Here is a 60,948-nt window from a genome sequence, read left to right as displayed (position 1 = left end):
TACAAAACACGAGACTATTGACAGCATCTCTCATGGACACCAAACCCATACAAGCCCGGGGTTGCCAAGACAACAGGCCGCGCCACTCCCAGCAGGCTCACTGTTGGGCAGTGACAGTCAGCTGTGGATTCCTATTGGCCAGCGCCGCAATTGGTGTCCTCGCTGTGTGCAGCATTGACTGTGAGGGCTACGATTGGCTGTTTGTAGCCGCAACAGCTCAGCAAATCGCGCAGCTATTGGCTCAGCTTGCTGTCACTCAGCGGCCTAGTCCTCTGTCCGGCTACTGCGCAGGCGCAGTCTGTGGGACTGGCAGTTGGTCCAAGGTTTGGGGGCAGAGGGAGAGTGACAGGGAGGCTCCGTCATCATTCGCTGCGGCCTCTGATGGGCGACTCGGGTTATCGGTTAATACCGGGAGCCTTGGGTACATCTGTGGTGTCTGGAGCGAATCATAAAGCACCCGGGAAGATGCCGGTAAGGGTCTGTGGGGTGAGTCCTCGCCTTGTTGCTAGGGGCGGAGAGCTGGCTCTGTCATTGATTCCCCCATTCATCCTCATATCAATAGCTGGGCTGTCATAGCTCTGAGCTCAGCAGCTCTGCCGCCTCGGGCTGGCTTTACAGCAGAACTGTCCATGGTGAGCTTTATGGACCAGCCAAAGTAGAGTATTCTGTAGATTGGGCTATTTGTTTATTAAAGGAATACTCACAGGCACCATAACCACTACGTGGTGATGTGGTTATGGTGCCAGGAGTCCCCTGGCTCCCTCAAAGTGTCACAGATGTATTCCTAACACTAACGTGTTCCTCGGCCCCTGGGCCATCCTGCAGCATTGTAAAGGGTTAAATACATTCACTTACCCAATTCCAGCGCTGAGGTCCCTCGGCACTGTGTCGCAATTCGCCTCATCTGAAAAAGGGACCTAATGTGCATGCGCAGTGAGCTCCGCACACCCATTAAACCTTCCTCATAGGAATGCATTTCTTCAGTGGGTTTCTATGGGATTTCCTCCAACGCTGGACGTCCTCCTGTAGAGTGTGAAGACGTCCAGTGTCGTTTCATGGCGTCAAACTCCGTGATATTCCAGGAAGCACCTGTAGTGGCTGCCTGGTAGACGGCTTCTGGAGGCAGTCTTAGTACTGCAATGTAAACATTGCATTTTCTCTAAAACTGCAATGTTTTACATTGCAGCACTAAAGGGGACGGGGACAGTGCACCCAAACCACTTCAGTGAGATGAAGTGGGCAGGGTTCCTATAGTGTCCCTTTAAACTTCCTTTATTGCATGATCTGTTTAATTTAGAATTTATCTCCTGCTCTGTTAATAGTCTGCTAGAGCCTGCATGGCCTCCTATGTGTGTGATGTAGAGTTCAATTTACAGAGGAGGAGATAAAGATGTCTAAAGTAAGTAAATAGCTGATTGAAAATGAAAAAGCCATTTGTTTTTATCATAGAGGCTGTGTGAGTCACAGCTGGGAGAGGCTTCATACACAGAAATAAACATTATTTTAATTGAGCAGTTAGACATCAGAAGCATGATTTATACACAAAAACTGCTTTATTAAGCTAGAGTTGTTTTGGTGACTATAATGTTATTTGAAAACCTTGTCCTCACGCTTGCTCCATCTAAGAAAGGATAGGCCAAATGATATTCATGTGCAAAAGTAGGCACATTATGTGACCATTTGATTAAAATAGCTAAGTTTCACTCTTCTGTCTACTGAAGCATCTCCAGTGGATGTCAGTGTGACAGTGCACTGTAAACAGAACAGCAATGTTGCAGGGTTAAAACTTCAGGGACATGACACCCAGACCATTTGATTTAAGATTACCGTATATACTCGAGTATAAGCCGAGTTTTTTAGCACATTTTTTTGTGCTAAAAAACCCCAACTCGGCTTATACTCGAGTCAGAGTCTGTATTATGGCAATTTGCATTGCCATAATACAGACTGGGGCTGTGGGGGCTGTCAGAGAGTTTACTTACCTCTCCTGCAGCTCCTGTCAGCTCTCTCCTCCTCCGCGCCGTCCGTTCAGCACCTCGGTCAGCTCCCAGTGTAAGTCTCGCGAGAGCCGCGGCTCTCGCGAGACTTACACTGTGAGCTGACAGAGGGAGCTGCACGGACGGCGCGGAGGAGGAGAGAGCTGACAGGAGCTGCAGGAGAGGTAAGTAACAGCTCTGCCAGCCCCCTCCCCCCCACTGAACTGCCAATGCTGGACCACCAGGGAAGGAGCCCCCCTCCCTGCCATATATCAAGCAGGGAGGGGGGAAGAAAAAAAAATAATGAATAATAAAAAAAAAAAATAATTAAATAATAAAAAAATAATACAATAATAATAATAATTAAATAAATAAAAATAATAATTAATAATAATAACAAAATTTTTTAAATAATACAAATTTAAATAATAAAAAAAAAAAACACCCACCCCCACCAAGGTTCTGCAACTCTCACACTCTCACACACTCACACTCTCACACTCTCACACTCACACTCACACACTCACACTCACGCTGCGCTCATACACTCACGCTGCGCTCATACACTCACGCTGCGCTCATACACTCACGCTGCGCTCATACACTCACGCTGCGCTCATACACTCACGCTGCGCTCATACACTCACGCTGCGCTCATACACTCACGCTGCGCTCATACACTCACGCTGCACTCATACACTCACGCTGCACTTATACACTCACACTGCACTTATACACTCACACTGCACTCATACACTCACACTGCACTCATACACTCACACTGCATTCATACACACACACACACACACTGCATTCATTATACACACACTGTAAATAAATATTCAATTAATATATTTTTTTTAGGATCTAATTTTATTTAGAAATTTACCAGTAGCTGCTGCATTTCTCACCCTAGTCTTATACTCGAGTCAATACGTTTTCCCAGTTTTTTGGGGTAAAATTAGGGGCCTCGGCTTATATTCGGGTCGGCTTATACTCGAGTATATACGGTAAGTGGTCTGGACGCCTATAGTGTACCTTTTAATAGGTGCCTGTGGGCATTATTTCACATTGATGGCCTAGCATTATTGGAAGCATAATGTTGAAAATCTGCTGTGTCAGAGCATACTTTTTTTTTTTTTTTTTAATAAATAAAACAGACAACGAAGCAAAACTATACATTTTTAACATGAGTGGATGAGCACTGATAAATATACCCATAAGGGAATTTTTTTCCATAGGGGATTTGTTTTGAAAAGCACAAACTATGCTTTGTCAGCACTGTGTAGCTGTTTTATTAGACTAGGATGGTACTGAGAATGGGCTGGACTCATCGATGTCGTCTTATGTTACCTGTAAGTTATGTTGTCTTTGTTGTAAAAATATCCTTAAATAAAAATGTAATAAGGCTTTGCTTTCTGACGTGTATGTTGATTGTTTAGAACAGAGCTGTCTTTGATGGCTGAAAGGGAACTATGTCTGTTAGTAATGAGTCACATTTTATGGTTATCGCTGATTGTAGATGTTGCAGGGGCACTGTCTTTATTAATTAGACTTAATGCATGTTAAGATTACCTTAAGAGATTCTTTATGATTTTATAATGTAGCAGGTGCCGTGTTCTGTAAATTGTGTTGTGTTCCTGGCCCATAGACGCTGAATGGATTAGTATACAGAAATAAGGTCTACAAATTATACCAAACAAGTGGAGCGCTCTAAACAGTAGAGGGGTTTACTCACTTCTTTGGTACAGTGACAGTCTTGAAAAACTTGAATGTACATATAAAAGGAAACAAAAAACAAGAACCAAAAAAATATAGTGCAGATGTTCCAAAAATGGATAATTGGTAGTAAGTAATGACTGAAACCACTCACATGGACAGGAGCCTATATGGTATTGGCTCCGTAAAAGGATCCTTTTATGCTCTTAGGGCAGCAACACACTCCTTTATTCCAGGTAGTATTCCTCCAGGAGTATACAACGAGAAGAAAAGCAGAAAAACAACTGTGTAGAATTGCACATACTATAATAGTATTATGAGATATAAATAGTTGTGCTCACCTTCTGCAGAGCCCTGAAATCCCAGCTCTGAGGTTGATAAACAATTTGCTACTTTAGAGGGGGAATAGCACTCTCCCCAATGGAGTTCCTGATGGCTAGAAAGGACTTTGGACTAAAGTATAAAATACTAAATATACATTTATTAACAATGCATTAAAAACAAAATAAATGGGTACTTAGAAAGTAAAAAGATCCAATAAAAAGTCCAGAATAATCAGCTGACACTTAAGTGAATAACCATTTAAATTTACAAAGAACACCATAAACGGACTATAATGTAAGTGGAGTTAATCGCTAAAAACACATTGAAGTAACGGACCTGTTGATTTAAGTGTTTTATTTTGTTTCACAGATCAACAAAACAGACAAGCCGGAGTCCAGCGATAATGTCAAAGTTGTGGTTCGATGTCGTCCCTTAAATGAGCGTGAAAAAGCCATGAACAGCAAGATGGCTGTAAATGTGGATGAAATTAGAGGAACTATTGCTGTTCATAAAGTAGACTCCATGAATGAACCTCCAAAGACTTTCACATTTGACACAGTTTTTGGACCGGATAGTAAACAGCTGGATGTGTACAACTTAACAGCCAGGCCTATAATCGATTCAGTACTGGAAGGCTATAATGGTATGCATGCTAATTTAAACAGAACTAATTGCTACTGAATTAATTTGATAGATTTAAGTGAATATGTTGCTGTTTCTTTACTAAACTGTGAATTGTAGTTAATTAAAAACCAGACTGCAAAAGTTAAGTCAAAATAGTCACATTGTAAAAAATTCCTTTTTGCGTCATTTATATACAGAGCAGACATTAGGCTGTTCGATTAGGACCTGCCAAAATGGGGTACATTGACATTGTGGCAGGCTCATTCGATATATGATCATATAATGTAACTAAACCCCCATATTTTTTTGCCTAGGTGAGATGATTTAAATAAAACTATTACATTATGTGAGACTTGAAATTTCTGTTTAAATGAACAGTGAACCTGAAAAATATATTGCCATACCTTAATTTCTCACACTTTATTTTGTTTTAGAATTTCTTCATGTTAAATTATGTTTTATATATAAATATTTGAGATAAAATAAGAGCCCAATTTCTCCTGAACAAAATGATATATAATAGGTGTGGGTGCACTTAATATGAAGAGGTAAATTATGGTTGAACAGACATAGCTCAAATTCAAGGTTTTGTTTGGTTCAAAACTTGGACAATTGTCTCCATCTTTAAGGGATTAAGAGAAATCTGAACACGGTACAGTACCTAAAAGATGGCATCTATATGGATGCAGCGTACAATTCTTTTGTTTTATTCAAGCTGGCAAACCCTGTCAACAATTTAGTCATTTCTGAACGGTTATACAGGGAAGCAAAATTTGGGCCCTCTTATTTAATGAAGCAGTTTTTGTGTATAGACTATGCTTCTGAAGTCTCACTGCGCAATTCAAAGAATATAACATCAAAATTGGGAATGGATCCCTCTGCACTGTTAAACCTATACAAGGAACATAGGGGGCTATGGTTTATAAGAGTTGAAGATACTACTTTTATTTTTGTTGTTGTTGCTAATGTGACGGATCGCCTAGCACCCTGACTGGGTACCTCCGTCAAGCTCGCTTTCTAGGTCTCCCCTGGGACAGAGAAGTGCTTCAGCCCCTAGCCACCGCAGCTTTGCTGGAGTCGGAGTCTCTGTCACTTCCCGCCCTGAAACAGGGTCCTGTGTACAGCTTCTAGTGATTTTAGCTCTCCTGTAGAGAGTATAGCTGATCCGCCCAGACTGAGTGAAGGGTGTAAAGGAACTGCTTTATTATGGCCAAGTGGCCTGCTTTTATACACAGCCCCCATCATGCGGTCTCTATTCAATACAAGGCAAACCCCTCCCAGGAATCTCTGGGCCTGGAAAATAATTGCATCAAAGACCGGTAAGCTAATTATTTCCCAGGAACAGAGAAGCAAAACAAAAATATAAAACATAAAAATATCCCAAAACATCATAAAAATATATAATAACCCCACAAATAATACATAGACCTGAGCTGAGCGCCCTATTCTCCAAATAACGCTAAGATCCATGCAGTGTAGGGGAAACGCCACCGGGTTAAAGTTCTGACCAGCCGCACACGTGGCCCTATGCCCAAAATAGTTCCATGGCATTTGGTGCTTTGGCCGGTCAACTTTCTGGAGCTCCTGCATTTGAAATATGGAGTGCTCTGCCTGGCTCTTAGGTAGCGTTTGTGTCCCTTAGTCTCAGACACCTTCCCTCCAAAAAGCGCTCTCCTGGCGGGTTTCAAAGTGGTTCAAGACCCCAGGAAAAAGTTGTCCAGGAACCGCACAGTCACCTCCTGCCGAAAACAGTTCCATAACATTCGTGGCTAAGTACCGCTGAGGTGAGGTGACTGGGGACCTATGAGGTCCTCATTCCAAATTTAGTTCCATAACAATCGTGGCGAAGTACCGCTGAGGACCATTTGAATGAACGTCTGCCAGGGAGCTAGAGTTTGGTTCCATTCGATTGAAGGGAAAGTGCCGAACCAGGGGCACAGAGGGAAAGCTGCTAATGACGGCTGTGTAGGGTAACTCTCAAACGGGGTCTCCAACCTGGACTATAGTCGGTGGGCAGGAGGCCTGCCAATCTAAGTACCCAAACAACTGTTACTGACTGGTGAATCCTGTCGCTGCAGTCTCACTGTTTAATTCTCTCCCATTTGGAGTAAAATCGCTTTGTTTATGTAAACCTAATCACACCTCCCCTGACTGGGACGCACACAGCCACCCTACACACTTCCTAAAAAGTTTTTTTTTTTAAAACATTTTTAGCTTCCCTTATTGCACAGTTTGTTTAGTTAAGACTTTATTAACTTTTGTTCTTTTAGCCTGCTAAAGATTGCAACAACTTCCTGTGTGTGATTTTTAGGTCATCAGAACTACAGCTGTAAGACTGGAAAAAAAATAAAATTCATGGAGGCTGTGTAAAATAAGATCATGTTTTAAAACTAATATACAACACTAATACAGGTGAATACAGGTGAACTAGATTTGCAGCTTCTGCAATCTACAAATGAAAAATTGCATAATAAAATACATGCACGTTTTTAATTGTAGTATAATCTACTAAATTGTTTTAAAAAAGAAAAAAAATCTATACAATTTTACAAGGGATTTAAAAATTACATTGGTAATCAAATATGATAATTAATTTCCACCATATAGCCATATCATGTTAAGCCCACCACTATGTCACAGTACTCCAATATCTAAATCTGTAAACCACAGAAATCACAACATAACAAAACACTTTACTATACTAGGTCTTGTGTAGCTGTACATTTGGTTAAAACAAAGCACTCATGTAGTGTACGGCTGGTTTGGGGTACAAGAGCCTCGGTGGTCTGTGAGTGTTTAGCTGCGCTTGGGATAAATAAGCACTGCATATAACCGGCAGAACGCCATGTTGGTAGCAATATGTTTAGTTTGCAATATGCTATGAGAGTGCTGCAGATTGAAAAGCCCTTTATTTTAATACTATATATTATTAATGCCCTGATGACACGAAAACACAACTTCAACTGTATTGCCTTGTATGCAAGTGAAAACAAAAAATGCCACAATACCTTATTTATTTTCAAATAAAATCATTCAGGCCAACTATTAAATTTTTCAACCAATTCTACATAATTCTACACTGGCGCTAAGCTGACTGGCCTAGCCATTTCATGAATGAGGATATACACTGTTTGGAGCTGTAGCTTGGTTTTCCGCAATGGGAAGTAATCAAAGGGACCTTTTTGTGAAGGCAATTTGGATGAGCTAGGAAAGTAGCAGGCTTTGTATTTGTCCCAGCAAGGGGTCTGCAAACCCACTAAGGTAACAACCTCATGCACTCCTCGTTTATACCTTGAGCCATAAAGGACTTATATTGAGGATTGTAAAAGAGTGACTGGAGATGGAGGAGTGTGTTGAACCATTAAGGGTGTTTCTATATCCTTTGGATGAATGCGACTTCATTCCATATGCTAGTGCACATGGGCAACATTTTCAATTGCAGGGTTAAAAAGATGTGCACTGCGCCCAGACCACTTCATTGGTCTGGGTTCCTTTTGGTGTCCTAATTATCTTTATAGTTTTTTCCTGTCCTTTCTTCTTCATTAATATTCCAAATATCATCTGTAAAACGTCTGGAATATTATTGTTGGGATAAATTGAAAGGACAAAGACAATTGGCACGATTATCTTCTTTGTAGCCAGTTCGGGTTTATTGCTGAATGGGATATTATTTGTCTGTTATCTATAGTCCTTTATGCTCTGTGTCTAGCATTTGTGTCGAGTTGTAAAGCTTCATTGTTTCGTTTTTTATTTTATGTTTTTTAATAGTCCCTTGAAATTATATGTGCAACCTGTCAAAACAGTGTTGTATTGTTTTTTATTTTTTTTTATTTATTAGCGATTCCAGTTGCGACTTTACAGCCTGGCAGTGTATATTTAAGGCAAAACAGACCTTAAAGATTTTGCTTTTTCTCCTTTATTTTATTTATAACAAAGACAATTGTTCCATATATTAACATCAAAGACAGACCTACACATATAATAAACGTATTGAAAAGGTAAATTACATCACCACATAAATACATAACTTAAAGGGACACTATAGTCACCTGAACAACTTTAGCTTAATGAAGCAGTTTTGGTGTATAGAACATGCCCCTGAAGCCTCACTGTTCAATCATCTGCCATTTAGGAGTTAAATTAATTTAGAGATTGAGATACAATTATTTAAGGTAAATTACATCTGTTTGAAAGTGAAACCAGTTTTTTGTATTCATGCAGGCTCTGTCAATCATAGCCAGGGGAGGTGTGGCTAGGGCTGTATAAACAGAAACAAAGTGATTTAACTCCTAAATGACAGTGAATTGAGCAGTGCAATTGCAGGGGAATTATCTATACACTAAAACTGCTTTATTTAGCTAAAGTAATTTAGGTGACTAGAGTGTTCCTTTAAAAAAAGAAAAAAACTGAACACACATTTGGGATCCGGCACATAACTAATCCCACAGGGGAAAACAAAAGAAAAATAATTTACTACCGGTAACTTGGTTACATATGTAACCAGAGTTGCAATGCTTCGTGCCTTGAAAGAGTTTCAATGAGGATATACTCTTCATAGAGTAGTCCCGTTTCTTGATTTCTTACAGTATTCCTGAACAGACAGATCTGACTGAATACTATGTTTCAACCTCTAAAAAAAAAAAAAAAAAAAAAGCTCTTTCAAAGTTCTCTTTGCAGGAGGGTACCAAGACCTCCACACTTTCTTTTAAGTTTCTTTGTGTTCCCTCTCCTGTGTGGGTGAAACAATCCACTGTAGTCCAAAGGTGAAATGGTTCTTTACATTCTAGCTACAAGAGGATGGTTTCCAGCTGTAAGTCTAGTGCAGAGCTTAACAAATTTCCATTGTGTGTAAGAGTCAGATTTTGTGACATGTTTTTGATATCTGATTTGTTTAGATAACTGATCCTGACTCAATTCCTTGATCAAAAGGGTTTAGTTCCCTGCCAGAGACACAGGCCAAGTAATAACCAGATTAACCACTGCAATGCTGGCACAGAATTATGCCCACTGTGCATGACTGTCTACCGTATGTACTCTAATCTAATGCGCCATCAAATCTATTACGCGCTTACATTTTTGAAACCTGGAAGCCGAAAAATGTTTACGCTGGCAAATGTAGGGCTCATTTGTAAATGAAGAAACTGTACACAGACCACAAGTCTTGCATTCCAGTGAAGTAGAATGAAAAAGGTCCAGGCACTTTTTGGAACCACAGCAACGTTTCGACCACAAGGTCTTTGTCAAGCTTGACAAAGACCTTGTGGTCGAAACGTCGCTGTGGTTCCAATAAAGTGCCTGTCTTGAACCAAGGAGTGCCTGGACATTTTTCATTCTACTCTACTAAATTGGGAATCTGGAGTTTGGTTCCGGTACAGAAGCACCCTGGCTCAGATTGATGGGAGTGAGTGCAGTTCCACACACATTACAATTGCATTCCAGTGATGCATTTTTCGCCCACACAAATTTCTCTCCAGCAAATTTTGTGTCGTATGCCCATCGTATCTCCAAGATGTCGTTGTTAAGTGAGGAGCAACTAGTAAATCAAGAGAGAATAGTACGCATGTACTGTGCTTTCCTTTTTGTGAGTTCTGATATCATACTCTAATCTAAGGCACTGTGTGTACTTCAGTCTAAGAGTCCTCAAATCTAATGCACATTCAAATTTTGTGTTGAATTGTTTTTATTACGTTTACATAAGTTAGGTGTACATACATCATATTGAAACTTTCACTGCATCATCGCCTACGCGGAGGTTCTGCTTGTGTAACAAAGGTCACATTCAAATTTTGTAGACTTTGCCAATAAAGGTACGCGTTGGATTAAGATTCAGTATTTACTCGAATCTATCTGTTTGATAATAGTTTTGCCAGTACAATTTTATGTTTTTAAATCCCTTGGTCAACAGTGCCCCTACAGGTAGTAGTAGGAATTTCTTAGAGATATGTGCGAGGGGAATCACATAACAGTGTAGGTGTGGAGTAGCGCTTTCCTCCCAAGATTATGGGTTGTATATAAGCAATAGACGCAATAGACAGATCAAGGGGACTATCTGATCAGCCCAGTGACTGATGCGCAAGGGGAAAGCGACTGACCTAGGCTAGTGAGGGACTTAGACATTGCTACGACTAAAGAAAAGAGGTGACTTTACAAAGCAAGCTGTGACTTAAGAAACTTATCTTCAAATTTAGTGTGTAAAGTATTGATCTCCTCAATGTCCATAATTAATTAACCCAAAGCATTAATGAGACCAATATCTTCCCAATAGTCCAACATTGGTGTACCTGTTGTGGCATTGTAACTAATATCTGTGAATTTAAAGATAATTTAATATTAATCTGCCTGTGTTCCAGGAACAATCTTTGCATATGGACAGACTGGAACAGGTAAAACCTTCACTATGGAGGGCGTTCGTGCTGTCCCAGAACTCCGAGGCATCATCCCAAATTCCTTTGCTCACGTATTTGGACATATTGCTAAAGCTGAAGGAGATACACGGTAAGTAAAGGGTCTGTCTGAAAAGTCAAACATTTCCAAATGTTAAAACATTCAGGGAGGAAGTTACAGACATACATATATATTGTATTTCTACCTTGTTTGTAAATTTTGATTTTCTGCATGTTAATCTACTTTGGTATTTTCAGTGCTGTATTTTTGTTATATAACAAAAATATAGCACTGAAAATACCAAGTATATATACATATATCTAAGATCCTCTATATGACAACCCTAATAACATCTCAAAGAAGTTGCCTGGGTGCAGTTATCCTGTGTTTTTAACCTTGCAAATTAAAACATTGCAGTGTAGTAGAAACTGCAATGTTTACATTAAGTGGTTAAAGGGATTCTCCATTGCCAGGAAAACATATTCATTTTCCTGGCACTGCAGGACCCTCTAGTGCCCCTCTACCTCGCACCCCCATCCCAAGTTGCTGAAGGGGTTAAAACCCCTTCAGTGACTTACCTGAATCCAGCGGCGATGTCCCTCGGCACTGGGTCAGGCTCCGCCTATGCTGATGTCGGCGGGGGAGACCTAATGTGCACACGCATTAGACATCCCCATAGGAAAGCATTATTCAATGATTTCCAATGGAGATTTCTGCGACGCTGGAGGTTGTCACATAGCGTGAGGGTGTCCAGCGTCGTTTTAAAACACTTTTTGTGTTTTATGAACACGGAAGTCTCCTCTAGTGACTGTCTAGTAGTCAGCCACTAGAGGAGGACTTAACCCTGCAATGTAAATATTGCAGTTTATGAAAACTGCAATAATTACACTTGCAGGGTTAAGGGTAGTGGGAGTTGGCACCCAGACCACTCAAATGGGTAGAAGTGGTCTGGGTGCCTGGAGTGTCCCTTTAAACCCACTTCTTCTTTTTTTTTTTTTTTTTTCTGTGAAGGGACTGAAGTCTCTTCCGGGAATAAAGGGGAGAGCTTATAAAGGTTGCAGTCATAAGAACTGCAGCTTTTGTAAGCTCTTTTAGACTATACTCCCAATGAATACATACAAGGAAGCATGCATGCATGCAGGTATATCTTCTAAACAGTTTTTTTTTGGGGGGGGGGGGGAGGTTTGTGCGGCGGGGGAAATTGTGGAAGTGTGGAGTGGTGCTTTAAGTTTGAAATTCACGTTGAATTCCCTTAGTAAAAAAAAAAAAAAGGGTTAATACCAAATTCAGAAGTTGTCTACTAATATCTTCCTCTTACATTCTGAGATGTTATTATTTTGCACGGAAAAGACATCATGTAAATTTTCTTGTAGATTTTTGGTCAGAGTGTCGTATCTGGAAATTTATAATGAAGAAGTACGTGACTTACTGGGAAAAGACCAAACCCAAAGGCTTGAGGTACATTTAATAATTCTATATATTTTGCCATTTTAACGTTTATTACGTTTTATATAAGGTGGGGATTTCTATGAACACTCTCCTGCATGTATATGTAGGAATTTTTTTCCTAGCTTGTTGCAAAATTGGAAGTGCTTCAAACTGGGTTTTTTGCCTTCTTTTGGATCAACAGCAAAAAACATGTGAGGAAGGCTGAACTTGATGGACGCAAGTCTCTTTTCAGCTATGTAACTATGTAACTATGTAAAAAAACACTCGTTTGAAGAATTTTTAGTTTTCTACAAATATTGTTTATAGAGGTTAACTCTGTGTATTCATGCGTAGAATAATGCTGTCCACACATTGGGGGAAAAAAAATAATTTCCTTGACTCTCTTTCCTCAAAATAGTTTAATTTAAAAGCGGCACTGTCACACAGTCAAAAGATATACTAAGACAAAGTGGGGACTAAAGCTTGACAAAAGGCAAAACTACATTTTGTCCTTTTTTTATTTATTTATTTATTTTTTTAAATTTTCTTTATCTGTCACTAGTGACGGCTGTGGGGAAAATAGAATTGTCTATGGAGTATCCCATGGTCTTCTCCAGCGACCTCAGTGTTTTTCTCTTGAGCATCGCGGTGGCCATGCGTGACAGGTTCAGATATGTATAATTAACCTTAGCCTGCACCCTGCGACAAACGCACAACTGCAAAGTCACTGTAAGGGGCCTTAGCAAATTACCGTGACACAGCCACTTTAATAATTTTTTTTTTTTTTAAAGTTTTTTTTTTTTATTGAAACATCCAATCCATGCTATTTAATTTATTTTCTTTTTTTTAATAGCACAGTAATTTCCATTGCATTAGCAGATCTAAAATACGGGGAAAAAAACAAACATATATAGTTTAGGCTAGGGTAACGTGGAAAAAAAAAAATCTCCGTCATTTTTTTTTTGTTAGGATCATTTTTCTCCTCTTCAACCATAGTTAAAAACTCTCCGTCTATTCATTACAGTCTTTTATAGTATTTTTTATTTAATAAAACCTATTAAGGCTTCCATATAAATTTTTTTACTTATTCCTTTATTTTTTTTTTTTATTTATATATAATTCTTTATTTTATGCGTGCACGAGTGAACAATGAGGATCGTTGCGCCACAATAGCGGAACAAAGCATTACATCAGCAGTTGATAATATGGCATATGGAATACTGTACACAATTTTTTATAAAAACATAAAATACAAGTTGGAACTTAATGCAGGTGTGTTTTGAGAATGCATACAGAATATTAATGCTTCGCAATGTGGTCTAGTGTCGAATATCAAAGCAGAATGACATAACATTCTAAAAGTGTAGTAGAGAATTGCTAAGTTCAGTGCTCGTTGGGTGGCAAAGGAAACTCTGCTATTGTGGTGTTTGGTGTAAGCACTGTGTGTGTGCGTTATGATATGATAATGGGTACCGGGGTGTGTCAGTTCCTGTGGGACAGAGTGAACTGCTGCACGGGTATGTTGTGGCTTATACTCATAGTGGTTTGGCGGGGTTTCGGGGACAGAGATAGTGATAGCATTGTGTTTGGTAGGCTGTGTCTGCAGCATAACTGCTATGCTTGGGGGCTATGTGCGGTGTCCGCTTGCGTTGGTGAACTTTAAAGGGGACCCCCCATGGACATATGCCTGGAGGTTTGTGGTCGGATAGGGGAAGCCAAGAGTAAGCTAGACTTCAACTCCTAGCTTTTGGGTGGGTAGGCCTTTCGCAGTGTGTGTGTGTGTGGTACCGGGGGCCCGAAAGGTTACTTCGGCATCTACCGTGTAGGGCCGGAGATAGGTAGTCTGTACTCTTATGTGGAGTGTGTGTTTGTCAGTGAATAGTTGGGTGCAGTGATTAACTAAGCTGGGTATCGTCTCTCTATAAGACATTTAACAAATGTGAGTTCTCTATATATGGGGTAACGTCTCAATAGGTCAGGTGGTAGTCCCGGCAGCCTTTTCAGGTATTGGCTGCAGTTGTAGGTGCCCCGGTTAGTTGTCTGGGGATAAATTCTGCAACGTTGGCTGTGCCCCAACTCGGTGGGTTCGTGGGCCTTTACGCCGGTGCTTGTAGGGCCAGTGAATCCGAAGGGAGACCCAGCTGCTCCAGTATGGCCGGTGCCTCTTGCATGCAGCGCACTGTGAGTGTAGCGTCACCCTTGGTGACCAGTAAGGTGTATGTGAGCTGGGCCCCAGCTGTATCTAATGCATTGAGCTCGCAGGAGGGATGTGAACTGTTGTAGGGTCCTCCTCCAGGCCAGTGTCGCTCCTGAGAGATCCGCGTAAAAGGAAAGAGTCATGTTTTCGAAAAGGTAAGATAGTTGGTCTCTGGAGGCCGCCAGAACTGCATATCTATCCCTGTGGGTCTGGAACTGCAGGATTACATCCCTTGTGGCCGTGGCTGGGGCTTTAGTGGGCTTTGGCATGCGGAAATGCAGTCTAGTGTCACCGCTTTGGCTACCTTCGGGGTAGCAGAGCCGTGAGGAGCCGCCGAGCAGCTCAGCATCAGGTATGTTGTCGTTGAAGCCCCTTATCTTTAGGTGTTTTAGGCGGCATTTGTCTTCGAGCGCGGCAAAGCATAGGTCGTTTTGTGTGGATTGCCGTTTCAGCTCTCGTACCTCCCTTTGTAGCTCTTGGATTTGGCTGGTGTAGGTGTTTGTAGTGTCCTCCACTGCCCCTAGTCGTCCATTAAGACCCCTCAGGGTGTCCTTAATCGAGACAACATCCGCTGATATTTTTTTATGATGTTCCGCCATAAGTTCTCTGATAGCCTCCATGCTCACCGGTGTGGGGGTTACGGCTGATGTCGGGTGTTGAGTTCTAGTTGGTGGTGATTTAGGCCAGGCCGGGGAGAGTTCCCCCTTGTCTTCATCAGACGTCTCAGCATAGAAGTCAGAGTATCCGCCATGAAGGGACGCCATGTTTGAACACAAGGCGCCTCGTGCCTGCTGCCATAGCTCACCGATATCCATGCCCATCGTGGGCTTTTCGGGCTTGAGTTTTTTTGATTTTTGTCCCAATGGATTCGTTTAGGTGTTAGGCTCACCCTGGGGTGATTTCGACCCACTTGAGGTGGGTTAAATGTGTGTTTTTCCCGTATCGTGGCCTGCAGCTCAGTAGGCATATGACCGTTCTCTCCAGTAGCTTCTTTTTAATTTTTTTTTAAAGGCATTTAACCGCAAACTTGTCTCCTTAGTGCCTGTCCGCTCTTCCTCCTACAGACTTTGCCGCAGCCACCACACTTCTTATTATTATTCTGCTTTGCAAATGTAGTAGTGATTGACTGAAAGATCTCCTCACCAGAAAAAAAACTTTAAGATGAATTTGTTTTGAGAGAGGAGAGTCCCTTTAATATTTTATATGTACATTTGCACAATATTATTTTGTCATGTAAATGTTCATACTTTGTAGAAAGGAGTTACCATAATTTATTAAGTATGCTATCCGAAACAGGAATACTTGCTAAGCTGTAATATGCATTTGTAGGGGGTTAATTAAACAACAAATCCTACTTGCACAACCTAAGGTTATCACTAGCTAATTGCTACCACCAATGCATTCTATCAGGCAGCTTGGATCATTTCTTCAAACCTTAACGTAGTGGTGCAATTTATGTCCATACAACATAATTTGGTAAATTGATGCCTATAATCCTTCAGAGAAATTCAGGAGAACAAGAGACCTCACATTCCAGAGTTCATGCTGACGTCCCCAAAATAAAAGTCCAAATGGAGTGCTGAGTGGAAAATCAACAGAAAAATGTGTTGCACTGAGGTATGAGAGCCTCTCTGACTCTTATGTCTCAAATATATTTAGACCTGTGCTGGAATTAGGTGTAGGAAAGTGGCCTTTGGTTTGTATATTCAAAAAAGGAAGGGGGAATGATTTATTAAATACTGGGATACATTACAATCCAGCATTAATCACTTATTGGTAATGATTCCTAGAATACAGGACACACTGAATTTTCTGACCATAAAAATAAAATGTGTGTGTATATATAATATATTTTATTTATATATAATTTCTTCTTTACTCTCTAGATTACACTGTCCACTTTTTGTGTCTCTCCACTATTTTTAGTTTAACAAGCTTTATACAGGATACTTCTGCTTCTGTACTTGACAATTTTTTTTTTTTTTTTTAAATTACATAATGTCCAGTGACAATTGAAACTGACCCTCTATTAGTGTAGTCAATGAATTGGAATTAAAAGGATGGGAACATTTTCAGTAATTTATTGATGCAGGTATATGTTTTTCAGTGATTTCTAATTTATTTATTCTAATAAAAGAAAATCCTGTTTATTTTGGTAAGTGCAGGGGCAGAAAACTGCATGGGATAGAAGAACTTTAAAGAGAGTATCTTTAGAATTTTGTTGTTGACTAAAGTTGTTTCACTCTTTTTGTACTTTATTCTAGGTTAAAGAGAGACCTGATGTTGGTGTTTACATTAAGGACCTATCTGGTTATGTGGTGAACAATGCTGATGATATGGATAGAATTATGACTTTAGGACACAAAAACCGTGAGTGAAGTTTATTATTTACAAGAAATAAAATATCACTCTTATAAGCAGGAGAACAACTAGCTTTTTTGGGGGGGATATATTATGCCCAAAGCTAACAAATTCTCACATTTGTTGCAACAAAAACAAGGTGATTGTGCAAACAGTGATATATTTACCTCTTGTTATGCAATAAATAGCATAAAACCTTTAGAATAAAGACCTAACAGACCATCATAGTGTAGTATATTCCAAAATATAAAAAGCAGTTACATTAAATAAAATGGAAAACTCATCATTTTTAAGTTTTAAGTTGGCTTTTCATCAATATAAAGATATCAGGTGTTTAAACTTCACTATCAGGTCCACAGGTAGTTGGCAATTTCACTGATGGTCCAGAACCAGATGACATATTTAAAAGCTTTAATTCAATACAAGATAAAAAGCAAAATGTTTAATACAGCACAATGTGTTCCATCCATAGCCTGGCCTTTCTCAGGTGCATATAACCTATAATACGTGTGCCAACACACATATGCAGAAAACAGATTAAAAGTGATTTCCAATGCCCCATTAAAAGAGTAAAACTGTTTTTCTTCACTTCAAAATGGTTATTGTATTTCTATATACTTTCCATTTGCCTCACCTCTTTTTCACCAAAGTGTTAAAGGGACACTATAGTTACCAGAACCACTGCAGCTGAATGTAGTGGATATGGTGTCTACAGTCTGTCCTTGCAGGCTTTTCAATGCAAAAACTGCCTTTTTAATGGAGACACTGAAGGTTCCCTAGAGATGCATTGAATCAATGCATCTCTACAAGGATATGCGGATTTCAATACTTTGGAAAAGCAGTGGATTTGCTGAGATCATCAAGATTGTTGATCTTAGCCAGGGAGGGTGGGTCAGAAAGGGAGAAAAGGTCAGTTTAACACATATTCAAAGCAATCTGAAGGATGCCAGGGGAGCTAAACAGTTAGCTTGCTGGATGTGTCGAGAATTGTTTATGTAGAGTACTTGCAGTACCAGTGAGTCAAGGGTTTGTAAGACAACTCTTGTGTCTTGGCATTAGGAGGGAATTTGTGGGTCAGCTCTATCATGGAATCCCATTCCCCATCTGTGAGTTAAATGTCCTGAGCTTCTGCCCACTTTGCCATGAATGGGAGAGGGGAGAAGTACCTTTTTTTGAATTGGTATATTATTCAGCATGTAAAACTCCTCTTCTTGTGGGCCCTTGACGTTTGATGACATGTTATATGCATGTTATCAGTTTTGATCATAGTTTCACTTTCAATCACTGCAGGAAACACGTACACCATAAACAAAAAATAGCCCATTAAAACACTGTTTAGATCTGGGGTTTTAGTTACATAGATTTCAAAAGGTATGATAAGATAAGTCTTACTCACTATTTCTAAACTCCTGTCACATTAAATGCAATAGTACAAAAATGTAATATTCACAAAAAATATATAGCACACAGATAGGTGACCACATTAAAGTGAATGGTCTGCAAAGGCTGCAGACAGCAGGTCTGAAGGTTTTGCAAGTGGATTTCATTTACCCACAAAAAATATGCAACAAAAAAATGCATACTCTTTTTCTTTGAGGGATACATCTACTAAAAAAAAAAAAAAGAAAAAAAAAAGGTAATGCAGTGGCATGTTCCCTTAACCCCTTAAGGACCAAACTTCTGGAATAAAAGGGAATCATGACATGTCACACATGTCATGTGTCCTTAAGGGGTTAAAGGTTGCTCAACATCTTTACTCCACAATGGAACTGTGAAGTTGTATTCCGCTTCATAGTACTGCAGCCAATATACAAGTTTTTTTGAGAGAATAAAATTATAATTTTAAAGAGCTCAGTGAATTCAACTGTGGTACTGTGATAGGATGCCATCTTTGCAATACGTCAGCTTGTGAAATTTCATCCATGCTATTATTCCACAGTCATCTGTAAGTGGTATTATTGGATAGTGGAGGCTTTCAGGAACATCAGCAACTCACCCACGAAGCGGAAGACCATATGTCACAGAGCGGGATCTCATGAGTGCTGAAGCTCATGGTGCATAAATATGGCTAGATCCATAGCCAAAGTGTTCCTAACCTCCACTGGCATTAATATCAGAACAAAAGCTGAATGGGTTTCTATGGCTGAGCAGCTGCCTGCAAGCCTTACATCACCAAGTACAATACCGATCGTCTTGTCGAGTGATGTAAAGCATGCGGTCACTGGACTCTGGAGCCGTGGAAACATGTTCTATGGAGTGACAAATCACGGTTCTCTGTTTGGAAGTCTGATTAGCGAGTTTGGGTTTGGTGGATGCCCGGAGAATGTTACCTGCCTGACTGCCTTGTTACAATTGTACATTTTGGTGGAGGAGGGATAATGGTATGGGGCTGTTTTTCATGGTTTGGGCGAGAGGAGCCATATTTTCAGTGGAGGACAGTATTAATGCTGTAGCGTAGTAAAACATTTTGAACAATTCTATGCTTCCAACTTTGTGAGAACAGTTTGGGAAAGGCCCTTTTCTATTCCATCATGACTGTGCCACAGTGCACAAAGCAAGTTCCATAAAGACATGGTTGAATGAGTTTGATGTGGAAGAACTTGACTAGCCCGCACAGCGTTCTGACCTCAGCCCCATGGAACACATTTGGGATGGAACAGAGATTGTTAGCAAGGCCTTCTTGTGCAAAATCAGTGACTGACCTCATAAATGCTCTACTGAATGAATGGGGCCAACATTCCCACAGAAACATAAAATCTTGTGGTAAACCTTCACAGAGGAGTGGAAGTTGTTATAGCTGCAAAGTGGGGACCAAATAATAATAATGCCTTTTGTATTTTGAATGCTAAGTCATAAAAGTCCCTGTTGGAGTAAAGGCCAGGTGTTGCAATACATTTATTCACATATATGTAGTGTTGTACACATATGGTGTATATCGCTATCTCAAAGAATTTCAGGTGCATACTTATATTCTAGATTATATGTTGATGCTAAATACAGTAAATACCAATAAACATATAAACTTATAAACCTTTTGGATCAGAAATGATCTATGAGCATAAACATCAAGAGGATAAAATTTACTAGCTATGCCCCGCATAAGAGTGTAAAGAATTAAGTGGGTAGAAAGAAAAAATGTGGAGTGAGAAGTAAAGAAAGCACTCCCAAAGGGAATCAAAAATAACTGCTTAAACACCAAGCTATACGGTCATCATTCTGCTCTAGTCAGGAGACTCCAAATCAGTAGAAATTGAATAAATGCATGAGAGTCATGTCACCTTGCATCAAAGAATAACAGGAGGTACACTGTTGAGCAGCGCTCTCAAAGAACTTCCTGGATCAAATACTGTAGGCTCAACAGCACGGTAGAATTTTCCTGACCAGTAGGTTTGCAGTTTACATCACCTCCATGACAGTGTCGCTCCCAGCTGTCTATGGCATCTTTGCAGGACTACTCACTGCACTGACCACTCAACCACCATAGCTGACATCTAGCTTCCCGGCCACGAGTCGACCATCAACCACAAACTAACCACAGAGCCAAAAAAAATAATGCACGGTGTGACAGGGCACGGTGGAAGGAAATCTCCACTAAAACCAAAACTCCTATGTGGGTGAGGTCATTGGTGGCCCAGGTTGCAGGTAAGAAGATCTGATCCATATAACTGTGTAACGGATCGCCTGGCACCCAGACTGGGTACCTCCGTTAAAGGATGCTCCTAGCGTTTCCTGAGGACTCCAAGCACTCTGGCAGACACCACAATCACCGTATCGGAGAAGCATATGAATCCTATCAAGCATCTGAATGCTGTAGACAGTTGAATAGGAACCATACGAATAGGTTTGCACTCCTAGCAGTCAAACTGGAACAGCATGCAATAAATCCTCCCCCAATAATGAGACGACACTTCACTTTGAGGGTTAAACAGGAACTCCCTGCACTGGCACATACAGCCTCTTTTATTCACAATCCACAAAACATAGTACTGCCCACAGGGTTTTGCAAAACAACCAATAAACACATTACAACACATACAATGCATGTACAGCAGCCAATCAGACACAATGGGACAATAGAAACACACCCAGCATTTTCCTCCCTTCTGCTTAGGAGATAATTGAGTCAATTACTGTATCTACTCAATTATCTCCAAGCTGAAAAGTTACACTTTTTATACATTTTTATAACTTTGTGAGTTAACATCGTACATACATAAAACTTATATTATTTTAACCAGTAAAACTTGGGGACAAACATTTCCAAAATTCACTTGAATAGGTTCAGGGGTTTAACGGTTAGGCCGAAGGCCTTTGTTTTCACTTGCAAGCATAGCTTTTCCTGTCCAAACGTGTTCCCACTGGTTTGGCAGTGTCCCTGGGACAACACCCTGCTGGAGAACAATGGATCCGGGGGAGGGGAAGAGTAAGTGTCCAAAAAGTTTCAGTATGTCCATACACTGTTTTTAAAAGGCCAGCACAGTACAATAAAAGTCCATTCACTGTGCTTAAAGGGCCAGTAGCCGCACAATAAAATACAATATGCCCACATATTGCATTCAAAAGTACAACTTTACCAGGGGCCATAGTCAGCAGGTAGGAGGCGGGCAGCCAGGCCTCCCCAATGCCCAGTGGCGAGGCGGGTTCTGCCACAAACTGGAAGTGGTGCTAGTGAGTCAAATTTAATAAGTGCATGATAAAAAAAAGCCTATTCCTCTCTAAAAATTCCAACGTACCCTTGACTAAAGAAAGTATTTTGTATTGATTTTAAATTCCAAGTGAAAAGGCAGACACAATGTCTCAGTCCCCCTTAGTCCTGCAATGTAGTACATGGCAGTTTTTGAGAAACGGCAGTGTTTACATTGCAGTACTAAGATGGCCTCTAGTGGCTGTCTAGTGTGCTCGTTGTCATGATCTTGCAGCACGGCTCCTTCTCGCTCTGTTTAGTTATACCGGTGCCAGAGTGACGTGATATCCCGGCATCATTGCAGTGCTTGAAGATCATGAAGATTACAGCATCTTCTAAATGTGTCGCCAGTTTCATTCGTGAGTAGGAAAAAAAAACAAACAAATTGGGTTATGTAACAAGGTTGTACAGCAGCACTCTAATAAAGTCTCCATTTCTAATTCTGTCAAGCATTTCATGACAGAAATTCTAGGAATTTGCAACAAGCACAGTAACTCCGTAAAGGTGCATACACTAAAAGAGCCACAACATTAAAGCCACCTACTTAATATTGTATAAGCCAACCTCATCCTGCCAAAACAACTTTGATGTGGCTAAGCATGGACTCAAAAAGACCTCTGAATATGTCCTGTGGTATCTAGCACGAAGACATTAGCAGCAGATCTTTAAAGGGACACTCCAGGCACCCAGACCACTTCTGCTCATTGGAGTGGTCTGGGTGCCAACTCCCACTACCCTTAACCCTGCAAGTGTAATTATTGCAGTTTTTCATAAACTGCAATAATTACATTGCAGTGTTAACTCCACCTCTAGTGGCTGTCTACTAGACAGCCACTAGAGGTCACTTCCTAGTTTGTAGCACAGGTTTCCTGTGCTAGAGCGTTGCTGGACGTCCTCACGCTGTGTGAGGACCTCCAGCGTCGCTCAAAACCCCATAGGAAAGCATTGAAATGACTTTTCAATGCTTTCCTATGGGGAGACGTAATGCGCATGCGCGGCATTTCCGCGCATGCGCATTAGGTCTCCTCGGCCGGTGAGCGAGATTAGTCTCGCCCACCGGCCGACGTAATCACTAGGAGGAGCGTCGCGGAGGCGGAGACAGCGGCGAGGGACATCGCCGCTGTCCCAGGTAAGTCACTGAAGGGGTTTTCACCCCTTCAGTAACCGGGGATTGGGGGGTGGGAGGGAGAGGGACCCTCCAGTGCCAGAAAAACGGATCGTTTTTCTGGCACTGGAGTTTCCCTTTAAGTTCTGCAGGTTGCGAGGTGGGGCATCCCACAGATGCTAAATTGGATTGAGATCTGGGTAATTTGAACCCCAAAACAATACCTTGAACTCTTAATTCCTCTCACCATTCCTGAACATTTTTTGCAATGTGGCAGGGTGCATTAACCTTCTGAAAGAGGCCGCTGCCATTAGGCATGCACCCATTGCCTTAAATAGGTGTATGCAGTCTGCAACAATCTCTAGGTATTTGGTACTTGTCAAAGTAACAGCCATATCAATGACCCATCCATCCTGGCCCATGTCAAAGTCACTCCGCGCTTTTTTTCTTGCCAATTTTCCTGTTTCCACCACATTAAATTGTCGATTTTGCTAACATAGTGAACATATAATCTTATTTTTAGTAATGACAGGAGGCAAATATTTTGCATAACTTTCTTTATTGTAAACTTAAGCAGCAAAGATCAATCATAAAGTTTAAACCAATCAGAACAAAAGACACAAGTATTTAACAGGCAGTGTGATCCTGCCTCTTACTCTTTCTTTGGTGTGAGAAGAATAGTTCAGTAGTCAACAGAACCACTTGAAGTCAAAACCGAAATAAAGAACATGATCCTTCCCGAAAGATTGAAGAGTATTGTTGAGCCACTCCAAACAGCCAGAAGACGGATGGTTCACACTGAAAAGAACAGAAAACAAGTGAAAGACAAGCATACTGGCGACTTGCCAACATAAGCACATACATTGAATTGAATATGTATATATCTATAATGACTGTAAAAATAAAACAAAATCACACAATATTTACTATATAACTAACCCACTTGTAGAATATAACCCAAAATGTCAAACAAAAAGACACAACCCATATACAAGCGGCAGAGGCAAGAAGGGTGGGAATATGATGGGAAAATATTTGCCTCCTGCCATTACTAAAATTAAGATTATAGGTACACTACATTAGCATAATCTACAATTTTAACACATGGCAGGAGGCTTCATATTTAGCATTTTTACCGCTAAGGGAGTAAAGTAAAATAAGCATGAGAAGTTGGTCTAAAGTAAAAGACACGAAAAGTTTCTTCCCGCGACCAATCAGTGCAACGCTTAATAATATCAACCAACGAGGCGCCCGACAAGGCTCACAACGCCGCCGTGCCCCTGATCAAATGTGCCTCGAAGCACGAATTTATGCCAGCTACTAACAAAAGTCATCTCGCAAGGGTTGCAGAAGAGACCGACTTATGTGGGTGCACATATGAAATAAGGAGTTGTCCAGACGGAGCCCGGCGCAGAGAAGAGGTAACCTCCACGTGTTGGAGCAACGTCTTAAAGGGAAACTCCAGTGCCAGGAAAACAATCAATTTTTCTGGCACTGCATGTCCCCTCTCCCTCCCACCTCCCACTTCCCGGTTGTTGAAGGGGTGAAAAACCCTTCAGTAACTTACCAGAGGCAGCGACGATGTCCCACGTCGCTGCTTCTTCCGCCGCCGCTCCTCCTCTGCATTGCGTCGGCCAGTGGGCGAGACTGATCCCACCCACCGGCTGGGGAGACCTAATGCGCATGCGCGGCAATGCATTTCAGTGCTTTCCTATGGGGAAATGAGCTACGCAAATCCGCGGGTCCGCTGGAAAAAACGGGTAAAAACACGAAGTAGAGTTAGTGTTAGTCCGACGTGAAGGAGAGGCCGTCGACATCAAAGGCCCGAACGTACGAAACCTGACGCAGCTGAACACAGAACTCCAACCTAGAAAACGATTGCCAAGAGTTGGCGAAGAGACATCAACAGGTTATCAGGCCAATCCCTCAAGAAACGAAGAACCACGTCCCAGAGCCGAGAATATTTCGGAGCGGTGGACGTGATAATCGGATACCACGAAACGGTCAACAGACGAGTGGGTTCTGCCTTACCGGAAAACTGAGAATTAGGACATGTGCGTCAGAAATGGTAAACATTAATGGAACTATATGAACTACCTGAGGCGAATAGTTGCGTCAAGAAATTCAGTTTGACTGGTAGAGGTGCCAGCTATCCCACCAGTTCCAGGCAGCAAACTAACTGTGTCTAGTGCCGGGTGCCCATGAGTCCCACAGGGCGTTGACATTCCAAGATCCTTGAAATCATCCACCCTTTTTCTGCTCCTTTGCAGGGATCCTGCCCTGACCTAGACATGACAAGATGGCGATCAAATTCCGGGGTGATCGCCATCTTGTCCGGTAGGGAAGGTCGAGGGCATTCCGCCCGGAGTCTGCCTCTCACCTCCCTGTCAATGGTCCTGCCGATCCAGAAGTGGATGAACCTGTACAGATGAGAAAGCTGGGACCACTCGGAGGATCTCAAGTTTTGTATGGTCCTTGGATCAAACATTTTCTTGTGCAGCCTGAATGTCTCTGTGAGGAAAGGGACCTCCTATATACGATTCCTTAATATATTTAGACTCTGTGGTCGGAAGGTCCAACCATTCAGCCTCACTGCCAAATGCAGAGTCTTCGGCCCGCCATTCGTCCAAGATGTCTAGGCCAGCAGCACGGAAGTCACTGTCCTCCTCCGAGGATATCACAGGTGGTGGTGGTTCTCACACCGCTAGTCATTTAGGGCGTTTAGCCATAGTAGTACTCTTGGCCTTAGTGGGCAAGGGTGTAACTCCTTTCCTGTGGTGTTTGACCACGGGCGGTGTATCGGTGTTGGAGACATATGAGCCTACCGTGTCATCATCACACGGAGGCGGCATACCTACGGCTTGTGAAGAGACCTCTGGAGGAGGTTGCGTGAGGAGCTTTGGACAGTGCCTTCTCCATTGGTTAGGTTGGTGAGTCACTCATGTCGGAGTGTAGAGTCCTTCTCACAACTGAACCAGACAGTATGCACAAACAGGCACCAGAAAAGTTCAATTGTATATACTGTATACCACCCTCTTTAGGTAAGACAATGGCATAAAGTACATAAATGAAGTAAGCGCCTCCATCTGAAATCCTTGATACAGTAGATAGTGTAAACCACTGATAGGTGCCTTTATTGAATTATTATTAGGACTCTCCACTCACAGCCGGTTGAAACAACAAGTGACTAATATATGCAAGGGATTGGTACCCTTAATATGGGGAGACGCTGGTAGCCTCTATTAGTTGAAGTGGCTCACCACTATAGAATACCATATGGCACGTGGCCAGAATAGGATATATGGGGGCTCTTGCGGATTAGAAGACCAGAAATTAGTAGCCAGTCTAAGTTATCTGGCCTGACAGGGAGTTCCCTGGTCAGTGCAATCGGGGGTCACCCGGTGTAAGATCAATGTCACCAACCACTGAGACACGATAAGTAGGTATTGTATAAGGTGTGCAGGTTCACCGGTCACTGACACTCGTTATGAGCAGCCTGTATGTCTGGGGCTGACACCCTGCATTGGGGGGAAAGCGCTGAAAACCTCCAGAGGCAGCAGGGTAGCCAGATGCACCCAGTAAGACTGGGTAGGTGCCAAGGTGTGTCGGATCACTGTCCATTGTGACCATGTGTGGGCAATCCCTCAGAGAGGGTTAATGGTACCTATAGTAGGAGTGTAGCCCTATGTGGTTCCTTTTTGTGTGGTGTATGGGGACAAGGGGCTTGTCCCAATAGTACTGTAGGGGTACACCCCTTTGTGCAGTAGTTCAGATTGCACAATCAGTCAAGGCACATTAGATATATTTTAATCCTCACAACTGTAATTGCAGTGAATACAATCAAAGATATTTGTAAAATCCTAAATTGTCGAAGTACCTGGTGAGTAGGTGGAATCCTGCAGGGTCCTGTGAGCAGGTAGTTGAATTCCGTTTAGTCAGAGGTCCTAGACAGTCCGTATCTAGCTCTGTAAAACTGCAAGATGGCGGTAATAAAAACAACTACCCCCTAATCCCGACCCAGTCTGCAAATGCGGTAGAAAAATGTGCCGCAACCGCAGCAAAATCGCCTGTCGCGGCCCGAGAGGGAGCTAGGCCTATACCAAAAGGCAGCTCCTTTTACAGGATGAATAACAGAAACAAGCACATATGTAAAATAGGGTATTAAATAAAAATAAAGAGCCAGGCACTCAATAGAAGGGTGGTACAGCTAGAGAAAGTAAAAATAAGTAGGATAAAGCAGAATAGAGTCACAATAAAGATCAAACCGTATAAATATACAGAGAGAGCAAATACTCTGACCTGTCGCAGCAGAAGAAGCAAAGAAAGTGGAAGAGGCAGTATCACACTGCCTGTTACATACTTGTGTCTTTTGTTCTCATTTATTTAAACTTTATGATTGATATTTGCTTCTGAAGTTTACAGTAAAGAAAGTTATGCAAAATATGAAGCCTCCTGTGATGTGGTAAAATTCATGAAACCATTGTAACAATGTAATCAATGTTCTTTGCATCACATGTGAGTGGTTTTAATGTTGTGGCTAATCATTGTATGGGTATCCTATGTGCAATGTATCTAATCTAAAAAGTATCCCATTTGAACAGAAACTGCTTGAGGATAAATAACAAAAACACTTTTATTTCACATTGGGTGTTTTGTGGTAAAAAAAAACAATACCCATTTACATTTGGTTTTTTTTTGAGGAAAACTAAAGTTTAAATGATCGTTTGATATCTATTGCATTTTTCTAGGTTCTGTTGGAGCCACTAACATGAATGAGCATAGCTCTCGATCTCATGCAATCTTCACAATTACTATAGAATGCAGTGAAAAGGGTGCTGATGGAAACATTCATGTCCGCATGGGAAAGCTTCATCTTGTAGATCTTGCAGTAAGTATTTCTTTCTCTCTCTCGTTCAACTACATGTACTCGCCCTCTTTGGGGACCTTAGAAAATGTTCCATATTCCGTTGTCTTTACCTAGGAGTTTTAGAAATGTAGATGTATGTGAGCCTATCCTAGAGTTAAACAGCTGGAAAGGTAAAATGAATGTGTATGTATGTATGTATATATATATATGTATGTATGTATATATATATATATATATATATATATATATATATATATATATATATATATATATAGTGTAGCATCATTTTGTAAAATATAATTATTCTTGTTTTTTGTTTTTAGATAACTTGTTTAACGATTAATAGATTATGAAAGATAATTAAAAATTAGAGAGAACAAGTGTGCTTTGCTCTATGTACCATAGAAAGCAATCATAGATTATATAATGCATACATTGGTACATCCAGTAAACATCTTAAAGGATTACTATAGGGTCAGGAACACAAACATGTATTCCTAACCCTATAGTGTTACCACCATCTAGCCCCCTGGTCCCCTCATGCCTCCATATATATAGCAAAATCTTACTGTATTCAAACCAGAAGCTGTAGAACTGAATGCTGTTTGCCTCAAAAAAAAAAAAAAAAAAGCCGTCTGCTGACCTCATCAGAAGTGGTGGCCTGATCCAATCACAATGCTTCCCCATAGGATTGGCTGAGATGGACAAAGAGGCAGATCAGGGGCAGAGCCTGCATGATTCAAACACAGCCCTGGCCAATCAGCATCTCCTCATAGAGATGAATAGAATCAATCAATCTCTATTAGGAAAGTTCAATGTCTGAATGCAGAGGGAGGAGATACTGAATGTTTTGATGCATTTTAGGCAGCCATGACCCAGGAATGATCTCTAACAGCCATCTGAGGAGTGGCCAGTGAAGTTATCACTAGGCTGTAATGTAAACGCTGCATTTTCTCTGAAAAGACAGTGTTTACAGCAAAAAGCCTGAAGGTAATGATTCTACACACAGAACATATTCAATAAGCTGTAGTTGTTCTGGTGACTATAGTGTCCCTTTAAAGGGATACTCTAAGCAATAAATCATCTTAAACCCAATAAAACAGTTTTAATATAGAGATCATCGCCCCTGCAGTGTCACTGCTTAATTCTCTACCATTTAGGAGTTGTTATATCACTTTTAGTTTTTCTTTATGCAGCTTTAGCCAAACCTTCCTTGTCTGTGACCCACACAGTTTATTAAAAAAATTGTTTAATTTTCAATCAGTACAGTGTGTACTTTAGAAAGCAGGCTATTAACAGAGTAGGAGATAAGAAATTCTAAATTTAAACAGACTGCGCAAAAAAGGATACTGCAGAATTATATTTCTCTGTACATGAAATGTGTAGGGAGTGTCTTGGTCACATGCAAAAAGGTGTGCCTAGGGCTTCATAGAAAGTTATTAAACTCCTAAATGGCAGTGAACCGAGCAGTGAGACTGCAGGGGCATGGTCTATGCCCCCAAATCACTCCATTAATCTAAATTTGTTTTGGTGCTAATAGTATTCCTTTAATTGGCTTTGACAAATGGAAATCCAAAAATCTGCATGCTCCAAAACTTATCAGAATTCAAAGCCATCCAGTTAAAGGGCTTGTGTTTTATGAATGTTAGTGATATTAAAGGATTGTCTGCCAGAGCATAGTATGAAGAAGTATTGAGGACTTTGGTTAGCTGTGGGGGACATTTTACCTTAATTCACTCATCCTTAACTAATGTTCTTTGTTTTTCAGGGCTCAGAGAGGCAAGGAAAGACTGGGGCAACTGGGCAAAGATTAAAAGAGGCCACAAAAATTAATCTATCCTTATCTACACTAGGAAATGTTATCTCTGCTTTGGTTGATGGAAAAAGCACTCATGTACCTTATAGAAATTCAAAACTTACTAGACTGCTACAGGATTCATTGGGCGGAAACTCAAAAACTATGATGGTAGGCGTTATACTGTGGGTTTTTTAAATCTACTAATCTACTACAATTGTTTCTTTCTGTGTGTATTATATAGTCATATATTTGACACACTAAATATAACCGTCGTGGAAACCTGTCCTACAGTACTAAGCAAGTAAATATCTTAATTTTCCTCCCCTACTTAATTTTGCTGATATTTTTGGACTGGAACCCCCGGGGCTACTTGACTAATAGAATAATGATAGGTTATTTAACCAACAATCAAATGTGAGATTTTAATGTACATTATATTGAACTGAAACTGAACAATACTGGAAGAACATCTGTGAGAAAGAAGCATCACATAACACTAAGGCCCCAGTAGCTACTAAATCTGATAGCAGACCACTCCTAGAACAGGAATCTGTCACCATCACAGTGGACGATATCCAATATCAAGTAGCCTACATGAAATGGAACGTCCTGTCAGGCATCATCGCTTCCAAGCGATGGGCTTTTGCATCAATACCTGAGAATGGGATAGGAGACTGCACCAGAGGCTAAAAACACAAGCTGCTGGTAAAACCAAGCAGTGACACAAGATTCCAAGACCAGGCAGATGGATCTGTATACAGCGTTGATATGACACCATGGATACTGGCATGAAGGGCAAGTGGAAAATTACTTATAGCCAATTCCAGGATAATTACATAAGTGAACATCAAAAGTGGCATATACTAAGGTGGTGCGCTATCCACAATGATGTTTTGCATAGGCCTCAAACCAGATCATCAGGAAGAGTGGATATGGATACAGGCTCAAGAGTGGATCTTCCATTAGCCACATTCTCTACATGGATGACATCAAGCTGTATCCCTAGAGTGATCAGGACATTGAATCAGTGATCCACTTAGGTAGGATATACAGCAATATAGTAGTTGGGTGCTGTACACAAATGTATAGGTACACTGGACCTCTGTGATAGAAGTCTGCAAGTAGAAATCCACAGGCATCACAATGTAGGGTGAAGAAGCAGACAATTTATTGTGGTGTAAAGGACAAAATAAAGACACAATATTTTGATCAAAACATTTTATCTTTATTTTGACCTTTGGACCACAATTAATTGAATAGCATATACATCAAGGACACCTGAATATCGTTCAGACTAGATAGGTGTGGGACAGAAGTGTCATATATTAATATATATATATGATGTGTATAATTCCTAAGTACCCCTGCCTCAAGAAAGTAATTTCTATTGATTTAAAGTCCAATTGAAACGTGTAGACATGAAATTTAAGTTAATCCCATATTGGAGAACAAGTCTGATTATAGATAGTAAAGAATATTCTTTAAATAAATGTGACATTATGTGAATATTGTGTCTGTAAGGAGACATATATGAACTATTAATTTGAAGTTTAAATTAAAATATAGCACACACCACATCGTGTAAAGCTCCGGGCCAAAACGAGCAAATTAACTGATCCATCGGCGGAGATTGGGCACCTACTCACCCCACACCTTACAGATTGGCAGGGGAAGCAATAATGGGCAAGAAAAAAAAAAAAAACAAGGCCCGACAAGCCCCCTTTCAGCCACGATATCGGCGAACTCCTGCGGAACTCGCAGAAGGCCGCATGGGAGAAAATGGCGCTGGGGGAAGGCGAGTATTCTGACTCCTCAGAAGACTTTTATCCAGACCTGGGGGACGGTGCAACAGCAACCCAATCTAAGGCGACCAAAGCATCCCCTGCAGGGGAACCTGTCACTGCAGCCCACCTAACAAAAATGTTTACAGACCTCAGACAAGATTTAGCTGCCGACAGGGCAGCCTTCAAAGAGGCAATGGTAAGGCCCAACACGCGGCTTACCTCCTTGGAGACCAACACCACTGCCCACGGCGGCCGACTCACCACTCTGGAACGGAGAATGTCAGAACTCCACAAACTGCAACAAGACACAGCAGACAGAGTGGAGGCCTTAGAAGATCACAGGCGAAGAAATAACTTCAAAATCAGAGGGGTCCCTGACGCTATTGGGAATGACGACCTCCCACACTACGTACGGCGCCTCATGGCAACGTTGCTGCAACCCAAACAAGCCAAACAGGCGAAACCAGCCATCTAGCCATTTGGCTTTTCACCAAGCTGGCAAAAGCACCCCCTAACGCCTCAGCTGACCTCATTGTAAGATTCCAAACCCACCAAGACAAAGCCACTGTCCTGGCAGCCTGCAGGGGGAAAACCCCAGTACTGTTTGAGGACTCCCATTTACAGCTGTTCCTGGATCTAACTAAGAGCACACTCAGCTGGCGTAAAGGGCTACAACCGAGCCTGCAACACCTAAGAAAACAAGACATCCAGTACCGCTGAGGCTTGTAACGTTCACCTTTCAAGGGACCACATACCGGGCAAGAAGCCTACAGGAACTGGACTCTCACCTAACACAGCTGGGCCTGACAATGCCGCAAGTAGAAACCACAACCGCCCTGACCAGATTGGACCCCACTATAGTAAAGGAGTTTGTGCCTAGATCATCCCGGCGTACCAACTCAGCGGGTGACACGACATGAGGGACAATCTGATTTACAGGATGCCACAGACCCCGCCGACACACTCAGTGACTATGCATATTATGTTATAACCTTGTTATTTTGCTAGAAGGACATTACGTCCCACAGTTTTTCTTTATATTTAGTTTTAATTCTTTTTATGTTGCTGTTTATTTGCTGTCCATTACGGTGTGATCACCAGTTCCCAACCAAACCAGAGAAGGGCCCGCACAGAGCTAGTAGCGTCCACGATCACACTGACGCAAGTAAACCCCCCCCCCCCCCCACAAGATAATTCCGTTAAGCGACTCTGATCAAACCTTGGAGGGGTGACCCCTGTTCCCTGGGACACCTCAACCCATGGGCAGTCTTTTGAGTAAATCACATGTAGGGGCCAAGGGGTCATACTGATGGTTAAATACTTTGTTGACGAACATGTTTCTGTTTAAAAACAAAAAACGACTCAGCGGGACACGATGTAGTAACCAGTGACAATGCTTTTGTTAATGTATGTGACCGCTTTGGGCATCAGCCCACGAATTGTATGGTTTTCTCTTTATTGCCTGCTGAGTGAACAAAATAAAGAATTTGAAAAAAATATATATATATAGCACACACATAATGGCTACACACAGAAGATACTGACACACGCACACATTTACTCACAGGACACTGATACACACACTGACACATTTAGACAGAGGAAGCCGACAGACACACACTCACTCATTTTACACATAAACTCACAATTTGTTTTATTTTTTATTATTTTGAAGTCCTTTCTACCTTTTGGGAGACCTAGAGTGGATCCTATCCCTGAGGATTTAAAAGGAGAACTACCACAACAAGAGGACATAGTCTTAAATTAGAGGGGCAAAGGTTTAAAAATAATATCAGGAAGTATTACTTTACTGAGAGGGAAGTGGATGCATGGAATAGCCTTCCAGCTGAAGTGGTAGAGGTTAACACAGTGAGGAAGTTTAAGCATGCGTGGGATAGCCATATAAGGCTATCCTAGACTCAAGATAAGGCCAGGGAATAATTACAAGTATTTTGAAATATTGGGCAGACTAGATGGGTTGAATGGTTCTTATCTGCCGTCACATTCAATGTTTCTATGACATTAAATGGGAACAATCACTTTACAGGTCCAGTGTAGGGTTGGCGTAATATTTGTGCTCTTTCAGCACTGATCACTAGTGTGCTGTTTAGTGATGCCAGGGATGAAGTGATGTCATAACCAAACTCCCAGAATCTCCGCAGGGCGCGTGGTGGAGCAGTGTTGCAAGAGTACAGCACTTACAGCTCCCTCCATTTCCCCCAGCCGGGTGCCTTCTTGGAGAAACTAAGATGGCCAGCTCTTGGTGCACCACCTGACTGGGGTACACGTTCCAAAGGTTGAGAAACTAGACGTTAGGGCATTAGTGTGTCCCTTTAAAGGAGCACTATAGGGTCAGGAACACAAACATGTATTCCTGACCCTATAGTGTTAAACCCACCATTTAGGCTTAGGGGGCGGGGCCAACCACCATTTTGGCCAATCAGCACCTCCTCATAGAGATGCGTTTAAGCAATACATCTCTATGAGGAATATTCAGCGTCCCCATGCACAGCGTGGAGACGCTGAACAGCAGTGCTGCTTACTAGGCAGCACTGCTCCAGGATTCACCTCCAGAGGCCATCTGAGGAGGTGTCCCTAGGGGACTCTGAAAAGAAACTGTTTGCATGAAAATGCCTGCATGTAATGATTATACTCGCCAGAACAACTACATAGAGCTGTAGTTGTTCTGGTGACTTATAGTGTCCCTTTAATGTTTGTTGCAGTCAAACTTATCTTTGTCGTATGTGACATCCATATCATGTCAAAGTTTGTTAGGAAGTATTACAGAGCAAATACTCTAAATTTGGATTAGTTTACAGTTACCCTGTATAATAAAGGCCTAATTGGGAGGGTTTATTATTTAAAATTAAAGTATACTGTTCATCCTCTCTTATATGAATATTGATGTTTATCTTTAGTGCGCAAATATCGGGCCAGCAGATTACAACTATGATGAGACAATCAGCACTTTAAGATATGCAAATAGAGCGAAAAACATCAAAAATAAAGCTAGAATCAATGAGGATCCAAAAGATGCTCTTCTACGCCAGTTTCAGAAAGAAATTGAGGATCTTAAAAAGAAACTTGAGGAAGGTAATGTTGGCAATGGATAGTTTTTTTTTGTTTTGTTTTTTATACAAGATTTAACAGGAAATATGTATTAATCAAAATGTAGAATTGAAGAAATATGGGCTGGTGAGAATTTAAAGTATATTTGTAAAGCAATCTCTTTAATCATCTTTAGGAGAAGAAATATCAGGCTCTGAAGATAGTGGTTCAGATGAAGATGATGATGAAGATGGGGAAATTGGAGAAGATGGAGAAAAGAAAAAGAAAAGAAGAGGTAAAATATTTATAAACCGTTTGTCCTTTACCTTTAAAATTATTTTATCTGTTGCATTAATTGACCACTATAGTGCCAGATAAACAAACTTGTTTTCCTGGCACTATAGGGTCTCTGTCCCCCCCCACCCTCAGGGTCCCACTTCCGCTGGGTTGAAGGGGTTAAACACTTGCCTTTCTCCACCGCCGGGCTCCCTTGGCGCTGGAGAAATCTCCTCCCTCAGCCGACGTCGGCGCCAAATGCGCATGCACGGCAAGCGCGTTCCATTTGCTATGGACGTCCAGCATCTTCTCACTGTGATTTTCACAATGAGAAGCGTGGAAGCGCCTCTAGCGGCAGTCAGTGAGACAGCCACTAGAGGCTGGATTAACCCTATTGTAAACATAGCAGTTTCTCTGAAACTGCTATGTTTACAGCTGCAGGGTTAACACTAGATGGACCTGGCACCCAAACCACTTCATTGAGCTGAAGTGGTCTGGGTGCCTATAGTGGTCCTTTAATAGTTGCCTGTCCTTGAATTTGTAACTTACACAGAACAAATCATCATGAGATTTTAAAATGACACTCTGAGCAAAGAATAATCTTATATGGAATTGATGGGTAGTGTGTGTGTGTTGATGTAGGAGGTTATTATTATTATTATTTTTTATTTTTTTTATTTTGTTTTACTTCTCTCCATCTCTCACATCTCTTCATTTGCTGTTAAAAATAAAACAAATCACCTTTCGTTTGCATAGCACTTTCTTTCTTTCTTCGTCACTTTTTACAAAATCGCTTCCTGGTTTGCTTCCATTCTTGAGTACATACTGAGCTCAGCCAATATGAGAGCGGTGACAGAGCTGAACTGCTGGAAGACAGGCAGACCAAAAAAGGGGAGAGCCAGGGAGACATGGGGGTTAGGTTTAGCAACTATCTGTATATATTTTCCTCTTCGTCTTGGCTAGTGACATCCATGTTTTAAACAAAACAAAGACTGTCATACAATATGTAGTGTTTTTCTCAAATTAGACTGTTCAAACCAATGGTCTAAAACTGCTGTCCCACTGTCCTTCATGCAGCCCACTGAGGCGTGTTGCCAAGTGTCCAGTATATGACCTGCTGGTGGTGTGTTTTATTCTTTTTAAAAAAATGTTATTGCCCTTTTTTGCCCCTGTGCAAGGTTGAGCAGTGTCCTGATCAAGTCCTGAGAGGCTCTTGCTTCTCATAGGACTTTCAATTAAGTATCTAATGCACAGCGACACTCCTATACATACTGTGTAGGCTCCTCGGAGGAGAGTCTTGTGAGGAGGAAGAGCCCAGCCTGTCTGGACATCACTTAACAATGCATCAATTAATAGGTAGGACAGGTGGTGATGATAAAGATTTGTGGAGGTAGCTTGCATGTGTCCTACTGTTCTTTCTTCCTCTTTATGTGCAAATGCGTGTAGCTGTGTGTATCTGTGAATGAACGGGGGCTTTAAAGCCCCACACTTAATGTTAGTAAATGTAGTGTAGGATTATTATGGCAAAAGGCTAATATAATGGGTGCAGGATTGGGGTTACTACTGCAGTTATGTGTGTGCGTCCTTGTTCTAGCTTCTGGGCATCTGTTAGTACAGATCTGCAGCCCACATGTGAGAAGACGATCTGGCCAGTTGCCCCAATAAAGTTGAGTTTAAAACCCCTGGTTTAAACTGTTGATAAGCAAGTCAACTTTTAAATACATTTGGTATTTGTATACAAGTTAGTTTTCAAGGAAGAGTAAAGTAAAACAACTATGTTAAAAGTATTTGCCTAATCTGACAAGTCTCCTACGAGTACATTTTGAAATTTGGATAAATAACTGATTGCAAAATTATGTATATGCTTTAGAAGATCTTAGCAGTTTATATATGTCTCTAACCACAATGAAGTTTGTTGCTGATGAAGCTTGAGATGTTAGTAAGAAAAGGGCTGCTTAAAATAGGTTTGGGTTCAGATATGTATGTATGTGATTGTTATTGCGTTTATTTTGTTAGTCACTTACCAAGGGACTTTGCTTTACTTAATAAAATAGAAAGACAATGTCTGGAAGGCTTTTCCCTGTAAGCAATATTGCATTTCAATTTGAATTCAAAATGACAACTTTTTTTACTTGACAACAACTTGATCGAAAACATCACTATCTTAATTGGCTGTCAACCTGTTTATTTCAGTTGCTCATCAGTTTACATAAAAGCAATATTCCCAACGTGTGTGCCTTTTCATGATCTATGCTTTCCATGCTGTTTTCTGGGCCATCTCTTTGTCCAGGTAGTAGCAGCAGCAGTAGCAGCTCAGACTCCACAGTGATAGAAAGACCAGTGGATAAGTACCTGCCTAGTGAGTGGCAGCTCCAGCTCCTAAGCTGTATGAGAAAGCTATGGCTTACTATGTCCTTTGCTCCCCGTTCAGTTGCTGCACTGCTATCTGTTATCAAAGCTGTTTGGATATCCCAATGCATGCCTTTGTTTCACATTCCAGTACGGTTTGATAGCTTTACTGTTGAAGATGAGCAACGGTGTTTGGTTCATGAAAAGTTTTTAATAGCACTTTTATCAACGCGAGACCCTACTCAACCAAATGGTTTGCTGTTAGCTTCTTTTAACCAATAGTTAAACAAGTTCCTATCTCTAAAATACTGTATAGATTGAAGTATGTTTGAAATTACATTTATGTTTTTTTCAGTGAACATTGGAACAATCTAACCACTTCTTTAGCACAGAAAGGTTTGCTGGAAAAAAACTGCTTCCTAAATTCACATACTTTTATCTACAGCTAGAAGTATTGCAGTATCAGAATTTACATATTTACACTTTATATAGTGTCTGAATGTTTTTTTAAATTGTCTTACATAGTTACACGTGAACTTAGCGATTTAGAGTAGAGGCTCAGGCAAGTACAATCAAATGGTTACTCCAAGCACCATGACTACTTAGGAGACTTGAAGTCATGGTTCTCTGTGAAACTCTCACATACTGAGTGTAACCCCTTGGTTGCTGGACATGTAACTCCACCTCTGACCGCGTTCTAGAAGCGTCAATAGCCAGCCTGGAACAAAAGCTGGCTAATGTCAATTCTGTGCAATGAAAGCCGTCAGCTGATTCTCTCAGCCAATTAATGGTGACTGGTTCAACTTGCAGAAGATCTGCACAAGCCGGAAATATGTCGCCAGACATGGAAGGAGTCTCACAGCTTGGCGGTCACCGAGGTAAGAGGACAAACCAAAACTAAATGGTTTGCCCCATTACTGCGAAGACAGATCAGAGTATTTCAGGCATCGTAATCACAGCGGGCTGTAGTGGTTATTATTCTTGGAGTAACAGTTATACTGATTTTGTAATAATCAAAATATATGAAACAAGATCTCCATACTGTAGCAGTTGCAGGGGAATGCAAGACCTGTAGATATATCTAGGGCAAAGATACTGATTTATTATGGAGGTGATGGAAAGGATGAAGATGTAGAACTATGCCACAACATTTGTCTAATGGGTAAGTTGTGTGCCAGAAGGCCAGACTTTCATAGCTACTTTTGGGATCCAATCCCTGACTCCAAAGAGGCAAAGTTCCCTGCTATTGCTATTTGTTGAACTTGTGTATGACCCTCTGTAAATATCTGGAATGATGCAAGCATGTTCTGTATGCATATTGGCTTCCTCTTGCTTTAATTCAGCACTACAACAGGAGAGAGTAGATTTAAGTATTAGCCTTTTGGCAATAGTTAAATATATATATTCAATGATTTTAACTTTTTTTCTTTGTTCTTTTTTTTATAAATGTAATGGGATCTATGAAAAATTCTCAGACTTGTAAAGAAAGCCATGTGCATGTTTTTTGTCTTGTAAATGTTTTCCAGAATTAGACCAGCACACATTTCGTGATATGTTTGGAACATTTTCTGCAAACAATTATTTGCTGAACTCTAACAGATCTGTTATTAATACTGCATGTATACCTGAGCACTCTTGCTTTGCCCCTATCACTCACGCCATCTCGTATTTTTGTCTAATGACTAACTACTTTTAAAATAAGCACTTTCTACTTAAAATTTTGCTGCACTATATATGGTAATGCACACAATGCAAATTGTGATTACATTTATATTCATGTAATCCCCTAGTTAGAAATAAACATTTAAAAAAATATATATATACATTTTGCATTATGCCGTGGGAGTCTTTTTTTGGCATTAACAATTAATTGGCCAACCATATGTTTAAATCACTGTGATGTTAATTTTATGTTATTTTTGGGGGCTCTTGAGTCCACAATAAACTTGAAGAGAGCAAATTACTTAATTTTATGCAGCAATATTTATGACCCACTTATACTGCTGTGTAGCAAGATTAGACAACCTTTGGATAACTATTTGAGAAGGTTTTTTATTTTTTTTTATCAAAGGATGTCTAATCCTGGCTATCGTGAAGTCTAAAAACCTCACATTTGTGTTGCCACATGCTATGCCTACAACATTGGCCACATGTTATTGCATACATATGTTGATACAACATGAAATAACAGGAAGTGATATAATGTTGTCTTTCTCCTCTCTTCATGTCAATGCTGCCAACCTACAAATTATTTGCTTCATCCACTTTATGCAAGAACAAGCAGGTTGGTGTTAATAGGTTTTGACCTCAACCTATCAAATTCTAAAGATGGCCTTTTGTGATCTTAAGAGTGACCTTTTAGTTCTTGAGTAATGTAAATGCACTCTTGAACAATAATGTTTACAATAATAGTTCCTAATAGTTTTAATTGAAAAAAAAAACACTTTAAATTTATTGTAAATGTAAGGTACCAGTGAAACTGGAAAAGTACACTCCCTAAAACAGTACAATTTATATTTAAAATAAGCTACTAATATTGTTCTCTTCGTGTTGATGTGACAGTAACATGCATATTTCTGCTTGCTGTTTATGCCGCTTTTAGTGTTTATAAAGGAGATTTGTTATATAAAGTAGTAAACATGATTTTCTAATGCACTTTAGGGTTTCTAATAACTGTGTGTATATCCTGTTTGATACTAATATGGATTCACAAATAATGTTTTCCTAAAAATCTGGATTGGTTCTAATCAGTCTTGTGATGTAATCACTGATATATATATATATGCCGTGCTGTCACAGGCAAGAAGAAGGTCTCCCATGATAAAATGGTTGAGATGCAAGCGAGGATTGATGAGGAAAGGAGGGCACTTGAAGCAAAACTTGACATGGAAGAAGAAGAACGGAACAAAGCAAGAGCTGAGCTGGAGAGAAGGGAGAAAGATTTACTAAAAGCACAGTAAGTAACTTCACTAGTTCTATTAAGATGACCTACTGCTTCCAAAGTGTAATGAACTTGTTGGCCAGAAATGGGAGTTATCGACAAGCACCTGTTCTGAATGAGATGAAAATGGTCAACTCAAGGTGTTGGATAACATTGCTTTTGCTTTTTTTTTTTCTTCTTCTAATTGTTAGTTCATGTTTAATGTATTGCCATGCTGTCTGAATACACATATATTTCAGCTATAAATAAATGCTGTCTCTTTATATGTGCAAGTGGTTAAAAAGCTGAAATAGAACCTAGTTAGCTTCATTTTCTTAAAGTGGAACTGTCACTTAGTTGTCACTGTTACACCATGGAAATAAAACCACTTAATATAACTAGAATTGTCTGTCTTTTTGGTATCTTCAATACATATATTTTGCTATCAAGTTGTTATGTAGATTATATTCCTTATTCTGTTGCATGCAGTGAAAGTATAAATCTGAAAATGTTGATTCTTAATCAAGTGGGTTTATTAATTTGATTAAACATTCAAGCAGGGAAGATAGGAGACAATCATCCAGAGTAGGTTTGGCTTATAACAGATATTTTTATACAGACTGGGCTGGATTTGTAATGGCTTACACTCCTTACTGAATAGAAATTTCCTTATTTCAATTAAGGGCTTACTTCAGTAAGTTAATAAGCCCTTACTCCTATCTTTCAATGTAGAGTACATAACAAAGGACAAGTCAGGAAATTAGATAATGTACTTGTTCGTGGTTCCGAGTAGGTGTTACACTTTTTAAACAGGTTAACATTGGATGAAGCTACCTGGAGCCTGGCCTCTCTCTGCTGCTCAGGCTAGTGCTTTTAAATCCCCCTCAGCATCGGTGGAAGGCATTGATTGACCGAGAGCACCTTATCCATACCTCTAGTAGTTGAGGACACTTGCTCAGCATTAAACCTGAACTGTGAGATGGCACCATAACTATTCATGAAGGTGAAGTGGATATGGTACCCCGACTGTCTATTTAGAAATTGGAATGATTTTAGCATGTAGTGTACCTTTTAATAGCATACTTAATTCCATATCGTTCTGTTAACGTTCTGCAGGCAGGAGCATCAATCACTCCTTGAAAAGCTGTCTGCTTTGGAAAAGAAAGTTATTGTTGGAGGAGTGGATTTGCTTGCCAAAGCAGAGGAACAAGAGAAGCTTTTAGAAGAATCTAATTTGGAGCTTGAAGAGCGTAGAAAGCGAGCAGAAAAACTTCGGAGAGAGCTAGAGGAAAAAGAGGTAATTACTTTTAAAGGACACTCCTGGCATAAACACAACATTGTTTTGCATGCTGAAAACATTATATATTTTTGCATAAAAAAACAAATGTTTTGCATGATTCTGCAGTATTAGCCTTCCTCTGTAGCCCTGCCCCCTCGAACCAGAAAAATACTTCTTTATCCAAAGCACGCGCAAAGCTCAGCCACTGATTGTACTGAATGATCTGAACTACAAAGCAACCTGCATTCGAAGGAAAGGATACCAAGGGAGACTTCTAGAAAGGATATCACTACCATTATAATTTATCTGACTGCAGCATGGTTGTAAATCAAAAGCAGATCATTCAGTGCTGTTGGGGCTGAGAAATTGTGCACACATTTCATAAGGGATTCTTTCTGGGATGAAGGGGTGTGGCTAAGGAGGCAGACATATGGTGCGGCTTTCTTCAAAGATTTGAACATGAAAAAATACAGCATATTAATGACACCAAAATCTATCAAATGCATTAAAGTTGTATTTGTGCTCAGAGTATCCCTTTAAGTAACTAATTTGTGTGTGAGAACATGGATTGACAACATACTACTTACCATTAAAACGTTCTAACAAATGAAAAAAAAAATATATACCGTATACACTATCTACATTTAAAAACCCCAAAACAAAGTATGTACTCATTGAAACACAAAATTCCTGTTTGTGTAGATCTAAGGAAGTAATCTAAAGCATCCATGCCCAATGGCCATGTAGGGGTGGAGTGGGTGGTTTACGAGCACACTTGAATATATGCACAGTAGACTCCTGGCTTAATATTGTGAGTAGTCAAATATGGAAAATGTACCGTATATACTCGAGTATAAGCCGAGTTTTTCAGCCCATTTTTTGGGCTGAAAAACCCCAACTCGGCTTATACTCGAGTCAGAGTCTGTATTATGGCAATTTGCATTGCCATAATACAGACTGGGGGGAGAGGGGGGCTGGCAGAGCTGTACTTACCTTTCCTGCAGCTCCTGTCAGCTCTCTCCTCCTCCGCGCCGTCCGTTCAGCACCTCGGTCAGCTCCCAGTGTAAGTCTCGCGAGAGCCGCGGCTCTCGCGAGATTTACACTGGGAGCTGACAGAAGAGCAGAACGGACGGCGCAGAGGAGGAGAGAGCTGACAGGAGCTGCAGGAAAGGTAAGTACAGCTCTGCCAGCCCCCCTCTCCCCCCCACTGAACTGCCACTGGACCACCAGGGAAGGAGAGCCCCCCTCCCTGCCATATATCAAGCAGGGAGGGGGGACGAAAAAAAAAATATAAATAAAATAAGAAATAAAATAATAAAAAAAAAAATAAAAAAAAGGGGTATAAGGACCACTATGGGAGGGAGGGGGTGGGTTAAGGACCACTATGGGAGGGAGGGGGGTATAAGGACCGCTATGGGAGGGAGGGGGGGTATAAGGACCACTATGGGAGGGAGGGGGGGGGTAAGGACCACTATGGGAGGGGGGGGATAAGGACCACTATGGGAGGGAGGGGGGGTATAAGGACCACTATGGGAGGGAGGGGGGTATAAGGACCACTATGGGAGGGAGGGGGGGTATAAGGACCACTATGGGAGGGAGGGGGGGTATAAGGACCACTATGGGAGGGAGGGGGGGATAAGGACCACTATGGGAGGGAGGGGGGGGGGATAAGGACCACTATGGGAGGGAGGGGGGGGGATAAGGACCACTATGGGAGGGAGGGGGGGGGGATAAGGACCACTATGGGAGGGAGGGGGGGGGATAAGGACCACTATGGGAGGGAGGGGGGTATAAGGACCACTATGGGAGGGGGTGGGATAAGGACCACTATGGGAGGGGGTGGGATAAGGACCACTATGGGAGTGAGGGGGGGTATAAGGACCATTATGGGAGGGAGGGGGGGGGGTATATGGACCACTATGGGAGGGATGGGGGGGGATAAGGAACACTATGGGAGGGAGAAGGGGGATAAGGACCACTATGGGAGGGGAGGGGGAAGTAAGGACCACTAGGGGAGGGGTGAGTCAGGACCACTGGGGGGGGGGAGTGAAGGAACACGGGGGTGGGGAGGTAAGGACCACTGAGGGAGGAGGAGGGGAAGTCAGGACATATGGGGGGGGGGGGGGGGGGGGCAAAAAATGTTTTGCCTACGGCGGCAAATATCCTTGCACCGGCCCTGCACACACTGCATTCACACACTGCATTCATGCACACACACACTGCATTCATGTACACACACGCTGCACTCATACACACACACATACGCACACACTGCATTCATTATACACACACTGTAAATAAATATTCAATTAATATATTTTTTTTAGGATCTAATTTTATTTAGAAATTTACCAGTAGCTGCTGCATTTCCCACCCTAGTCTTATACTCGAGTCAATAATTTTTCCCAGTTTTTTGGGATAAAATTAGGGGCCTCGGCTTATATTCGGGTTGGCTTATACTCGAGTATATACGGTAACCCCTAATTGCACTTAATGCCTATTAAATAGAGAAACAAAGACAGCCAAACCTAGGCCAAACAATAATAAGAAAAAAGTGGCTGAAATACAACTACAACTAATAAATGAAAATGCTGTCAGAGTAATATACGATGACCGCAGGTGTTGTACTTATAAGAAATTCAGTCCTTGCGTATTTATCAACACCTGGCCCAATTACTTAAACTGGGGGTCACACAACATTGGTATACATAGATAATGGAGATTAACCCCTTAATCACGAGTGACGGACGAGGTCCGTCACTCAGGGGAAACCCTTAACGTCACACGGTAAAATTAACCCCAGATCGCGGCGATCGCGGGGTTAATGGTGCTCCGGTCTGCCTCTGTATTAGAGGCAGACCGGGAGCACCGGATCGGGCTGTCCCAGCACATGTGCCCCGCTCTGACAGCATGTCAGAGCGAGCACATGTGCTGTGTATACTCACATTCCGCCTCCCTGCACTTCCGGGTTCACTGTGAAGTGCAGGGAGACGGATCTTCACTGATCCTGCCCCTCCGATGTCCACATATACCTGGCAAAGGTACATACGGGGGTATTTTTGTACTCAGCTGACATAGCTGAGCAACATATGAAGTATTATACAGTGGTAGTACACATAAGGTTTGCAAAATATACTGTGCAAACTTACTTTGTGTGTCAAACAGGCAGAAAAAACGCTTATTACCACTACACTTGGTACAAGCTAGCGGAAAAATGATCCCACGCTAAGGTTCAAAATATGCCTTTTGAAATACCCTGGGGTGTCTACTTTAAGAAATGGTAGGCCTTTGTGGGGTAGTTTGAATTTAAAACCTGCGAAGATGCTGGAAATTGCACATAGGCACAGCGTCAAAATTCAAAGTTCTGTAAAAACTGATATGGCTTGGTCTCCTATATGGCACTGTAGCTTCACAAAATAGTGCCAAAGACATTCATTGGGGATGTATTTTTACTCAGAAGACTTAGCTGAGCATAATTTGGGGGTTTTGAACTTAGTGGCACATATGAAATATACAAAATGCCCAGCAAAAATTCAATCCGTATGTAAAAATAAAAATGCACAAAATTATTTTTTACCACATACTTTGGCACATATTGGAAAAAAAATGGGGGCATGTTAAGGCACAATATGCACCTTATGATATACCCTGGAGTGTCTACTTTTACAAATGGTAGGTCTTTGTGGGGTTTTTTTGCACAGTCAAACTACTATAATACCCCAAATGGAAGCATAGGCTCATTAAATCCGTCTCTCAAAATTCTACTGTGAATACTGAAAAGGACAGGTCTCCTGTACGGCACTATAGCTTCACGAAATAGTGCCAAAGACATACAATGGGGGTGTCCTTTTACTCAGAAGACTTAGCTGAGCATAATTTGGGGGGTTTGAACTTAGTGGCACATATGAAATATACAAAATGCCCAGCAAAAATTCAATCCATATGTAAAAAAAAAAATGCACAAAATTATTTTTTACCACATACTTTGGCATATATTGGTAATAAAAAATGGGGGCATGTTAAGACACAATATGCACCTTATGAGATACCCTGGAGTGTCTACTTTTACAAATGGTAGGCCTTTGTGGATTTTTTTGAACAGTCAAACTACTATAATACCCCAAATGGAAGCATAGGCTCATTAAATCTGTTTCTCAAAATTCGACTGTGAATACTGAAAAGGACAGGTCTCCTATATGGCACTGTAGCTTCACAAAATAGTGCCAAAGACATACAATGGGGGTGTCATTTTACTCAGCAGATGTAACTGAACACAAAATAAAACTTTTTGTACAGGAATAGCACACAACAACTTTACAAAATACACATGAGAAGTTCTTTGTTATAAGTTTGTGTGCGAAAACCCCCCAAAAACACAATTTTACTCCAATATTTAGCAGAGATTGGTGGTGAAATGGCAACGTAGAAAGTGTCAAAACAACCTTAGGTAAATAGCCTGTGGTGTCTACTTTATATAAATATATACTTTTGTGTGGCAATTTAGTTTTATTTTATGGCTATTAAGCTTACAAGACAAACATAGCAAATTCTAAAATCGCTCCACATTAAAAGTTTATTTTACTCCTTGTGCTTTGAGACCTGTAACTACCAAAAAAAACTTAAAATCCCAGACACATTATATATTCTGTAAATCAAAACAACTAAATGAATTTATTTTTAATTACTTTCCTTAACCTGTACTAATTGTTCACACATTACTATTGCAAAAACTGTAAAAAAAAAAAACTTTTGGGGGCATTTTTCATTTTTTTTTTATAATATATATATATATATATATATATGTTACATCAAATTAAAGCCCTTTCTGTCCTTTAAAAAAACAGTATATAATATGCGTCGGTGCAATAAATTAGTCAAATGCAAATTGCAGTTGAACGCAAACAGCAAAAAATGCCGTTGGCATTAAGTGAAAGACAAGCTTCCGAAGCTCTGTTCTTAAGGCGTTAACCTTTGGAGTTCTCACTATAAAAAAACATTTTTCCAAAGGGCATAAACTTTACACTAAAATTTAACACAGTGGCACACCACTATATAAATCCAACAATAAAACATATCCCAACATGTCATTAAAGACCAGATAAATATGCAAACATAAATACACAATTACAAGATCAACCGACTGGCAGTGTACAGAATTAGTAGGGTGAAAAAGCATACATAAAATTAATTACATACCAGCAGGCCTGAGATTAAAAAAAACAAAACCATGAGGGGAACAAAACAGAGGTCATAACACAGAATCAATTATTTTGTGTTTTTGGTATCTGTTTAACCTGCCCAAGCATTGGCGGAGATCATTGAGTGATAGAGCTACACACTGGAGACCAGCTCTGTGATGGACAAAAATAAAGTAAAATAACTTTTCAAATTGTTGGTCCAGTCAACTAAACTGTGACTTGGGCATTATAGCGTCAGAAATACAAATGTGTATTCCCAACGCTATAGTCTTTCTTTAAGTGTGTTACTGCCCTTTCTACCCGATGAGGCCATTGTGCGTATAATGGTTCAGATAGAACTTCCTTAATGTGTATATATGTTTTTTGTGTTGTGAACTTTAATTCATGGTATTTAAATAAAGGTTGCATTTTAACTGATAAATGACAAGGGTTTGAACCACTACTTGTTCTTTTTTTGATCTAAAATTTTACTTTGGGCATAGACCCCTTCTTATTTTGGTAGCTTCAATGTGTTGTTGTGACTTTGACCTTTCACGTATACAATTTAATATAGTAGTTGGCATTTCTTCTCCTTTCATAATCTCTACACATAATCTATGTTGCAATGTAATTTGAAGCCATTTGTTGGTTGGGGAAAGTAAACGAATATGTCTGCCTATATAGATGAAGTATCCAAAATGATGGCTGCATTCCTCGGTCTTCATTAAAATCCAAGTAACTTTATTAGATATACATTAAAATATAGATCAACATTTCAGCCCCGCACTGGGCTTTCCTAAACCTATATAGATGAATATACATTTTAGCCGTGTTATTCCAGTAATGCAGGTGTAAAATAACAATTATTAAAAATAAACTACACTTTAATTGAAATTCTAATGCAGTCTCAATCTATATATCCTGTGATAGAGCACATTCAGGGGGATAAATAAATATGTTTAAAGCAAAACTTTATTTAGTCCTCTGAGTGCACGTTAATGGATTTTGTACTTGGCTGGAGTTAAAAAGCACCAAGGCAAGTACATGTTTGTACAGAAATCAGACATTTGACCTACTTCTGAAATAATACATGAACTAATATTTTACTGTGTAAAAAACGTGTTTTAGTATCACTGCTTTAATGCATTATGGATGTATTGAAATGGGTGATCAAGTGCCTTTATTATGTTAATGATTTGCTTTTGTTTTTCCAACTTTTATTGTTATGATTAGCAAACTGTTCTTATTTTCCTTTTTACTCACATCATTTATGTAATATCTTACAGCAAGAACGTTTAGATATCGAGGAGAAGTATACAAGTTTACAAGAGGAGGCTCAGGGTAAAACTAAAAAACTAAAGAAAGTGTGGACTATGCTAATGGCTGCTAAGTCTGAGGTTAGTTATCTTTAGCTCTGCTACCTTTTCTTGTTACAAGTTTACTTTGTATTGTATGTCTGTTTTGTAGGGTCAGTGGGAAAATTAATGGTTGTTTTGATAAGGGAAGAGAGCAGGGTGTTTATTTTTTTTTTATAATTCCTTATTTTTGTTGTGCATGCTGACGACACAAGATGCACAAAATACACGAAGTAGCAAAAGAAAACGTAACCAGATACAATAAGTGTACATAAACATAAGCATTTTTTTTTTTTTTAAAGAAAGGTGTTTAGCAAGATGGAGATAGTGCAGGTTATAATATGCACAGTTGTAGGAGTAAGATGTGTCATTGTTACGAGATTAGGTAGGTAATACCTACATAGTATTAGGATTTGCAGGCCCATGCTTTGAAGGATATCGCATTTTCAACTAGTGCCCAGCTTTTGCAAGGGTGCGATAGCTGTATAGGATACCTGAACAAGATCTCTGGGCTGGAAGTGAGCGTATGTGACATATTGCAGCTTATTAAGGATAGGCGCTGGAGTATCGTAGTGCCCAGTTATGCCTTTGTCTGTTGGGCATTCGATATTGTTGGGGGGGTAGCCGGTACCAAGAGATTTTGGCGATGTGTTTTGTAATTTTAATAATTGGATAGCAATATACATTGTGATATACACACACGCATACTTTATATAGTGCATGGAGCCCTTGCACCTTTAAACCTTACAAGGATCTCTAGCTGACAGCACACAGGCCCCCACAGGCTTAGATAGATGTTACACACGCCTTAGTCATACAAGCATTGAGCGGTTGCAACAGGCCAAGAGTGGTCAGCTGATCCTCTCCTACAATCACTGCCACCATTACTGATTGAGCATCAGCCAGATCTGCAAAGAGGGGATTAGCTTCAAACAGATTGGGACCCACATTCAATGTTGAACCATTTTATAACACTGAACAGAGGGACAGGGCCTAGAGTCTCCTGGCATTATAACCATTTCTGTGAATTGAAGTGGTTATAGTAGATAGTGTCCATTTATGCACTGTAGAATCTAGTACTGTTTGATCATTAGCATTTTGCTAATGAATAATAACTTAAGGTATAACAGAATTTCTTTTATTTCATCTTATGTAAGATGGCAGATCTTCAGCAGGAGCATCAAAGGGAAACTGAAGGTTTGCTGGAAAACATCAGACAACTGAGTCGAGAATTGCGACTTCAGATTAATATCATTGATAACTTCATCCCTCAGGAATATCAGGTATATATCAGGCTAATTAACTAACTTCTTTAAAAATCTACTATATTTGCGACAAACTATTTAGTTCCATTAAAGTCTGCTTTCTGAAAAGCTGCAAAACAAATGTTTCATTGATCCCCATCTTCCTCCCAACTTATTTTATATTTATGATTATTCATGTTGTAATATGTTAAACATTTACTTTACTTTATAACAAAGAATAATAGACAACAAGGCAGCAACCCTAAGAAGGGGATTCCTCTCAATCCTTCAAAATAACACAAGAAAAAAAGAGAGAAGGGCTGCACCACATAGGATTGAACAGATAGTACTGAAAAGTCTCATCCCAACATTGCAAGTTGTCACATATAAAGATGTCTCTTATCAAGAGGTAGATGCAGCTGTAGTTGCGAAGTTCTTTATGCTTTGGGGACGTGGTAGATCTGAGTGTCTTTAGTCTCCGTATGTGGATAAAAAAAGACAAGGCAATCTAATAGTGCAATATGTCAGAGCTTAGTGTGATAGTACGTTAATAATAGTGATGTTGCACTCATATGTAAAAGAGCTGTAAAACCAGCTCTAGTGTATATTGCATACAGTGGTACAATCCCCACCTATGTACCTGTATGTTGCCAGACCCATTCAGTTTGCCAGGGGGTTTGTAAGATCTTTTCGTGCCCCCCTCACCTTTTTTTTCTTTCTCTATAAGCTGAAACACTGCACACTGATTTGTACTCTACAGTATTGAATGCAAACCATTGTAGTGCAGAGCTCCACACAAACCTCATTCATCTCTTAACACCTCAGCATGGCAGCTGAGTTAGACATAACTCCGTTGTCTGACATATAAGGCCCATTTATGTGGCCTGGGCTTTTTCTTCTTCAAAATGGAGGCCTATAATTGGGTCCATGGGGTATTAAGAATTTATTTTGTTAGTTGACCAGCTGGCATATGACTGCTCTAGTCAGAGACTATAGATGATCTATTTTTTTTTTGTGTGAACTTGGTCTAGTTTATAACAAGCAGATGTGTTTGTCAGAAATGAAAGTTAATTAATTTTAAATCCCATAACATGTATTCTTTGTCAATCTATCTTTAAGGAAATGATTGAAAATTATGTTCATTGGAATGAAGATATTGGAGAGTGGCAGTTGGTAAATACATTTCTATTATTATCAATAATTGTACATTTAGTCTTGTAAGACATTAACATTCTTTTTTAATTTAATTTGTTAGAAATGTGTGGCATACACTGGAAACAACATGAGAAAACAGACACCTGTACTAGACAAGAAAGAAAAGGATGTAAGACAAATGTAAAATTTATTATTATCCCTGCACTGCGTAAGCAATATAGAGCAGCCATGTCATAATGATTAATTTACCTTTCAGTATTGGATCTGAATCACTCAACTATCCACAAGGCCACATTCTTTGCAACATTCATGATTGTTAATGTTTAGGTGCTTCATAATATTAGATTGTCATTGTATATTGTCACTTCCTGATACTTGGTCATGTGTGTTTATAGCCTCTCAATTAAGATGTTTTGGGAAGCGTGGATTATGTCCTACCATGCTTTGTTTGTAATCTAGAACCCATCTAGTCTGCACCAGCTGAATACATGTGGAGGTGAAGTAATAGGGGGTAACGTTGGAAATGGTGTTAAAAACCTTAATGCATAGCAGAAGGAGAAATAGTCAGGAAGGTGATGGACTGAGGATGCATGAAGATCACACAACACTTTAGTAGATGAAAAGAAAAAACAAAAAAACATTGCCACATGTATCCCAGCCACCCTGGTCCCGTGTCGTAAATATTCCAGATATTGGCAAATATTGGTATCGGGCACTATTGATACCGATATTGCCGATAATGTGAGAGGCGGCAGTGCCCAGCGCATGCAGGTCCGGCATGTCTATAAGGTGGAACACGCGGCCGCATTAAGGCACGCCGGCTCTGGGGGCGCAAGAATCGAGTGACCAGCAGGAAGGAAGCACACAGCACTCCCCCTACCACTCACTCGGTGGAGTTCAGAGAGCACTTCCGGTCAGTCTGGCCGGTAACAGGAAACTAAAGCTCCTGTACCGCAGTCCGCTCCACTCGGCCATGCTACACGAGAGGTGATGAGGCACACAAGGGAGAGGACCACTAAGGGAGGGGGACACTAAAGGACAGGCAGGAGGGAGAGAGGGGATAGGTACACTAAGGGCCCGGGAGGGGATAGGTACACTAAGGGCCCGGGAGGGGATAGGTACACTAAGGGCCCAGGAGGGGATAGGTACACTAAATAGTTTTGAAAACATAAAAAAAAAAAATCTGACTGGCAAGTATATTTTGTGCATTTGCCACTTATTAAAAAAAAATTGCAAAAATAACTGAACATGTTTATTATTTATTTAACAGTAGATTTGTGTAGAAATTATTTATTTTTTCAAAATGGTAAATGTACAGAATATCGGTATCCGTAAGTTATCGGCTAATGGCCTGAAAGTTCACAGATTATCGGTATCGGCTCTAAAACATCAATATCAGTCGATCCCTATTTTTTATGGCCTTGTGGAAAGGTGTGACTAGGCTGAAGTGGAGTCCTTTATAGGCAAATTTCCAGTTGAGTGCTTAAACAATTGGACTCCATTATGCACATGTTGAAGATGAGATACACAATCTTAGTAGGTGTTAATGGTTTAACAACCTCTATCATTAGCACCATTTCATACTAACAAACATCAGAGCAACTTATGCTTATAATTAAGGTGGAGCGACCTTTGGAATTAGTGTCCTATTGGAATAGATTATAGTTTCCTCAGTAGAACAGAAGGGACCTCATCAAACATAAATATGTTCATTTTATCAAATGTACTAGTTGTATCCTCAAGTTAAACAGCTGAGAAGATGTCTGCTTAAAGGAACACTATAGTCACCTAAATTACTTTAGCTAAATAAAGCAGTTTTAGTGTATAGATAATTCCCCCGCAATTTCACTGCTCAATTCACTGTCATTTAGGAGTTAAATCACTTTGTTTCTGTTTATGCAGCCCTAGCCACACCTCCCCTGGCTTTGATTGACAGAGCCTGCATGAAAAAAAACTGGTTTCACTTTCAAACAGATGTAATTTACCTTAAATAATTGTATCTCAATCTCTAAATTTAACTTTAATCACATTCAGGAGGCTCTTGCAGGGTCTAGCAAGCTATTAACATAGCAGGGGATAAGAAAATCTTAATTAAACAGAACTTGCAATAAAGAAAGGCTAAATAGGGCTCTCTTTACAGGAAGTGTTTATGGAAGGCTGTGCAAGTCACATGCAGGGAGGTGTGACTAGGGTTCATAAACAAAGGGATTTAACTCCTAAATGGCAGAGGATTGAGCAGTGAGGCTGCAGGGGCATATTCTAAACACCAAAACTGCTTCATTAAGCTAAAGTTGTTCAGGTGACTATAGTGTCCCTTTAAGCTGTGTATAAGTGAAGACAAAACGGATTAATCACATCACAATACGTTATATAATTGTATCTATTTTACTTTCAGCCATTTGAGGTAGATTTGTCTCATGTATATTTGGCTTACACGGAGGAGAGTCTTCGTCAATCTTTAATGAAGTTGGAGCGACCAAGAACATCAAAATCGAAATCAAGACCTAAAACTGGAAGAAGGTGCTTAATAATCTATGGCAATTCTTTGGATTGTTTTTTTTTGTTTGTTTTATTACATTTTATATGCATTTTAAATAAATATGGTATACTAAAAAATGCCAACACTTTTGGAGAATTCTGGAATTCTCTTACACAGACCATGGGTTTGTACTGGTGTGCTTAACACAATAGGGCCATGTGGTGTAACTGAATCCCCATAATTGTTTGCTAAGATAGATGATAGTAAATGGCCTTGTAAAATTTATGTGAGTGCACGGTTTTAATTTCTTAAGGATGGCGGGCGTTCTATGCAGTCCTGGTGGGGGCGGTCAACAACAGGACGTCCCTGTCATCCTTAATACTTACCAAGTCCCCGCTGGCAGTCACTATTCTGGGGACTGCCTGGATGCCCAGGTAGTCGCCCTGGAAGAAAGTTTTCAAAAGTTAAGGTTTATAAATTCAATAAAAAGTACTTAGAATATATACATATATATATTATTATTAAAAATGTATTTTAATATAAATTTTTAGTAGCTGCAAACACTGGCCAAAATTAGCGTTCAAATTAGTTTTTTGCACTTTTCACACACAAACAAATATAAAGAAATATTATATGCAATATAATAATATGTTACTGGATTCACTGAAAAGTTTTGGGGTGTAGGAACTTGTTTAGGAGACAATAGAATTGGGCACAGTTTCTTAATCATTATCATGTGTGCCATTTAAAAACTCTGCATATTTCTGTTTTTGTATTTAACAGGAAACGCTCCGGAAAACCAGAAGCTGGGATCGACTCCTTGCTCCAGTAACTTGACCAGGCAATGACTTAATCATTGATATGGCAGGGTACCTAAACCTGTATTATGCCTCTGAATGTGGTTTATGTTATAGGATGGAAGAATACCTTGTGCATTGAGCAAGAACCTTATTACTATTGAATTGCTTGACTCATATTCCACTTAAATGTCATGTTTTTATGTTTACACCTGTTTTTTTTATAGGGTTCAGTTCATCACATTATGAAACCTCATTGATGACCATGTTAAATGGGAAAACACTGTTAGATTTTAGTTTCTCTGTAAATATATTTGTCTTCCTATTAGGAGGATTTAGTAAGAAAATTGATTATTGAAACAGTTGCCCTTGATATTTAATTTTCTGTAAAACTTAGTGTATACAATGTGTCCAAATGTACAGATTTGTTTTAATGTGATTTGTTGATTGTTTAAAGAATTGTCTCCTTTTTGGTCCCCCCATTACATATTGCATGTTGCCTGTGTTACAGATGTGAAGGAATTCAATGATTCACCGATGACATGTCAGGACTATCATTAATCAAAGTTTGTGACTTCCCTCTTAAAGTGTTAGAAGAGCTCTCACTTTCTAGTAATTTTAAAGGAGCACTCTGTTAGGAATACAAATCTCTAATACTAACGTTAGTGTTTTCCAAACTATTTAGATTCATGCTCCCCTTCCTCACTTAAATAAAAGTTTATTTACATTTATTCCCCTGGCATGCCGGTCTTCTTGCAGCTGCAATCACCACTCTGCGCCTTTCAGCATTTCCTCATTGAAGTGTATCGTTACGGAGAGTGCTGAGCATCTTCATGGAAAGCATTTAGACAACAAGCATCAGTAAAGCAAACATTGCATTATCACTACAGGAAGCCCTGCTAGTTGCTATCCAAGTGACCGCAACTACAGGTGGCATTAGAATGCAATGTGTAAACACTGCATTTACTCATAATTGCTGAGACTGCAAGGACAGGCTGCATAAAAAAAACACTACACTAAGCTCCAATGGATTTGGTGCTGGGAGTGTCCCTTTAATATTATGTTTATCTATCCATATATTTAACAAATATTTTTATGTATGGGTGAGAAATGTATCTGGATGTAGAAATCCACACCTCCATATCAATCATTGTTACAAGCTCTGTTCTTTGCACCTAGCAGTATGCAAATAAAAGCATTGAGAGAAAAGGACAAATTAAACTGTTTTCTTCCTCCTCCGTATTTGCAATGTTTGAATCTTGTCTTTACAGTGGTTTTACTGCGCCTGAAATGGAGTATGATGTGATTTGTTAATTCATATAAATAAAAAAAAAAAATGGTGCATCTCATGAAAAAAGGTTAACACAAATTACAGGTGATTTTTCACTGTTTTTACCAGTCAACTTTTGCCCCACCAATGTTAATCGGTCAGTAATTTATACTGAAATGTTTCATCATGCAGTCTTTTTGTGAACATGTTGGCAAATCATTGCTACAAAATCACAAAAACATTCAGTGCATATATTTAGAAATCCAACCCTCTTGTTTAATTGTAAACATTATTTGTTGGTGATCTGGCAGTTTCAAATTAATTCCTTCTTTTCATCTGCTCTGAAGATGGATTTAAATTTCTAGTCATCTGCCCTTTGTGGTATCAGGTCAATATGAACATCAATGCCTATAAGTGGGGGGAAAAAAGTTTAAATGGTCCATTTTATTTCCATGTATTCAATTTAATCAGGTTATTTGAGTTGTAAAGGGACAGAACATTGCTTCTTCCTAAATTGACAGTTTTGTTACACTGGTGTCCTGACTGTTTAATCTGTATTGAGTTTCACCATAACTATATGTAATACATATTTTCTGAGGAATTCCTACGAACAAATTAACAATGAATACATTTAAAAAAAAATGTGTTCCAAAATTGTTTGCTTTTTATTTGTAGTTGAATTAGTTTAGTATTTTTTTTCTTGCATCTGCTGTTAAAAGGACACTCTGAGCACCAGAACAACGTTAGTTTAACAAAGCATATTTATGTCTAGAACATGACTCTGTAGTATTATTGCTCAATTCTCTGATGTTTAGGAGTTAAATTACTTTTGTTTCTGTTTATGCAGCCTTAGCCACACCTCTCCTAGCTGTGGCTCTTACAGCCTCCATCAAAAAATGGTTTCATTTTTAATTATCTCTCACAACACAATATGTTTACTTTAGAAGTCATGATCTCCTTCCCTTTTGAATGATATTTAATCACATATCACAAGCCCATAACAGACAATTAACAGAGCAGGAGATAAGATGTTGTACATTTAACACACTGTGGGAAAAAAAATAATAAAACAATTTACTTGTCTTTTTTATTCTTTTGTCCTGGGAAATGTGTAAGGAAGCTCCAAGTAGGTTAGGACTGCATACAAAGTAATTGTAAGTCTTAAATTGCAAATAATTGAGCAGTGAGACTGCAGCAGATCTGTACAGCAAAAACATTTAATTAAGCTAAATGTGTCTGTGTCCCTTTAACATAACAGCAAAGGTGAATTGATACAGTATTACCACTTAAGAGGTGATTAAACAAGAAATTTGATTGGTTTCTCCATCTTTGCATTTATAATGCTCTCTGATTTATATTGCAGTTGTTGCCCTGCGTCGCCATGTTTTAGATCCCCCCCCCCCCAGACTAGTATTTTTTTTTTGTAAAACATTCAGTGAGGAGAATGATCAGCCACTTTATAATTCTCTGCTGCACATTTTCAGGTATACCCATAGACAGTTTTCCAATAAACTTTATTAAAAATACATTCCTGGTTAGAATTGCCTCTTAAAATACACTCCTCTTCATGTCTCTCATTTGCTGTAAAATAAAGTTTAAAAAAAACAGTCTTGATTTATTTTTATTTTTTTTCTTGTAAATTTTATGAAGAATATATTGAATGGGGTAGGTGATCATGCTGTTTATACATATCTTATTAAAGGAACATTTCAAGCACAGTACCACTACAGCTACAAATCCCCATAGTATTGTCTCTATTTAAAGGGATACTCTAAGCACTACAGTTCATTAATAATGTTTAGCAGTTTTGCGAAGTTAAAGAGCAGAATTGGGGTTGTGAACATTTCAGTTTTTAAACTTGATGGTGGACTTTTTTTTTTTTTTTATGGAGCACCGTAGCAGTCCATTGCTTGAAATTATGCAGAGGGAAAGGGCTAACATTACTTAAAGGTAAAACCATTTACAGGGGTTTTGGTGCATAGACTTTGTCCCTGCAGGCTGCAGTCTGGTAATGTAAAACATGAGCTATGGCATTGAATGTGTTTTGTCTAACAATATAGAAGTATACACACTGTATAGAAAGCTCACTTTGAAAACCACCTTTTATTTTTTTGCAAAAATGACAAATAATTACAATATGTATAACCGTGGCATAGGCTTACAACAGTCCTAATAGCAACATATTCCACGAAAAGTCTACCAATGACCTGAAAATTGGTCTCAAATACTACTGCAATGTTTCAGCATTCCCATATGCCTTTCTCCAGGGAAAAGCCCAAGGACTTGTGCTTTTACCCTGCGTACCCTGGTGTCCATCCCATTGTAAGTATTCTAACTGATTTAGAATAGTTTAGCTTCTTATCTTACCTCTACACGGCGCTGCTCTCTGTCTCCAGGAGAGCTAGAAGTTCTTACTTACGGTAGCTAGTTTCTGATAGCTCTCCTGAGCTAAGCCCTGAAGTGCAGTCCTAGCTCATTGGATGAAAGTCAACTGATGCTTAACCCCTTAAGGACCAAACTTCTGTAATAAAAGGGAATCATGACATGTCACACATGTCATGTGTCCTTAAGGGATTAAAGTACCCTGAACTGCTGGTCTTGGATTAGAGCTTCCAGCTGCAGTGGAGGCAGGAAGTGGTGTCCAGTGGACCCCAGGTAAGAACCAAACTGTTTTAATATGGTTTAATTACTTAAATTGGCCAATAAAGCCCTTTTATTTACTTCTAATCTTTATCTATGCTCTAAACACATACTAAAATACAATTGCCAGGCAGAAAACATATACATAGATAATCCGCAATGTTGATGAAATACTGGCATGTCAAACACTCCAATTATTAATATTGCCATTTATATAGCACCAACAGATTGTCAGGGTTTCTTTGCTGTTTTAAACAGCAAAACCTTTCTGTTTCAGTGATTGAGTTTGCAGCTGCTATTACTTGAGCTGCTTCTGCTTGTTGCCACGGTTACTCACCTGTGAGTAGTAATCAACCCTGCTGCTAATCAGTTCTGCCTATTTAAGCAGCTAAGCCCAGAACCTCCTTGCCCTTGCGTGGTTTCCTGTTTCCCAGAAGTCTCCTTGTTCCTGTGTTTCCTGTTTGATCCTGGTTCCTGACTCCGGCCTTGTTCCTGACTCCGCTGCTCTCCGTGCTCCTGATCCTGGCTTGTCTGACTACCCGCTCTGGTGACTGACCCCTGCTTGATTCCTGGACTTTGCTTTTGTTTATTATTTGTTATTTATTAATAAAGGTGTGTTTGCATCTACTTCTGTCTCTGTCTGGTTCCTGGTCCCTGACACAGATTGCGTAGCGCATTACTTTTCAATTAAAAAGTAGTTTGTAAGGAAAGGGTTTGTAAAATATTAATACTACCTGCACAGCATACCTCAAACGCAAACAGGTTCTAAAATGAACATACAATACTTACCATAATGTTCTTTCCCTTGCTATTATCCATGCCAACCTCACCTGTGAGTTAAACTCCTCCCTCTCAGCTATTTTGGACAGCAATATTTAAATTACAATTAAGGTAGACGTGTATTCCCCCTCTTTCCTGCAGTCTACTTTCCAAGCATTCAGACGAATAAAGGGAGGGATTATTGATGCTGATATGGGTAATAGCTTGGAAAGAATACTAAGGTAAGTACTGTGGCCACTGGAGAAGCCTGGTCGCCCGCCTCCTGCTGCTGGACTATGGCCCCATGGCACGCTTCTCTGCGAGAGGGTAAAGGTAAGCCCAAGTCTGCTTGTGGTGTCTCAGCCTGTATCGGCTTCATTGCGAGGTACGAAGGAGACTATATTGGTTACATGTCTCTCTCTCTCTCTCTCTCTCTTCCTGATATCATTTACCTAAATCTTTCTGTTCTCACTTCTTTACTTACCTCCCTCTTTTGCTAAATATACTTATTGTTTGTAAATATGTCTAAAGACTCCAATAAACAGTCAAACGTTAACCCTGTCATAAGTCTTTTATCTGATCTACACAAGATAATGACATTTATTTTCTGGGGGGGAGAGGGGATCTGCATGTGTAGCAGCATTTGAATCTTTGTGTCTGTACATCTGTATGTGTGTATTAGTGTGTCTGTGCAACTGTATATGTGTCAGTATCTGTGTATCTATGTGATTTTGTGTGTATATTTGTATCAGATCATCCACATGTCAGTTTTTGTATCTGCGTGTCTGTATCTGTATGTGGGTCAGTGCTTATATCTATGTATCTGCATTTGTGTCAGTGTATGTAGTGTGTCTTTGTATCTGCATGTGTATCATTTTGTGTGTGTATATATTTATATATTAGATACATGCAGATATGGAGAGTAGTGATGTCCCGAACAGTTCGCCGGGAACCGTTCGCCAGCGAATATAGCGTGTTCGCGGTCGCGAACAGGCGCGATGTTCGGTCCGCCCCCTATTCATCATGGAGGTGGGAGGGTCTGGGGGGGAGGGTCTGCTTCTGATTGGCTGGAATGTGTCTGCTGACTGTGAGGTACAGGGTCAAAGTTTACTCAATGATGACGAATAGGGTGCGGACCGAACATGCTATGTTCGCCGGCGAACGGTTCCCGGCAAACTGTTCGGGACATCACTAATGGAGAGCCTTGGGCTGAGGAAAAGAATGGATTTGGGGCAGAAAAATAGGTATACATTTGAAATAACAGCAACTATATTGGTTACAAACTATTTGCTAATATAAGGGGAGCAGCTTATGGTAATAGGCTGTCAAGTGAAAAAAGATTGTGAACCACTGTTCGAGGAGAAACCTTTGATATCCTTCTTTATTATCCACCAAATCAGTCTCAGTCTCATGTATTCTGCCATGAAAATTGTTTGCTCTCAATTTTGATCTTCTTGAACTGCTTAAAGAAGTTGTCCTGTACTGGTCTGAGACTCCACACTGTGCCAATATGAACAGGCATATTGTGGAGGATAACCCAACATGCTCCTGTAGTATGTTGCTGACACAATTTGGTGTTTTGAAGCTGTATTCACCTTTTCCAGTAATCTTTTTATTGTCTTCTGACATTAGGGTCCAAATTTTCTTTGTATCTATAAGAGTTCCTAGGAATGGCAGCTCTTTAGATGGAATCGATGGCTTGTCCTGAAGTACACCACCCATCCGAAGTGTTGTAATGTTCTTATAGCCATCAATCTGTGTTCCACTAGTTTGAGAAGATAGTTGTTTGCTATTAGAATACTGTCTAGATGAAAAATCCTTATTCCTTTTTTTTCTGGATGGCGATGATGCAGATCAAGATCTTTAAAAAAGTTCTGGGTCCAAACTTAGACCAAATGGCAATTATTGGAAGTGATAATGCTTGTTAAAGGGACACTATAGTCACCTGAACAACTTTAGCTTAATGAAGCAGTTTTGGTGTATAGAACATGCCCGTGCAGCCTGCTCACTGCTCAATCCTCTGCCATTTAGGAGTTAAATCCCTTTGTTTATGAACACTAGTCACACCTGCCTGCATGTGACTTGCTCAGCCTTCCATAAACACTTCCTGTAAAGAGAGCCCTATTTAGGCTTTCTTTATTGCAAGTTCTGTTTAATTAAGATTTTCTTATCCCCTGCTATGTTAATAGTTTGCTAGACCCTGCAAGAGCCTCCTGTATGTGATTAAAGTTCAATTTAGAGATTGAGATACAATTATTTAAGGTAAATTACATCTGTTTGAAAGTGAAACCAGTTTTTTTTTTCATGCAGGCTCTGTCAATCAAAGCCAGGGGAGGTGTGGCTAGGGCTGCATAAACAGAAACAAAGTGATTTAACTCCTAAATGACAGTGAATTGAGCAGTGAAATTGCAGGCGAATTATCTATACACTAAAACTGCTTTATTTAGCTAAAGTAATTTAGGTTATTATAGTGTTTCTTTAAAGATTAGGAATCTTGACAATTTCCTGTTTTGTTGAGCAATAGGGATGACATAGGAGTTTGTATATGAAGGAGAATTGTCTGTAGACAATCCATCTTGAATGGTCTTTTCTTAAATATAGGATCATTCTACATTTTCCTGAAGTTTTTGGAGAGAGAGACTAGTGAACAAATGCTTGTTTTAACAGACTTTGAATGTGCTCTTTCTCTGAATATTGTTTTTGAGACAATACAGTTGACCTTACAATAACATGTCTTTTGCAATAATGGTCTGTTATGAATTCTATGAAGTATCCATGTTTCTATAATAGAGAGAACCCATTGATCTTAAATGGTCCAGAATGTGGTAATCTGCCAAGGCAGGCTTACCTTTTCTATCTGGACCAATGCCACCATCAGTAGGATTTACATCTTCCTCTAGATACTTTAGAATCTCTGATTTATAAATAAATAAATAAAAATGCTGTATA

At 40.0% G+C, this 60,948-nt stretch overlaps 1 protein-coding gene across 1 annotated transcript; it reads left to right on the top strand.

Moving 5' to 3' along the window:
* The first annotated feature begins 273 nt into the window (after positions 1-273).
* Positions 274-55,233, top strand: KIF3A (kinesin family member 3A). Its single transcript, XM_063447421.1, has 19 exons — positions 274-486; positions 4,389-4,662; positions 10,994-11,138; positions 12,401-12,485; positions 16,917-17,022; positions 27,551-27,690; positions 29,438-29,635; positions 34,170-34,344; positions 34,496-34,594; positions 36,866-36,934; positions 39,200-39,208; positions 39,724-39,880; positions 40,961-41,141; positions 47,587-47,697; positions 48,813-48,938; positions 50,019-50,072; positions 50,155-50,223; positions 52,450-52,574; positions 53,317-55,233. The coding sequence occupies exons 1-19, from the start codon at positions 382-384 to the stop codon at positions 53,363-53,365; spliced, it is 2,277 nt and encodes a 758-aa protein (XP_063303491.1). The 5' UTR covers positions 274-381; the 3' UTR covers positions 53,366-55,233.
* The last annotated feature ends 5,715 nt before the right edge of the window (positions 55,234-60,948 follow it).

This window comes from Pelobates fuscus, chromosome 3 (genome assembly GCF_036172605.1).
Source record: "Pelobates fuscus isolate aPelFus1 chromosome 3, aPelFus1.pri, whole genome shotgun sequence".
Taxonomy (NCBI): Eukaryota; Metazoa; Chordata; class Amphibia; order Anura; family Pelobatidae; genus Pelobates; species Pelobates fuscus.
The sequence above is the reverse complement of the archived record's forward strand: the minus strand, read 5'-3'. Positions and strand labels throughout refer to the sequence as shown.

Coding starts and splice junctions, on each gene's coding strand:
- KIF3A (XM_063447421.1), top strand. CDS start 382: ATGGGCGACTCGGGTTATCGGTTAATACCGGGAGCCTTGGGTACATCT. Junction 12,486..16,916: donor ACCAAACCCAAAGGCTTGAG/GTACATTTAATA, acceptor ACTTTATTCTAG/GTTAAAGAGAGACCTGATGT. Junction 34,345..34,495: donor TAAAAAGAAACTTGAGGAAG/GTAATGTTGGCA, acceptor AATCATCTTTAG/GAGAAGAAATATCAGGCTCT.